The sequence below is a fragment of the Oryza sativa genome, chromosome 4 (genome assembly GCF_034140825.1).
Source record: "Oryza sativa Japonica Group chromosome 4, ASM3414082v1".
Classification (NCBI taxonomy): domain Eukaryota; kingdom Viridiplantae; phylum Streptophyta; class Magnoliopsida; order Poales; family Poaceae; genus Oryza; species Oryza sativa.
The window spans coordinates 19948272-20018103 of record NC_089038.1 but is presented as its reverse complement, the minus strand read 5'-3'; the positions used below and the strand labels follow the sequence as shown (position 1 = coordinate 20018103).

The 69832-nt window shown below is 40.2% G+C and overlaps 6 protein-coding genes and 2 long non-coding RNA genes across 13 annotated transcripts; 3 read left to right on the top strand and 5 right to left on the bottom strand.

Moving 5' to 3' along the window:
* Positions 1-7654: 7654 nt before the first annotated feature.
* LOC9266956 (uncharacterized) lies at positions 7655-9517 on the top strand. Of its 4 annotated transcripts, XR_001545247.3 has the most exons (5): positions 7655-8167; positions 8264-8370; positions 8459-8613; positions 9152-9246; positions 9345-9517. It is a non-coding gene; the product is annotated as an uncharacterized lncRNA (long non-coding RNA). The 4 variants fall into 4 exon arrangements; XR_003241822.2 differs by lacking the exon at positions 8459-8613; XR_001545246.3 differs by lacking the exon at positions 9345-9517 and having other exon boundaries at positions 9152-9339.
* Positions 9518-20505: 10988 nt separating this feature from the next.
* On the bottom strand, positions 20506-23048 carry LOC4335705 (protein MHF1 homolog). Its single transcript, XM_015778731.3, has 4 exons — positions 22880-23048; positions 22688-22759; positions 21026-21106; positions 20506-20915 (listed from the first exon to the last, which is right to left on the bottom strand). The coding sequence occupies exons 1-4, from the start codon at positions 23010-23012 to the stop codon at positions 20788-20790; spliced, it is 414 nt and encodes a 137-aa protein (XP_015634217.1). The 5' UTR covers positions 23013-23048; the 3' UTR covers positions 20506-20787.
* A 9026-nt stretch (positions 23049-32074) lies between these two features.
* On the bottom strand, positions 32075-33725 carry LOC136356084 (uncharacterized). Its single transcript, XR_010740764.1, has 2 exons — positions 33551-33725; positions 32075-32420 (listed from the first exon to the last, which is right to left on the bottom strand). It is a non-coding gene; the product is annotated as an uncharacterized lncRNA (long non-coding RNA).
* Positions 33726-34464: 739 nt separating this feature from the next.
* LOC4335704 (trihelix transcription factor ASR3) lies at positions 34465-37496 on the top strand. Its single transcript, XM_015781291.3, has 3 exons — positions 34465-35194; positions 35680-35721; positions 36913-37496. The coding sequence occupies exons 1-3, from the start codon at positions 34531-34533 to the stop codon at positions 37197-37199; spliced, it is 993 nt and encodes a 330-aa protein (XP_015636777.2). The 5' UTR covers positions 34465-34530; the 3' UTR covers positions 37200-37496.
* Positions 37497-37686: 190 nt separating this feature from the next.
* LOC107280807 (uncharacterized) lies at positions 37687-39896 on the bottom strand. The gene is made up of 2 exons (XM_015781290.3): positions 39341-39896; positions 37687-38745 (listed from the first exon to the last, which is right to left on the bottom strand). The coding sequence occupies exons 1-2, from the start codon at positions 39803-39805 to the stop codon at positions 37861-37863; spliced, it is 1350 nt and encodes a 449-aa protein (XP_015636776.2). The 5' UTR covers positions 39806-39896; the 3' UTR covers positions 37687-37860.
* A 2495-nt stretch (positions 39897-42391) lies between these two features.
* On the top strand, positions 42392-48957 carry LOC4335702 (chaperone protein ClpC1, chloroplastic-like). Of its 2 annotated transcripts, none has more exons than XM_066309153.1 (10): positions 42392-42460; positions 43136-43741; positions 44296-44411; positions 44503-44625; positions 44708-44893; positions 45319-45534; positions 45733-45950; positions 46791-46866; positions 46948-47037; positions 47319-48957. In XM_066309153.1, the coding sequence occupies exons 2-10, from the start codon at positions 43189-43191 to the stop codon at positions 48495-48497; spliced, it is 2757 nt and encodes a 918-aa protein (XP_066165250.1). In that variant the 5' UTR covers positions 42392-42460; positions 43136-43188; the 3' UTR covers positions 48498-48957. The 2 variants fall into 2 exon arrangements, with proteins under 2 accessions (XP_066165250.1, NP_001406239.1); NM_001419310.1 differs by having other exon boundaries at positions 42392-42596.
* A 444-nt stretch (positions 48958-49401) lies between these two features.
* LOC4335701 (dolichyl-diphosphooligosaccharide--protein glycosyltransferase subunit DAD1-like) lies at positions 49402-52111 on the bottom strand. Of its 2 annotated transcripts, none has more exons than NM_001402354.1 (6): positions 51995-52105; positions 50916-51015; positions 50793-50840; positions 50061-50148; positions 49937-49980; positions 49402-49851 (listed from the first exon to the last, which is right to left on the bottom strand). In NM_001402354.1, exons 2-6 carry the CDS (start codon positions 50994-50996, stop codon positions 49768-49770), a joined length of 345 nt encoding a protein of 114 aa, NP_001389283.1. In that variant the 5' UTR covers positions 50997-51015; positions 51995-52105; the 3' UTR covers positions 49402-49767. The 2 variants fall into 2 exon arrangements, with proteins under 2 accessions (NP_001389283.1, NP_001406243.1); NM_001419314.1 differs by having other exon boundaries at positions 49467-49851; positions 51995-52111.
* A 2864-nt stretch (positions 52112-54975) lies between these two features.
* On the bottom strand, positions 54976-58416 carry LOC4335700 (serine carboxypeptidase-like 45). Its single transcript, XM_015779585.3, has 8 exons — positions 58096-58416; positions 57574-57675; positions 57333-57428; positions 57150-57242; positions 56974-57053; positions 56586-56867; positions 56116-56243; positions 54976-55733 (listed from the first exon to the last, which is right to left on the bottom strand). The coding sequence occupies exons 1-8, from the start codon at positions 58355-58357 to the stop codon at positions 55364-55366; spliced, it is 1413 nt and encodes a 470-aa protein (XP_015635071.1). The 5' UTR covers positions 58358-58416; the 3' UTR covers positions 54976-55363.
* Positions 58417-69832: the final 11416 nt, after the last annotated feature.

The following is a 69832-nucleotide window of genomic DNA, read 5'->3' as shown; positions in this document are numbered from 1 at the left end:
TGGGAAATATATATTTCCTTGCCTATTTTTATGTATACAGTGTTTGACTTTGTCATGTTCTTTTGAATTAAAATTTGACTATAATTTTTCTTGTAATATATTATTATTGGACTAGATATCCTACCATATTAAAATATATATTGAAGTACACACTACTTAAAAAAGCATTTTTCCAAACGGCTAAAAACTATTTTTTGTGCGGTTGAGCCGTCTGTCTGTCCGAAAATATCTGCAAAAATATCTATCTTTCCATACGGGTGACGTACTTGCATACGCGTGCAAATGCATATGTCGTCCGCACGTAAAAATAAAAATCCAGTCCACCGTTGGGCTCCTCTCACCGCCGCTGATGGATCCGCGTGGATCCGGGTAGGGGACAGCCTCGCCACTACCGCTGTCTCCCAGGGTGGCCGGGCGCCGCCACTAGCCGCTACTACTCGAGTTCGCTGTAGCCACCCGCCGCCGACCATTGAGAGAGAGAGAGAGAGGAGTGGAGGAGAGGAAGAATTAATATGAGAGGAGGTGAGAGAGGAGGAGAGGAGATAAGGATGATGAGTTGGAAAAAAGATGAGGTAAGTCAGAATTCTAGACAGACTTTTAAGAGATCTATATTAGAAAATATATTTATTTTTGCATACTGTTGCTTTTTAAGAGGTTCTCATGTGAAAATAGATTTTTGCATGCAGGCCTCTCAAAGAGTTGCGTACAAAAATCAAGGTCGATTTTTTTCAGGCATGATTAGTTTGGTCCATCTGCAATCTATAGGGACCTTTCTATAGTATGTAATAGTGATAGAGTAGTACAAAATCTTGTGGCGTCCAGGTGAACCTATATTGGAGTGTGAATGATCACTGCCAAACATGAAAAATATATGCCATACACACAAGATTCCATGAGCCAATGTAACCAGCTAGCCAAACTGGATATAATTAAGGCCCCTTCTCTCAAAACACTATACTCTCTCCCTAGATTGTAATTAAGAACAATATATAGTAGGATTTAGAGATCAATACAATCAGGTGGAAATTAGAGAAATTCATATTTTTTTCTCTGTCACTGGGCCGTTGCTATATTTTAAAATGAAAGAAGTAATTCAAATAGCTGTTATGGGATTTATACTCTTAATTTGTTCCGTCTCGATCGGTAGCCGAAAATTTGTATATATCGATGGATCACTGGTGGAGAAACCATCTTTGGTCAGTTGGCCGAAATCCACAATAGTCCCGGTTCCACTAAAAACCGGGACTAAAGATGAGGTTGGTGGCTACAGTGGGCATATTTGATCTTGAGTCCCGGTTGGTTCTAAATCTGTCAGGCCTTGTCAGGTCCTCCGGGATCTTTAGTCCCGATTGGTTAAGATCCTAACTTTACTCCCGGTTGGTGTTATCAACTTCTAGATCTTTAGTCCCGGTTGATAACACCAACCGGGACTAAAATTCAACGCTTAATATATAATCCTTCTTCCCTATCCTCTCCTCCACAACCGCCTCGCACTTATCTTCTCAGATCGATCTCCCTCTCCTCCTCCCCCTCCGCCTCCTCCCATCCCCAGCCCTCTCCTCCCCCCGTCCTCCCTTCCCATCCGCTCAGATCGATCTCCCTCTCCTCCTCCCCTCTTCCCTCTCAGATCGATCTCCCTCCTCCTCCTCCTCCCCCTCCTCCCTTCCCACGCAGCAGGCGGCTGGCTGGGCCGCGCACGGGCCCAGTGGCGAGCAGCGGCAGGCGGCAGCCGCTGCCGGCATCTTTTTTTTTTTACAATTTGTGATTCACTAAGATGTATAATTTTGTGATTTGTTGCATGATCTGAGATGTATAATCTGTGATGTATTTGGTTTGTGTGTAATTTTTTTAAGATTTGTGATGTATTTGATTTGTGTGTATAAGTAACTTAAGATTTGTGATGTGAATGTTTTGGGATGTTATTTTGATTTGAGGTTTGATTTGGGGATATGTATCCCACTTGATTTGGGAGAAAATATAGGGATTAAACTCTAGCTAAAAAATAATGAAAAAAAAGAGACCTTTAGTCCCGGCACCAACCGGGACTAAAGATAGATCTTTAGTCCCGGTTATTTCAACCGGTCTTTAGTCCCGGATTCGTAGTCCGGGTTGAAAAACCGGGACTAAAAGAAGTTACCAACTGGAAGTATAAATGGTTTCTCCACCAGTGGATCGTGCATATATATTACTACCATGTAGGCATGTACTATACGTACGTACGAAGCATGCATGGTCCTAATATACCCTGACGTGCTTGCCGGCCGGCCATCGGTTTTTGATCGATTTTGTTTACTTTTCTATGGTCTCTTTGTAGGGGCATATATATGGTATATAGATATGTAGTTCATGATATAGTAAAGCTTAACTCTGTGTAAGCTAGCTAGTACTAAGCTTATTAACTTTTTAAAAAAAACTGTTAGTAAAAAAAATTGCAATATAAGTGCAATTTTAGGAGTGGGAGAGAAAAATAGTTACAGCTTAGGTGTCCCATATTAAATGAGGATGGTAGGAAGTTATAAGGTTGATTGAGAGTAATATGAGGACTCAGATGTTATTGATGAGATAAAATTGCATTGATAGTATACAAGCTTGTTAGGTGGGTGTAATTTAGTATATAAACTTGTAAAAAATGCTTGTTTCAGTACATGAACTTGTCTAGTTCGTGCGAACGAGGATCAAAATAACTTGGCAATGTCAATTTTATGAAGTTGATGTTGATTAGGATGCGACGTGTATACCTGTAGCGAGTATGCATAAGACATGCAATATTTATAAATTTAGTCTCTACTTTATCCTTCATCATTGAGATGATGAATTTTATATGTTTCTAACCCTTATATCAGTGCTTGATATTTTTAATGTTTTTCTACTATCACTAAATTATATTCTATATTTTATTGAATATGTGTATGTCTAGTGGTAACCTTCTCATATATATATATATATATATATATATATATATATATATATATATATATATATATATATATATATATATATATATATATATATATATATATATATATATATATATATATATATATATATATATATATATATATATATATATATATATATATATATATATATATATATATATATATATATATATATATATATATATATATATATATGTGTGTGTGTGTGTGTGTGTTTACATAGCATCCTAATCAGCCCCTAAATCAATAGGATTAGTCATATAGTGTCTTTTTGACTTCCCCTGCACGCACCACACAAGTTTGTGCACCAAAACGAGTATTTTATAAGTTTGTGCACTAGATTGCACCCACCTGATAAGTTTGTGTACCGACGATGTAATTTACTCTAAAATTTAAATGTATAATTGTATTTATTTTGAGACGGATGCCGTAAGTATTTTGTTGCGTGCATGTGTCCACATCTCACCCTCCTTTATCTCAAATGTTCGCCAAGCTAGTGAGAGAGGATGGGATTAATTAAGCATCGTAGCTAGTGCTAGCTACCTAGAGTTTCATCAAGAGGATAAGTTAAAAGTGGTTTGAATAATTAACCACATCCAGACCATGCATGATAAGTAGTATATCAATTTACTGACGTGATCTCCTCCATGGTACGTAACCCAACGTTAAATAAACGAAAGAAACACGCGTTGATTGGACCGTAATTATCCCCGATCATCTTTGATCCAAAGTACGACGACCAAGTTAATTTTAACTCACATATGATCGATGTCCACGGACACACTAATTAATCAAGCTCGCAGAGAAAGTCCAAACCAGTAATTAATTAAGCTGAAAGAACTAAGATCCTGTTTAGATAGGACTAAAATTTATTTTTAAGTCCCTATCGCATCGGATATTTGACACTAATTATAAATATTAAACGTAAACTATTAATAAAACCCATCCATAATCTTAGACTAATTCGTGAGATGAATCTATTGAGTCTAATTAATTTATGATTAGCCTATGTGATACTACAGTAAACATTCTCTATTTATGGATTAATTAGGCTTAAAAAAATTATCTCGCAAATTAGCTTTCATTTATGTAATTAGTTTTGTAAGCAATTTATATTTAATATTCTAAATTAGTGTCTAAATACATATACTAAAGTTACTCCCTCCGTCTCAAAATAAGTGCAGTTTTACACTATTCACGTTCAACGTTTGATCGTTCGTCTTACTTGAAAATTTTTTATGATTAGTATTTTTATTGCTATTAGATGATAAAACATGAATAGTACTTCATGTGTGACTAAATATTTTTAAATTTTTCATAAATTTTTCAAATAAGACGGACGGTCAAATGTTGGGCACGGATATTCACGGCTACACTTATTTTAGGACGAAGATAGTAAGTCCCTGGATTCAAACACTACCTAAGACGAGAGTGTGCATGTGGTGTGTGTGGGGGCGATCGAGTTTGAGGGTCAAACAATCGGCCCCGGAATTCAACGCGTCCGCCGTATCCCGATGGATGGATGGGAACAAGTCGTCGTCGGCCGTATTCGCCGTTGAAAAACCGGGTCGATCTCTCTGTCGATTCCATCCATCCCGCCGGTGGTCGATGATCGAGACGCCGCCGGAGATGGAGGTAAACCGCATATATGTGTCCCTCACAGCGTATATATAGTTGTCTCCTATCCGGTACCAATATACTCCCTCCATCCCAAAATATTTGACGTCATTGACTTTTTTTAAATTGTTTGACCGTTCGTCTTATTCAAAAATTTAAGTAATTATTAATTCTTTTCGTATCATTTGATTTATTGTTAAATATATTTTTATGTATACATATAGTTTTACACATTTCATAAAAGTTTTTAAATAAGACGAACGGTCAAAAATATTTAAAAAAGTCAACAACAGTGTTAAACATTTTCCACGGCACGCTTTTTAAACTGCTAAACGGTGCATTTTTTATAAAAAAAATTATATTAAAGTTACTTTAAAAATTATTTTAACTAATACTTAATTAATTATGCACTAAACGTGGTGGTGTTTGAATCTCCTGAATATGAAGATTAAATATTTTACGCAAAACGAGGTGGTAATAACGTGTGATTAATTGAGTTTTAATTATTATAAACTTGAAAAATCGATTAATTGTATATTTTAGAACAACTTTCACATAGAAAGTTTTCGCACAAAACGCACTATTTAGTAGTTTAAAAAGCGTGCTATGAGTATCCAAAAGTTTATCCAACTTTTGTTGGAGAAAAGAACAGGGCAAGATGAGAACAGAAAGATCATTTCTCATCCATATTGCTGACTTGGCTAGTTAAAATGGCAAAACAGAAATAATTTAGTACACTCAGTTGGCAAATAACCCAAGCCACCTTCTTTCTAAGCTATCCTCCTCTGCAACTCACAACTTGGAGCTTCTTCGGTCTAAGGGAAAAGCAAATGATTTGGATTTATAAGGATTAATTCTTATAAGTGTCATTCAATTTGTAAGAATAAGGTACAGGAAACCTAAAGAAAAATTTCCTTTCATACAAGTTGTGAAGAGAAAACAAAGAAAATTACTTGTCCACTCAGGGCTCATTCAGAACACATGTTAGAAAAAACACAGGAACAGAAAAGAAAAAAAAGTAGAAACATGATAGGGTTGCACGTGAGAAATGAGAATTAGAAAACAGAGGATTTTTTTTAGGATTGGATATTAAGACGCAAGAATAGAAAATAGAGGATTAGAATATATGATTCCATCCTGTGGCAGCTAATAATGAAAAAAAAAGTGGTTAGAGTGGATGTTTGGAATTCTTTGAAACTCCTGTGTTTTTATTAGAATGCTACAATATTCCTTGAAAATTCCTTTTGGGTGATTCCTACAAACCAAACTCATGAACAATAGATAATCCAAAGGAATCATGAGTCGTAGAAAAAATTCACGTAAACCCTTCGATCCGGACAAGCCTTCAAATCTCTTGGAGAAAAACTCTATCGATTAATGTGTAAATGCATTCGTATTTCTCCATTTTCTTTTATTATGATAGAAGAGCTCTGTACTCCAATGTGAACTGTAGTGACATCTGCTAGGAAAAAGTTATGGACTTATGACCCCATGCACTCTGTTTAATTTGCCCTGTACTCGTCCTACCCCCCACACCCCCCCCCCCAAAAAAAAAAATAAATGCAGAGGAATTAGTGAGCAGTTGAACTGCCCAGTGTTGGTATAGCTCAGTTTTTGCGTGTCAACAGTCTAAAATTAGAAGTTTGGTTGAAATTAAAATGATATAATAGAAAAATTGAAAGTTTATGTGTATAGAAAAGTTTTGATATGATAAAAAAGTTAAAAGTTTAAAAAAAATTAAAACTAAACTCGGCCACAGACAGACACAGGAAAACAAACGCATATCAGACGCCGCCGGCGACAGGCACATCACCGTGTGCACGCCGGCGGCCGGTCAAATTTAGAGGCTGATCGATCAGCTACAAGGTCAGCAGAAATCAAGCATCGCCGTCAATCACAATCACTTTCTCTGCTGGGTTATTACTAGCTTCGATTCGAGGGAGCATGTGTGTTAACCTCTCGTGAACGTACAGGAGTAGTACTCCCTCCATCTCATAATACGAGGAATTTTGAATTTTTATTTATACTGTTTGATAACTTGTCTTATTCAAAAAAATTTGTGCAAATATAAAAAACAAAAAATTGTGCTTAAAATACTTTGGATAATAAAATAAGTCAAAAAAATAAATAATAATTTTAATTTTTTTTAATAAAACGAATGGTCAAACAATGTAAACAAAAACTCCCCTTATATTATGAAACTGAGGGAGTAGCATATTTTTTCTAGTCAAACGTACTATATACATTGCGTCCCTTTAAACCCCGATTGCGATCGTTCCGTGTGGATCATTAACGCAGCGTGTTCATTGGGTCAAGATTATTCGTGTGTGTTTCAAACGATAATTGGGCCTTGCTAGCTCTAGCATTGACTGCTAGCACCAACATACTCTTTCTTGCTAGATATGCTACGTACAGAGGTCTTTAGTTTCAAACTTTTTCTTCAAACTTTTAACTTTTACATCACATCAAAATTTTTCTACACACATAAACTTTCAACTTTTCTGTCACATCGTTCCAATTTTAACTAAACTTTCAATTTTAGCGTGAACTAAACACATCCAGAGTGTGATAGCTTTCATGGAGGTCATTGCTAAAATCTAAGAGGTTTTGATGTGTGCCAACACAATTTAAAAATAAAAAAGGATTATATCATTATATATCATATAATTTTATATGACTATCGTTCATGTACTAATTATTCCAGAGTTTTAGAACACAACGATATTATCATTTGCAACGTTAAGAAAATAATTTATCAATAAGCCAAAATATCCAAACAGAGCCTAACACATATTAATCTCTCTAAACGTCGTGGGAGTGCTGGAAAATTAGGGCGCCACGTCATCGGTTTTTTTCCAAAAAAACACCCGGTTGTTCCGGTTAATCGCGTTCGAACCCCGTTCTTCCGGTTAATCACGTCCGAGTTTCACCTACCATGGCGCTGTTCGATGCCGCATTGGGATCGATCCAGTCGTCCACCTGGCCTACGGTGCCGGCTCTTCCACCACCATCAGATCGACGAGAGGACAACAGACGGTCAAGATCTTCCCAACATATCCCCACACAGCCAAAACCCTAGCAGCGCTCGCGGCCCGCTCGCATATGGCCTCATCCGCCGCCACGCTGCCGTAGCCCTCTCGTGGGCAGACAGCGACGCATCGGCGCACGCTGCCGGCTCTCCGCCTCGCGCAACGGAGTGAGGGCATGGCGTGCGTGCCCCTTTCTTTCCCTCCCCTTCTCTTCTTCCCACTCTTCTCGCGCCCTCGCAGGTTTTTTCCTCCATCGTCGTCGGCCCATCGATGGCAGTTCGTCCCACATCGATTGCCATAGGGGCATCATCAATACTTCCTCCGTTTCACAATGTAAGTCATTCTAGCATTTCCCACATTCATATTAATGTTAATGAATCTAGATAGATGTGAAACGGAGGGAGTACATAGCATCATCTCGACGGTCTGCGAGCTTGAGCTTGAGATGTGGTGTTTCCCCATCTCATGTGAATCATTTGAGCCTTCCGGATCCCAACTCCTGAACCATCCAAGGCGTATCCGTCTCCATCATCAGGCGTTGCTGTTGTTTAGACAAGCTGATCTACCGTCTCTCCTTTCAAGGTGAACACCTATGCCCACTCTTCCCTTCCAACCCCGTTTCTTCTACTTCACCCTCACTCCATCATTCCCCATTTGCATGAATACCATTTTGTTCAGTTACATAGTTCAAGTCGTCATTCATTACTTCGACAAACAGTCTGCCGAGTTCATCAACTCAGCTGCTGGGGCCATCACCGTCTCCTACATCATGCAGCTACTGACTGGTACCATCTTTATCCATCATTAAATAAAAATCTGGATCAATCTATGAATATCCCCTGATCCCAATTTTGCATCTTAATATTGAATCAGCAATTTATTTTCTAAACTTGGCTGCAAGGAGGATATGCATAATGTGCTTTTTAAAGAGGGACAATGTTCTAGGTGTTTGCAAAGAGCACGTGTGAGGGCACAAATCCATACTAAGGCAGATCGCCAACTTATACTGTCAGGACATATGTGTTTTGGTACTGTTGCTACTTTCAAATTTATTGGTTAACTGAACTTAAAGCTGTTTTGATAATACTTCACTATTGTTTGACATATTGTATTTTCCTACATGGAAGCAATTGTACGAACTAGCCGACTGATATGTTCTATTTTTCAAATTCAGCATCGAAATAAAAATTTGTTACTTAATTAGTTTTCTCAAATATGTAGAGTAAATTACCCCATAGCTAAAGTTTTCCAATCCAACCATATGCCTATCCATTTTCTTCTCTTAAATGCGGAAAACACTTTTACTAGCACTAGCACCTCAAAATTTGAGCAAGAAAAGTTATTTTGGCATCGCAACTGCGTGGTTGTTCCTTTCACCCTACTATTGATAACTTGATATGACAGAGAGATAACAGAGCTCCCAAAAGGTGTTGTAATTTTGACTGAATGTAGGATAACTGTAGTATACTTTCCTATGGGATTGTAAAATTCATTGCTTAATTTGTCAACCTTCAAACCATTGTCATCAGCAAGCATAGACTAATCTTCTTTCTTTTACTGTTGTAGGACTACTTGGGAGGGAGTTTTCAGCAGTAATATATGCAACACAAAGTATATCTAATATACTTTCCATCAGTGGGGAAGAGTAGTTTAGATGTTGGGTGAGTGCATTTCATTGCTGGAGTGTACCAGTGTAAAATGTGCTGAAATTATTTCGTAACTAATAAAACAAATTTACAACCTTTTGTTTTGTATACAGGTTGATGGTAATTAGTAAGCCTCTGTGACGTGTTGTGGCTGTTATGCTTAATTCAATGTTTAGTTTGTAGTTCTCTTGGACCTTAGAGCAATTATATATTAATTGTTCAATGACATTATCGACCGGCGCAGCGTAGCGCGCCACTATTTCTAGTGGCTTTCTATGACTCAAAAGCTAGTTGATTTATGGAGCACCGTTATCAGGTTACCTGTTCGTATTGGCCTCTTTTAGCGGTATTTTTCAGATAATGGATAAACCGGCCGTTGGATCAAAGGTACATTATTATACATGTTCCATGCTCTTCGGTTAGTAGTTCTTGAGTCCATCCTCCAAAAAGACCGTCTGCGATTATCTGCTGCTAGCACTGCTGGCATTGAGGTTTCCCCAACCTCACCCTCCCTCGCAATAGAAGTTTTTTCCTTCTCAATAGCTAACCTTTTTGTTTGCACTTTTTTGGGTTTTTTTTCCTTGTCCCCTGGCTACGTCCTCATAACCTTTTGCATTGTGTAACTAAACTTTGCTTTCTTCTTCTAATATATTGACATGTAATTTTTTTTGCACGTTCGTAAAAAAAAATCATGTTTCGCAATAATGGAGCTGAGAGATAAATAAAACAACAGATTCCTAAAAAGTTAAAGAAATGACAAATTTCAATTTGCACATATCTAGATCTCCTGCAAAGTGGTCATTGGAGTATACCTCCTGCTACAACAGAACCAAAACCGTATATATCTAGAAAGAGTGTTCATGAAAATCACCTTAGTGGTATTTGTTTGCCAATTGCCATGGTTTGTCAATTCTAATCCTTTGAATCAAAAGCACCCAATATTGGTACCACAAGTTATTTACTGTGACCAACATCTGATGGTTTTTGGACGACTCTGTGGTTGCAATGACTTGCACATTAAATTTTGTGGCTTCTCCTTACATAACTATAGTATAATAATAAATAAATGAATGCTAGCTTACTCAAGTCATGAAACTACATGTTTAATTTCTTTTCAAAGCTGATGCCAAATTGACTAACGTAACTGATCTAGATCAGCATATTATGTACGCAAAAGCATCTTGACCGGCGAGACATCAACCACTCTGAATCGCTGAAATTTCGTAAGATATTGAACTAATCGACATTATTGCACCTGAAAGCTTTATATAAGTACGGGCTTGTTTTGAATGGGAGGTAGTATCTCTTGTTTTGTTGACACGGCATATTAGCATTAATCGGAGTAAATAGACTAAATTAGCTCTCTATATAGATAGCATTAGTTAGCTGTACGCATCAGAGTTTGCAGTGTCAAAGTTTGTAGTACAACCAGAAGACCAGGATTTATTTCTTTCAGACTCGCCAAAAGCTAGCAACTGATCGATCATGACTTGGAACGACAAGAACCTGTCGACTGACTGACTGTAGCTTAATTTGTTCGATATATTCAGATCAATCGGTCTCCTAAGCGACAAGCTAGGTACTGAACAACCAACTTGATTGTCAGTTTAGCAGAGAGATAATTTAATTGTATTGTGTGGCTTAATTTAGCTTAATAGAGATAAAAAACACAGGGCTTATTTAGGATACATGCAAGTTTACATCATCGAACAACTGTGGACATGTGTGTAAGTTTATATATAGATAGGAGGAATTTTATAGTCCTTAAAAAATACTATCAGATATCTAAATTTTACACCAAACTTTTTAAGTAACTTAAGGTACTTAGTACCTAGAGGTACTAAATTTTACACTAAAAAAATATGAAACCTCTAGGTATCTTTTATCTTTTTAAGGATGGTAAAATTATCTTATAGATAGACATAGACAATTAATGTGGAGTTTGTATTCTCATTTTGATCGCATAGGCAGCTATCTTGCTAATTTTCTTTTGTAAAAACATTACTTGGAGTAGACACATTTGCTCCCAAATATGTGCTCCCTCTAATCACAAATATTCGATGTTTAAGACAAGACTTAATTAGTTAAACTTTTAAAAGTTTAACCATCAACATTATATATTTGATATAAGTTAAAAATTCTATATATTAAATTTATGATGCTATGATAACACTTTTAAAGAAAATATATGCGCAAGCATTTAAGAAGTTAATGCCGGATCAAAATATCAAAAGTGTACTCCCTCATTCCCTAAATATTTGACGCCGTTGACTTTTTTAAATATGTTTGACCGTTCGTCTTATTCAAGAACTTTTGTGAAATATGTAAAACTATATATACATAAAAGTATATTTAATAATGAATCAAATGATAGGAAAAGAATTAATAATTACTTAAATTTTTTAATAAGATGAACGGTCAAACATATTTTAAAAAGTCAATGGCGTTAAATATTTAGGGACGGAGGGAGTATATGATTAAATCTTGCTGTAAACATACTTGAATTTATGACCGGAAGAGGCATCGTATCATCATGTAGGCCTTTGTTGGAAGCTGATCGATATATATACACACAACTAGCTAGCTAGTTTTGGATATATATACTGAAATGAACACATACGTATAAATACGACATAGACATGACTAGGATAGTACACATGGTGTATTTTGTACGTCAGGCATGCATGCATGGAGACCTGACCAGGCGAGAAGCTTGACCTGACCACCTTACTTTGCACGCCGCCGTAAGGGTTATCCACAGCTATTAGCCTATAATAATACCTAGCTTACTGCTTTCGTAGAAGCTCTTGTACTCCCTCCGTCTCATAATAGATGACCTTTTCGACTTTTTATTTGTAATGTTTGACCATTCATTTTATTTGAAAAATTAGTACAAATATAAAAAAAGATAAGTCATATGTAAAGTACTTTTGATAATAAAGCAAATGACAAACAAAATAAATAATAATTCCAAAATTTTTTGAATGAGACGAATGATCAAACATTGATAAAAAAAACTCAAAAAGACAAGTAATATGGGACAGAGTTAGTATCATATAAGACAAGTAATATGGGACAGAGTTAGTTGACTTGATCACAATGCAACTAGACGTGTAGACGGCGATGTACTGAATGATGGCCACTATTTAGGTAGGCCTGGTGTAGATACTAAATTTTTCTTCAAACTTTTAACTTTTCCATCACATCAAAACATTCTTACACACATAAAGGGTACGTTTAGTTCACACCAGAATTGAAAGTTTGGTTGAAATTAGAACGATGTGACGGAAAAGTTGGAAGTTTATGTGTGTATAAAAGTTTTGATGTGATAAAAAAAGTTGGAAGTTTGAATAAAAAGTTTGGAACTAAGGTTGTGTTTAGTTCGGCCCAAAGTTTAGAATTTGATTGAAATAGGAGACGATGTGACTGAAAAGTTGTGTGTATGAAAGGTTTGATGTGATGGAAAGTAGGAAGTTTGGAAAAAAAAACTTTGGAACTAAACAGGGCCTAAACTCGGCCAAACTTTCAACTTTTCCGTCACATCGTTCTAATTTCAATCAAACTTTTAATTTTAGCGTGAACTAAACACACCCTTACTACCTTGTGCTAGCTCCATCTGGTTCTAAATACACTAGTACAGAAAGGCTTTTTGCATACGGGCAAAAGGCATCTTTGTATGCGGTTGGGGCAACCGCATGGGGGAGAAGGGTCTGCAAAAATCACCCTTTTCGCATGCGGCCGGCCCAACCGCATGCGAAAATCCTATTTTCGCATGCGGTTGCTTATACCGGCCGCATGTGAAAATAAATTCAGCAAACAAAAAAAATAAAAATCTAAAATATCCCAAACCCTAGCCTGCCGCCGCACGGTGCCAGATTCGTCGCCCCCACCGCCCGCCTCACGCCGCGCCGCCCTCGGCCACCGCCACCGCGTGCCTCCTCGGTGTCGCCGACGCCCGCCGCGACCTTGCTGTGTGTGTGTGTGAGAGAGAGAGAGAGGGGGGGTTGAGGAGAAATAATGGTGGAGAGAAGATAAGGTTGGAGATAAGGTTGCTGAAATTTTGAAGTGGTAGAGAGGGAGAGGAGGCAAATCAGACTTTTTAGATAAAAATGAACATTAAATCTAATTTTGTGGTAATAAATGAACTCATGTGAAAAGTTGTCAAAAACAAAGTTGTAGAGATCATTGAGGTCTACCAATTTTCTTTTGATCATTTCTCCATCCAAGTTTGATTGAGCTATATAAAATTTGAATTTTAAAATATAAGAAATTCAAATAATAGTTTGAAGCAATAAATGATTTGAAATGGAAAAGTTGTGAACAACAAAGTTGTATAACTTATCAAGATCTATAACTTTTGTTTTGGTCATTTTTCTATATGACTTTGTTTGAACAGTTTGAATTTGAATTTCAAATTATAACAACTTCAAACAGCATTTTCAAATAATAATTGATTTCAACTAAAAAATTCATCAATAACAAAGTTGTATAAATCATCAAGATCTATAACTTTTATTTTGGTTATTTTTTCATCCGACAAAGTTATTTGTAAGATTGTTCACAAAATGTACATATCTCTTATATAGTTTATAAAACTATAAGAGAGATGTACATTTTGCGAACAATCTTACAAATATCTTTGTCGGACGAAGAAATGACCAAAATAAAAGTTATATATCTTGATGAGTTATACAACTTTGTTGTTGATAACTTTTTCAGCTGAAATCAATTACTGCTTCAAAATATTATTTGAAGTTTTGAAATTCAAAATTTTAATTGATAAAATAAAGTCACAAGAAAAAAATGGCCAAAATAATAGCAGTAAGAACACAATGATAGAGCATGATTTTAGAAACATTTAGAAAAAAGAATCATCTAATTTGTAGTTCATATGAGTGAGATACACTAGTTTCAAATTTTTCAAATTTTATTTTTGCATACACCTCCTTAAGTGGCCTGTATGGAAAAATCGATTTTTTCATACGGGCGCTTAAGTGAGCCGCATGGGCCGTCTTAAAGAGGCCCGTATGGGAAAATCGATTTTTCTATGCGCGGGCCGCATGCAAAAATGACCCTCGATTTTTGCAGATGCCACTAGTTATAGTCCGTTTGTAAGAATTAAGGGGTCTCGTATAGAAAAATCACTTTTATAGTAGTGATTTATGCAAATTAGAGCGTGGACTAATTGCTGGCTATTCAATCTTGAGAGAGATATGCATGCTCTGGCTGACCTGGAGATTGCAGCCAATGCAATGCAATCTACTGCCAGCTTGGTTGTGATTGTGATTGGTTGAGAGGATAAGGTATGTGAAGAAATAGTTTTATTTTGGGACAAAACACTGTGCTAAAAATAGCTATATTTCAAGACGGAGGGAGTATACAATTAACCAGTGACACTTGGTAGTTGTATATAGGAGTAGTTCATCTCTTATCTTTTCCGACATCCTTATCCAGACCTCTCGATCTACTGAACTTTACTGGGATCCACGACCAAATTAAAGAAGCTTTTCTTTCTTTCTTTCTCCTTGATCTACTCGGTACGTTACGTAGCGTAGCAAACTGCAAAAGATCAATCACACTTTGTGCTAGCTGCTTGTTTGCTTCTTGTGCTTAGCTGCACGATGCACACAGCACAAGGCAGAGGCAGCTGAGAAGTATAGCAGGAGCTCGTCGTTGCTTTTTATGACTTGCCTTCTCATCTTTTGTCCTCTCTCTCTCTCTCTCTCTCTCTCTCTACAGAGGTTATGCAGGTACTAGGAATCAGCAGGGGTACGTGTTGCTCTGTGATTGGGTGGTTTTCCTGGCGAAGGGTGGCCCACGTGTCATTCGCATACATGCTATGTGTATGCATGCACTCATCATTCAGCAAGCTTGAAATTGTGTGGTTCACTTTTTGCAATTTACCTAACCATGTCATAACTTAAGTTAAACAGGTTTTATGCAAATTAGGTGTTTGTTATTTGCACAGTGGCGGATAAAAAAAAAATTGGTTCGTTGGTGTCATAACGTGCCTATCGATATCATAATATGCTAATCCTATCTTACTATAAAGTTATCCCCCACTAACTCCTTAAGCTTAACATGCAAAGATGCCACATTATCATTCACTAACAAGATGCCACATCATCATCCACTAACAATCATCACATTTAAACATTATGCAAACATGCTATATCTTTATAGTTTTTATAATTCAAGAGCTTTTCAAATACAAACATGTTAAATTATCATCCAACATAATTCACATAATGTTTCAATGTATATCTTTATTATGTTTTATGATATCCTATATACTTATATAGTTCATCCTCACTTAGTTAGTGCTTAAATGATTAATTTATGGTCCAAATTATATTTCTCCTTTTTTTCCCTCTAATTAAGTCATATCACATTAATTGTTTTTAGCCTTTAGATGATTAATCTACGGTCCAAACTATCTCCCTACTTTTCTTCTTCCATAAAGTCATACCACCTTACTTTTTGTGTTTGAATCACTATTCTACATACTATTTAAATTTAAATTATCATAAACCACATTAATTTACTTAATCTGATATTATCTAGCTATCTTACACGTTTTCTTTTTATTGTTATCATACTGAATTTTCGCAGCAATGCGCGGGGTTTCACCTAGTTATACTTAGATCGTAGTGTTATAATATATAGACAAACAATTTAACCGTAGATTTTATCAAAGTCATCAATGTCAACTGACACGGTATTTACACTGTAGATCCATCCTGTTGGCATACAAAAGCGTGACAAGCTTGCTCCTTCATGTGGTTTTAATTTTGTTGACCACTTAATGTTAGGCATGGTAGCTAATAGAAGTATGATCAGCTTTAGCAATATGAATATGCCAATCAAACAACCTCTCAGCTCATCTGTCGTAGTGCAAGGCCGATGGCATGTCAGCATGTGTGTGACGATGAAAGCAACAAAGATTTGTATGATTAATTGCATTGTTATTCCCTTCTTTGTGGTGCAAGATGCGGAGTTCGTCTTGATCTCCTGTGCTATATTAGTTCCCTCGTTCTTAAATACTTCCTCCGTTTTACAATATAAATCATTCTAACATTTCTCACATTCATATAAATGTTAATGAATATATATATATATATATATATATATATATATATATATATATATATATATATATATATATATATATATATATATATATATATATATATATATATATATATATATATATATATATATATATATATATATATATATATATATATATATATATATATATATATATATATATATGTCTAGATCCATTAACATCAATATAAATGTGGAAAATGCTAAAATGACTTACATTGTGAAACGGAGGGAGTATTTGTCATCAGAGACTATTATATATGTTCACTTTGACTGTTCTTATTTTTCATAAGTTTGTAAGTGCTTGCAAAGTATGAATATCGTTGAAGTAGGTTGTACATATATATGTTAAATATAACCATACAACTTTTGCTCAACAAAAATTCGATAATTTAAAAGTTTATAGTGATTATAATTAAATCAAGGCTGGTTAACAGTCAAGGCTGGTTAACAGCGACAAGTATATAGTAATCCAAAGGAGTAGACGAGTTGTATATGTTATAAAACCAGCTTCACAACTTACATCGGTGGCTAAACTCAGAAGAACATCATAGCATATACAAAACTAACGACAACATCGAGACATGATATTTAATAATGGAGTTCAGTCATAATTTACATCTTTGGAGCACTTATTATGAATACTTCTCCTGATCCAACATAATTACAGCGCATCATAGTTATAACGACCCTTAGTTGGATGTTGTCGGCAGCCATTTTCTCTCACTTATGCTAAGTCGTCATACGATTACAACATGTCTGTCTCTCTATTTAAGAGAGTGCTTAAGACAAAGTATAACTCCAACTCTCTCCTACGCCTATTACAACTCCAATATCTAAACTGCAGCCGACTTTGTATACATGTTCAACATAAATTCTAACAATCTTCATCTTGACGAATATGCCATGGCAACATGATTTGTTCCTTGACGAACCACCGTGTATCTGGACTTGCGTTAGTTTCTTTCTATTGCTCACGACAAGCCTTCACTATGCTCACCGTAATCAAGAGTCTCCACTATCCCCATGACCTTTTTCTCTCGACTCTACCTGCAAAGTGCTCTACCTTCTCTTCTATCATCGCAAACATCTTACAAAGCAAAATTGATTCCTTCCTAGCTGGTACATCCCAGACTATTGAATATCATGTTAACCTTTATCTTCCATTTTTAATTTAACTTGACCTAATCCATAGCCAAATAACTAATGTCATCACCAAATAAATAAATTAAACTCACCGGACACAAAGAGAACATTTTCTTCCTTTCGTCTTATGAACCGAGCTAACAAATTCAACATCCGTGCTTCCAGCTTCTTTAGACCGAATCCATGATAATATTAGAAAATCACCATCGCCTCGAATCACCTGAAAAAATTACCATAATAATGTTTGCTCTTCCTCTTCAGTGACGCAAATTTCCTTATATCCCATCATGCCAACCCGCATATCCTAGATATACCTTGTACTGCCAAACAACTCATTGAATCCATCAACGAATTTGACCTGTTGTTGCTCGGGATTTTAAATCAGCTATTCCGCATTTAGCTACCATTGTCAATTTCGGAGCTCGTTTTACAACAAGTGGTATCAGAGCTATACAACAATCTTCGGTCGAATGTCACCGGTAGCCGTTCCCGCTCACCTATGTTAGTTGTCACGCAGTTACAACAGGTCTGCCTCCCTATTTAAGAGAGCTTAGGACAGAATTTAACTCTAACTCTATCATATATTTACACATATTTTACAAACTTTGGAGGGAGGGGCAACAATAATGAGAGCTTTGTCATTAGTCTATCTGTTCGATTCAAATGAATCTAAATTAATTAGGATGAAAATTACGTGACACCCGATTCGGTCGTCGCCTTCTACACAACATCGCTTAAAACATTATCAAATTCGAATGGATCGTCTAAAATTTAAATATGGGGACCGTGTTGGTCAAACATAATATTAATTTGGGGTTTCTTTTCTTTTCATCACGTTCCTCCAACAACACAGAAGAGACCAATGAAATAATCAACCGATGGCACGATGACAACTCTCCATCTGACTGTGGCTAAGACTTGAAAAAACAGACAAAATCAACCTGATTAGCAAGTTGGGTCAGACGACCAGATATCTTGTTAACAGTGACACAAAGCCTAATTTAATCATAGAGTATTTATGTGTGTGGTTGGAGAGGTTGGCAGATCAAAGACTCAGAATCTTTGACCAGAATTGAGTAGAGTAGTTTGCTGTTTGCCGCTGCAGAGAGACGTTACAGGCACAAATTCGTGTATGTTGGTGCTCTCAGAATTATCCAGTATGTGTACTCCCTATGTTTCAAAATAAATTAAGGTTTATACACGAGTCTAGACATAACCTCCATTCAGATTAATATATAAAAAATTTATTTATTTTGAAAGGGATTGATGTGTACACTATTCAAAGGGACAACCTGACTTTGCAGTTTGCATCCCAATAATTTGTACTAGTACAAGATTCCTCACAAAAAAAAATTGTGCGAATTTCAAATGGTCAACCTGACTTTGCATTTTTTTTGTCCAATAATGTGTGCAGTATTCAAACAAACTTTGTTCTGAAATTTGCATTGCTGGAATTAGTTCTCTGTATAACTTACCAAGAACGCTTGCTCAAATGAAACCCTCCCTGGAAAATATCAGTCTGAATTTCCCTTATAATTATTCTAGCATAATACTCGTGAGTTGCAACGGTTCTTTTTCCCAATTGTCTAATACATTTATGCTAATTTTATTGTCATTCCATAAAGATAAAAATGTTCATAATATTCTATTATCATGTTTTTCTTTCGACGGGATCTATGGCATGTGGAAAGTAAGAAACAAGACAAGCACCTCAGTTCATGGGTTCCGCATGGTAGTTGGATGGTGGTGGTGATACCATCTTTTATATTAATATAGATAGAGAAGACCGGCACACTGCATGCTTATACTAATTCTGAAGTTTGCAGAGAAAAAAAAGGGTTATTTTGACTGGTTGGAACCTGGTAGCGCGCCCATTTGTTGCTGCAGCTTGAGGAATTCTGAACTCTGAAGACAGTCAGAAAGATATGATAGAAATGGGCCTGATATGGGCTCAAAGTGAGCAGTGTCATGGGCTTATGGGCCCTGCTTGATGGCTGCTTATGGGCTCCATGTTGGCCTTTAGACCCAATGTGTTGGTTTCACAATGGGCCATCTGTTCAGGTTCAGACACAATAGGAATAAGTTCATATAAGGTCCCTTAACTTGTCAACGAATCCGATTTTCATCCTTTAACTAAAAAACAAGATACAATGGGTCCCTCAATTATCAAACCAGTGCAATATAGGTCCTATGGTGATTTAGATGGCGGTTTTAGCTGACGTGGCACCTACTGGCTAATTTGGCTTGGCCTTTAACTGACGTGGCGCTTATGTGGCAATTCGATAATAATAATAATAATTGATGGTGGGGCCCACGTGGGCCCCAGCTGTCATTCTCAACCCCTTCCTCTCCCCATCTCCCGTCTTCATCTCTCTCCCCTCTCCTTCCTCCTCTCGTCGGCGGAGATAAGGATGGCACGGCCTCCTCTACTCCCACCCCCACGGGCCTACTGCCGGCGGCATCCGCCCCTCTCCTCGTCGCACGCCGCTCCTGCCTCCAGCATGAAGACGGTGCGGCTGTCTAGGTGCACGACGTATGTGGTGACGAACATGGGGTCGAGGCCATCGGCGAACAGCGGCGGCGATGGGGAGGGGACGCTCTCCTAGAACCACTGCTCGGCCCGCCCGGATAGCCTGAACGACTTAGTCATCACGGAGTGCCGACGACATCACCTGGAAAACTGCCTTGGGACCTTATTTGCACTGGTTTTGAGAGTTGAGGGAAGTGTTATATCTGGTATTGCGGTTCAGGGATGAATTTCAGATTCGGTGACAAGTTAAGGGACCTTAAGTGAACTTATTCTGACATAATACCACGATATCTGTAGAATCCCTTCAGTGAGAGTTTTACCGCATCAAAGTTTGACAGGTTCATCTTATACAGCTTCAAGGCCATCAGTTTTTTCTTTTCCCTGGTTAACCAAACATCACAAATTGTCACAGAACTGATTAGTGACTAGTTCTAAACTTACACGGAAGTTTTTTGTTATTTATCCTTTCTTTTCTGTGCACATTTCAGTTGAGCAAACATCAGCAGGAGGCATAGGATTATCAGAAAGTGTGACAGCACATGATCCCGTGTAAGAACCAAACTCTGAATTTTGCCATTTACTACTTGACACAACAGCCTCAGTGAATTTACAGGTGTGAAGGATCTCCACTTTCCACAGACAACATTGTGTCATACCACATCTAAATGTGTGAAATACAGGATCAGTGGGTAGCCTGAGTTACTTGCAGAGTTTCCTGCTTGAACCTACCACTTTGTTCTATGGGAAGAAGATTTATCTCATGACTTAAATCAGATTTGCATCACGTTGTCGTCCTTCTTCGAAGATTTCTTTCTCTTCCTCTCGCTGGAAGGCTCCTTACCCTTCAGTTCTTGAGAAAATGTCCGCAGGAGGCCCATCAGATGCTCATTTCTATGTGCTGGAATTACGTCGCAACAATCACAGCAAGTAAGATGCAAACAAGTATTTTACGAAGCAAAATAAAAATGTTTTCTTTTGGGATCAGAAGAGCACGGTATCGTAATGTACCTGTGAGTATAACATCTTCCATCTTGATGGATTTACGACCAGCATGCTGTGCAAACAACTCAACATCCTTAGCCAGCTGCTCTGCACATTGCGGAAGAGATGTTAATTAGAATTACCATGATTAAAAAAAATCAAAGATCTAACAAGACCCATAACCATCTATATCATCTAGAAGTTCAGTAGAGCTTATATGTGCTTTATTTTCAGAGATGTTACTTTTGAATCTACTGCTTCATTAACCTGCTGCCCCTGCTTTACTGTCATCACAAAATCACTCTTTTCTGGCAACTGGCAAGAAATGTACTTTTCTGAAGAGGCCTGGGGTACAAGATTGGGTGGTTAACCATTGCTTTCTATAATTCTATCTTCATGTGGTGTCACTAAAAAGATGTGATTCTGATGTTTATGGACAGGATGGGGTTGATCTTTAATGAAACTTGCTGCAACTGAGTTACCTGTTATGTATGTTGCCAACAGTTTGGAACTACCTGATTAAAAGCCATGGATGTCAACAGGACAATCTGTTTTATTCTGCTTCAACTGAATATAGCGCATTCATCGACATATTGCAGAGTTTCTTTAAAGAGTTCACTTTATTTCCTTGAGTTTCAGAGCTTTTAGGTCTTTTCGGTAAAGTTAATGCTGGCAAGTATATTAGGCCCAGAAAATATACCCCCGTACGGTGACAGGAAACAATCTCCAAGCAGGAAAGGGCCTCCTCAATTTATTCATATCTCACATATCCAGAATATATCTCAAATAGCTGGATCTATATAAACCACATTTGACTCCGGATGCATTGAACTAATACCTAACTTCCCCATATTCAAAGAGAAAATACTATGAATACATTCTAGGTTACTCGAATTAGGAGTTGTTTAGAATGTAGAATATGTCCAGAAGCAGGTGAATGATAAGACAACAGAAGCAATGGAATTCCCTTTTGGTTATTGATGAAGATGCCCTAATAAAGGTCTTTAGCTATGGAGATCCAGATTTCCAGTCATTCAGAGCAAATCACGCATAAATTTCACCATTTCACCCTAATTTCATCTTCTCTGCACATGCATTTCGGCAACGAGCACCTACTCCTATTTAACAAAGCTCCACTGTCGCAACTATCAAGAACAAAAGAAACTGATACTACTGTTAAAGAGAACAAGCTGAAAATGTTAAAAACCAATAACTCTCTACACGGTGAGTTTGAGAGATAGGGGATGGAGAAGATTGGGAAGATACGCAAAACGAGATGAGCCATTAGCACATGATTAATTGAGTATAAACTATTTTAAATTTCAAAAATGGATTAATATGATTTTTTAAAGCAACTTTACTATAGAAAAATTTTGCAAAAAATGCATTGTTTAGTAGTTTGGGAAGCGTGCGCGCGGAAAACGTGGTGTTTTCTCACCCTATCTCACACAAACGAACACAGCCTAAGCACTGTAGTTGATAGAATTGGAATGGTTTACAGGAGACATCTGAGCAAACCTATGCACATGGACATGAATGCAGATCATTGAAGATGGAGTACAGACACACATACAAAACAATTTAGAGTGAAAACAAATCATGAAACAGGATACAGTTGGCACGAACAAGCCGCCGAACACAAGAAAAAGTCTAGGGTTTTGGGAGATATTTACTCATATTTATACGTACCTACGGTCTTGTAGGCCAGATCGGCGATGCAGGCGACGACGGGGTCGGAGACCTCCATCCCCGCCTTCTTTCCTGGCAAGAAATCGCACGGCGGCGCCATGGTTTCATTCAGTTGAAGCATTCGCGAAGATCCTCCCTCCCCAATCCCCCCCCCCCCCCTCATTCCCAAGAACCAAAGAAAGCGGGCCTAACCTTCGGAGGTGGCGATGCTGATGACGGCGAGGCGGAGGCGATCGCGGAGGAGGTCGGCCTGCGCCTCCGCGGCCTCCAGCCTCTCGGCCTCGCCGCCGTCGTCGTCGGCGAGGAGGTCCATCTCCGCGTCCATGGCGGACTGAGATGGGATTTTTTTTTCTCTTCTTTCGGATTTTTTTTCCCTGAGAAAAATAAAAATAACGAACCGGATGAGATGATGGGCTTCCGAACCGCGAGGCCTTAACGGGCCGGGCCCGGCTCAACTGGCCCACGACGAATTGGATTTTTCCTTTTTTTTTTTTCTGCGCGAAACAGAGGCGCCAAGCATAATAATGACTTATTATTCGGTTCGGAGGAATTTGAATCCATATGAATAGGAAAAGTAGAGGAATATAAATGTTTGCACACATCAATCCATAGAAATTTTTCCAGGAGGTTTGAGTAGATGACAAAAATTCTTATGTTTCTTCTATACATCTTGTAGGAAAGAAAACTTTCCTTTAATTTTTCCTATACTTCTATCCTTTCCTATACTTCTATCCTACAAACCGAATGACGCTCATAGTGATTAGCCCTGAGAGGATTTTACACTGGATTTTTTTTTCCACCTTCGAATTTCGCTCCACGCTACAAGCCTTTGATTCTGTTTTGATTCTGTTTGGGGAGCAATTCTGAGAAACAGTTGGTTGGTAGTCAACTTCTAAGAATATGAAGAAGAAACCCAGCTCTTAGCTTTTAGTTCATTCTGGATAGGAGAGCTCGAGCGTTTCTGGAAGAAGGTGCAATAGTGTTTGGAGGGAGTTGGAGCTTCTGGAAGAATCTAGAAGCTTCCCAAACATAACATTTAGGGCTTGATCGGTTGTGCTGGCTGCTGCAAGCCATTCACAGCTGCCGCTCTTTGGTTTGGATTGGGGCTGACTGGCTGCAGCTGCTGCAGCCAGCACTTCCGATCAGGGCCTTAGCTTCTACTCTGGGGCTCAGTGACTACTTCCATGTCCATAGTAAGAGTATTAAACTCATGATTTTGATGCTAATTAAGGGGTTATTAGATCACCGAATCACTTACAATATGCGATGAGTCGGTCAATTTGGACGAATCTTGAATAAAGTCCAGAGGTCTACTTCCCGTTTCTGAAGAATTTTTTTCTCTGGTTGGGATTGGCTCTGCTAGTTTGTTCAAAACACTGTAATGCTGAAAACTTGTGTGCTCAGACTTCTTTCGATGAAAGCAGTGGCTTTTCTTCATGAGCATCTCGCTGGTTTTGGTCGCTCAAGACCCTTTTGAGTTCATAAACCAAGACCAGTTTCTGACAAAATGTGAAGCAGTGGCTGTTCCTTGCACCTTTTGGGAAAAACCACTCGATGGCATTGCAAAACTGGATCTTCAAATCGAGCCGAATTCCTCTATTTGAAGAGAAACTAGTACTACTTAGCTAGCGTTCTTAAAAGAGCAAACTTTCCACGAAGGAATTATGTCCGTCCACAACTTCATGTAGTGAAAAATGAAAACTACCGTACAAAATAAAATAGATGTTTTACTTACGGTGACGTGGATAAATCTCATACATTCATTTACACTAGAAAATAGACCAGCCAGTATGAAATACTCCATCCGTTTCATATTGATCATCACTTAACACAAATTAAAATTTACAAATTGACCATCATGTAACTATAGCTCCTTCGTTTGACATGTAATATTATTACATTTAATCATAGCCCCTTCGTTTGACTTGTAATATTATTGCATTTAAGCATGAAAATTTCTTATGTATGGGGCCCAGCAGGAGTTAAAGGGGGTGTTTAGATCCATGGGTGTAAAGTTTTGGCGTGTCACATCAGATATACGGATACATATTTGAAGTATTAAACGTAGACTAATAACAAAACAAATTACAGATTGCGGCTATAAACTGCGAGACAAATTTATTAAGCCTAATTAATCCGTCATTAGCAAATGTTTATTGTAGCACCATATTGTCAAATCATGGAGCAATTAGGCTTAAAAGATTCGTCTCGCAATTTACATGCAATCTATGTAATTAGTTATTTTTTTCGTTTATATTAAACACTCCATGTATGTGTCCAAACATTCGATGTAACAGGGTGAAAACTTTTGCCAGGAGATCTAAACAAGCCCAAAGTGTGCATGTTTCTTGATTTTTCCCTACCACATACTCACACTAAATGAAATATAGGAAAGTTAATACCTTTTCTTGGTCTTGGTGAAAAATTTATATAATAATTAATATGGAATGTAGGGAGTAAATGATATGATCTGATAAGTAAACCTATTTTTTTTATCTATTTAATGCCTGAAATTGTGAAACTTTACCCTTTTATTCATATATTTATTCAAAGCGGCAAAACATTGAATTCATGGACATAAGTTGGAAGTCGAATATATACGCACAAATTCCAATGAACCAAAGTAATGAAACTAGTATTCCCATTTTATCTCTCCTCACAATGGCGGAGCGAGAAATATTTTTGAGCCCGAGCAAACTTCGCTTCTAGTATTTGTTATATAAATTTCATCATCAATTCATTCAATAACTTATAAATTTAATGGAGTTTTTGTCAGTGAGCCTCCGCGGCCACTTGGGCTAGTCAGGCGGTGGCTCTGCCCTTCCTCCGTATGTCTATAAAAATGATAAAATCCATTTTTTTAATAACACAATTCAAATGTATCTGTCTATAAATGTTGTGCAGTTCAAATGTATTATGAGGGCATTTTTTTTCTTCTATAAGAAAATAATGTACTAATTTTTAATGCAGGTGTATACTATGGTGCAGTTCAAATGAATTTTTGTAGTAGCATTTCTTTCTTGTGAGAAATAACGCATTACATTTTGAATGCACGTGTATACTACTGTGCATTCAACATTTTTTCCTTGTGCAAAATGTACATAGAACACACTTAATGCATCTATGTATGATGCTGTAGAGATAAATGTATTCTGTGTTTTCTGGCAACGTCGTACATATATTTGCCTTTTGAGCAATTCATAAGTGTTGCAATTTAAATCTAAATTTGAACCCAAGCAACTAGTACTCGTGGTACAACGAATTTCAAAACTCGAAGTACACCATTTTTTTTCTTGAAGAAATCATTTCTATGCAATACTCTGGAATTTGAATGTACTTATCTTGAAGATCATATTTGTATTACATTTCTGAATGTTTGTATGCACTACTATATGTTTAAATGATTATTTTTTTGGTGATATAAATTTATCTGAGAGTTCATTTGGTATCAGTATAATATATACTCCATCCAAACTCATAAAGGAAGTCGTTTAGGACAGTGACACAGTCTCCAAAACACAGATTTTAACTTCTTGTTTCTATAAAAATATTTATTAAAAAGTGATATATGTATACTTTTATGAAAGTATTTTTCAAGACAAATCTATACATATAATTTTTACATTTTCAAACTCAACAACTTGAGTTATTAATGATTTATATTTCCAAGGTTTGACTTAAGCATTGTGCTAAACAACTTTCTTTATGGGTATGGAGGGAGTATTGTGCATGGAAATGTATTTCACTTCCACATTATCATTTTTTAACTTCTGTGAAAAAGGCGTACGGAAATGTATGTGCACCGTGGTTGTACCAATTGAGTCATTGAGTATTTGTTTTTTTAACATTATTTTAAATCATGCATCATGCATCGTCCAAGAGACGTGGGCCTCACCCCGTGGAAAAGCTAATCTCACAGTTTCCTAAAAGTGAACCCGACCTCATAAAAACTCTACAACCGTGAGGATAACGGGTGCTAATCAGCATTTGCGCGTAGGTTCTCGATGAAATGATGCGGGAGGTGTAGCAGGAGGAGAGCAAGGAGACATGCGGCAGATTTACAGAGAGGTGAAGCTTCATTTATAGGAAGCCACGTGGCCCAATAACATGTTAGGATCAGCACCCTGCAATCGTTATAATAGACATTAATTTTGACAATTTGACCCTTTGCAAAAACTAATTTTACAAATAAACCGCCGCCAAAACTTATTTTAAAAATGACCCTTTTGTTCAGCATTAAATTGTATGGCGCTAAACTTAGACACCTCAGCGCTAAATAGCGTGGCGCTGAATGTACGTTGTCACGTTGACTCAGCTTTCCATCCACGGTGGCACGGCATTCAGTGCCAGGTGACGTGGCGCTGAGGTGTCTAAATTCAGCGCCACACGATTTGGCGCTGAAAAAAAATATCACTTTTGAAATAAGTTTTGGCGGTGGTTTATTTGTAAAATTAGTTTTTGCAAAGGATCAAATTATCAAAATTAATGTATAATAGATATGTGGGTCCATGCATGGCTTGGCAACAGTGATCTGGTCGAAAGTTACAGCTCGCAGCTAGCAACAAACTTTGAATTCCAGAGCTTCAATACTGTTGCTACTTGTGCTTTGAACTGACAGTTTGCTGGTACTCCCTCCGTACTCATAAAGAAAGTCGTTTAGGATAATGTTTAAGTCAAACCTTGAGAATATAAATTATAAATAACTCTCAAGTTGTTGAGTTTGAAAATATAAAAATTATATGTATAGATTTGTCTTAAAAAATACTTTCATAAAAGTATACATATATCACTTTTCAATAAATATTTTTATAGAAACAAGAAGTCAAATTTGTGTTTTGAAGACCGTATCGCTATCTTAAACGACTTTCTTTGTGAGTATGGAGGGAGTACTTGAGTTAACCATCATCACTTTGGCACTTAGTTGTTCCTTCTTTTTTTAAAAAAAAAAATCCTTTGCTTTTTAGTGGTGTAGAGTTTCGGTTCTGAATCTGGTATCACTCCAGTATCTTGCTCTGTTACTCAGCTAAATCTTCTCTACTTCTGGATCAGCTGACGCTTACTTAATTTAGTTTATGTATCTATGATTACCTGAAAAACAATCTGGTAAAGCTGAAAGAAACAAACAACTTATTGAATTAGCTTATTATAATCTAGAGCCCAGCTTATTATAATCTGATAAGCTCATTTAGACCCTATTTGATTCAGCTTGGGATTATTACAATCTGGATTATTAGGAGTAAGCTGAAACAAACAAATAGCTTATTGTCATAGATTATTATAATCTATAAGCCAGATTACTATAATCTGATAAGCCACTCTAAAGGTGCTTTTTTAGATTATTGGGTGGCTAACAACTAACAAACAGATGATAATCTAGAGAAACAAATAGCTAGCATTTTATTCTATGTCGGCTTATTATAATCCAGCTTATAGTAATGTAGTTCTATAATCTAAATTACAGTAATCTTAAGCTGAATCAAACAGGGCCTTAGGTGAGCTTTTTCCAGATTATTGGATGAAAAATTACCCATCATGCCACCCCACTCCCTCTTTAGACTTACAAACCCAATAATCTATGCTCTAATAATCTAGGAAAGAAACAACTAACCGCTTATTCTACTATAGATTATAACAATCTAGCTTATAGTAATCTGATTTAATAATCTAGATTATAATAATCCCAAGCTGAAAGAAACATAGCCTTCTCCACGAGGCCATAAGCTGATCAGCTGACGCTTACTTAATTTAGTTCATGTATCTATGATTACCTGAAAAACAATCTGGTAAAGCTAAAAAAAACATCAACTTCAAGCACTGCAGAAGTTTTTGTAGTTAGCTGTCTGTCCTGATTCCTGAAGATGAAGATGAACAGGGAATGGTGAAAAGAAGCCAGAAACGAGACGGTGAGACCAGCAAGAACTCTGCAAATCTGCATCAGGAAATTAACGATCGAACAAGAAAGCACACTGCGATTGTAGCATGCTCTGGTTAAAAGCATAGAGTATAACAAAGTGAAGCCCTGTCACAACGTGCAGAACTTTGGTCGCTGCTTGTCCATGTGTGCTTAGATTTTGTTCTTAGCTTCAGTCAGTGGAAGAAAAAAGAAAAACCTAATGATAAGTGTTCTTGTCATAAGTGAATGTCCAAAGTTTGTTCTAAGTGCCCCAGAATGTTTTTTGAGGGCTCATATTAAGTGGTGGGGAATTAAGGGATGATTATAAGCCGAACATGGTGTTATTAGTCGTTACCAGGGTTTACAAAACCGACAAAAACCAGTTCCATCTTCGCAAAATCGATTTCCCAGACTGGCTTAATAATACAACCCACTCGGTTCTTCAATCAAATTGAGAAAAGATCAAACTGAAATTAATCTTTTTATGAAATTTGACCAGATTTTACCGGATGGAAACTGCCGACCGCTGGTTTTGGATCGCCGGTTTTGGGGTTGGTAAACCCTGGTTGCTACACTTTGTTCCCAATAAATCCACTTGTCGCTTTGCAGATTTATGTATAAATGAACTTTTTTTTTCAAGATCAGTCAAAATAACCCCCAAGGAAATTTCCTTTTATGGGTAGAGAATAACACAATTCTTTAAGACATATATAAGAAAAGAAGGGATCATTGCAACCGAAAGCCACTCGGAAAGAATCATGGAAAAGAAATAAGGGCACACCCATAAGCATATATTTCATTTAAGCCCTTTAACTGTAGGCCTCAGGTGTACCTATCATCATCAACATCATATTATTATTTCAGCCTGATTGCCCCTAGAGTGCAAGACCTTCTCTAATCCTTTCCTCCCTAGCTGTCTGTCTTTGATCATGTGAGCCCCATCTGAATTTTGTATCATGTACACCCAGCTTCTTTTGCAAGTTTTAGTACTAATAACTGGTTAACAACTTCACACATATAATCATTGTTATTAGGACACTAGCAATATGACCATCAGCAAGCCATCAGCCTTACACAAGGGCAGTGTCATGTCGTCGTCAGAGAGCCGGTATATGGCTTTTTCTTGCACCACAGCAGTGGTGCCAATTTCTATTTTAATTTCACATATGAGTGCAAATGGATAGGATTGCTTTCCTGCACTTTGAAAGGGAGGCAACAATATACCCATCCATGAAAGGAAGAAAAAGACGAAGGGATACTGTTATTGTTTAGTTGGCCTATGCTGTTTCTTCTTTCTCTTTGGCCTAGAGAAAAGGGAGTTGTGCACCAATTGCAATGGAAAACATAAGTATGTGTTAGTGTGGTATTAGGATTTTGATTGTCATTTCCACGGTGATGGGCAGAGCATGCATCTCTGGTAGTTGTTGGGACACATACTAAAAGTTATGTGCTATCTGTGTCATGTGGCCACATCTGTACTAGGGATTCCTGTGTCACAAAAATATGTACTAGGGATTCCTATGTCACAAAACATGTACTAGTTATGTTTGGCATATGAGAATTAATTGTTTTGAAATATATTTTTGGATCAGAAATATAAAGAATATATGCATATATATGTCTCGAAAGCTACTTTTGTAGTATTGTTGGGTTTTTACAAATATATATATTAGTACTACATAAATTAGTTGTCAATGAACCATTTTACATAAACATTGATGTCCACCACGATATGTTTTTATGACCAGAAGTGGAGGAAGTAATAGTTCTGCATATATTTCTGTGAAAACAAATATTTTTCATATACCTGGCTTGTTTGGTTTGTGTTTCCAAATTCGTTCTCCAATAAAATTTTCTTAGGAACCACAAAATAATTTAGCTTTTCGAAAGGGGGCTACAATTGCTCTTTAGACACGTCCTCACCCACCGTCATCCCTTCTTATCTGCAAAATTCCTAATTGACAATTTTGTACAAAATTCGAGAGAACATATTGAAAGAAGATTGTGTAAGTTGACCCTACAATTGATATGCCAAATCTCCCTGATGTTGTCGATGACTATGGTAATGCAAGGCACTTTTGTTGTGGGGTTGTGGGGTACAGAGAGGGTGATCCCCCCATGACCTAGGATTTATATCCTAATTATGGAGGAGAGCTAGGAATCAAATGCCTCCACAGTGGACACACCACAGTACGCACTAACACACCCAACTGTTTTTATTTCCTACAAAACCTTTTGTGTGATATTGCTTTCTTCAGGTAATACAATTTTCTGTGTTACAACTAGCTAGCCTTTAGTAAATGCTAGCCATGCCTAAGGGAATAAGAAGAAATTGTAGAGAAATGACAGTTCACCACATCATGACAATACAAGAACAAGTACACATATCAAGGAAAGCCCCTTTGATGCAGGGTGTATGTTTAGATTTGGTCTCCTGGAAATGGTATAGCTAGATTTGTCATAAAATATTTTTTAATACTTAATAATTTATACTTTTTTTTACACAGCTACACATCCACAACAACAGAAGGTGATGGAGTGATGGGTCATATTGGAGATTGTACCAAACGCTAAAATATTTTTTTCCTGCTAATACATAAGGGGAAAATGAAGACTACCCAATGTTATCCAATGTGGCTAAAACATATCTATGTATGTATGACACCTATTATATAAAATTTGATAAATAAATATGTAGGCTTGACTTTAACACTTTCTAATATATTCTGAAAATTGCTAAGATCTCTAGCATCCATCAAACAGTGGTTGAAGTAGCCATGAGTAGGGAAGGGAGGTTAAACAACCTCCTAACTAGAAAGTCATTGGCCTATCCACAACTTTGAAAAAACCTTACCCATCAGCGAATTATCAAAATATATAGCAGCGCCAAAAAAAAACACTAGGAGAGTAGGGAGGCACCACCAATCAACAACATATCCTCTCAAAGATTGAGGCCCTACCAGAATCCTATAGGGCATTGCATGAGAGGCCAATCTCAACCCCATCTATCCAGTCACCAGTCATGGTCCTTCCAATGGGAAATGTAAGCATCCATCCACCTATCCACACCACAGGGGTTGCAATCTCTTCTTGTGGCTGAAAGGGCAGTGACCCCTTTGGCCATCACAAAGGAGAAGTTAGGGTCCCAACAGAGAGGTTGACATGAAAGTTACACTAGAAGAAGTAACAAATGTTGGGAGTCCTCATGCTAGTCAGACCTATATCATCTAGATACCGCGCACCACGTTCCTCCCTCCCGTCTGATCTCAATCCATCCTATCTAATAGGACATGTAGGTAAATTTATATGGGACAATATATCAACTTCATGGTCCTTTTTAGAGAATATTTGCAACCAAATTAAATATGGTGAACCTTGTGTTGTACCAGCAAGCAATCCACATGGGGACTTCTTTTCTACTATTTGACATTTTAGAGTTTGTATGGTGAAACAATATCCTAAACTATGAAAGTCGAATATGGATGACTTATCAAAATCTATGGGTGCTATAAATTCAAGTGATGTGAAATTACTTGAGTGAATTATCAATGCCAACTCAAGGATCTAAAAATAAAACAACATCAAATTAATAAGAGAGGGAGTATCTTACATCACTGTAGCACATCTTGACCTACAACCAACCACTAAAAACTAAAAAGACATGCAAAATTTATAAGACCAATCACTAAAAAAAATTGTCAAAAGTACCTTAAGCAAAGGATATATTTGTTGAAATATATATTGGAGGGCCAAAAGGTGGAAATAGACGTTTCTTGCCCCTCCGTCCCATCCTCATTAAATCATTGCTTTTTTGAGAGAGTGTCCTTCACACAATCTTGCCTGCAAAAACCGGGGCCTGGCTTGAAATCGATTTGATGGGGCAAAATCGAAGCAAGAGAGCTCAGCAAAACCAATTTTTTTGATAGGAACACACAAAAAGAAATTAAAACTCCCCTCCCCGTTGTTCATATCCAATGATGCGATACCATCATCTACTGATAATTATGCTTGTGTTATCATTATTCTGTTTAAGTTCGAACGATGACTAGTTAGCAACAATAATCTCCTCCAGTTGAGCATTTCCTTGCCCTTAAGCCTTTCGGTGTCAGTTCATATTGGCAGGTCCCTGATTGAAAAAAAAAAGAAAAAAAGAAATGATCCTGCGTGTGCATAAAAACCTATTCGTCCGATCTAAGTTTGAACAATATATCATAGTAGTTCCCTTCATGATTCTCATACGATATGATTTCTATTTTCCCATCGAGCATAAGCACAAGATATTAGAAGTTCTTCACAAGAAAAGCGAAAGCGTGAATTCTATTATCATAACCTTTTCACTAGAAATACTTTGTATTGAAGATTTCCTAGACTTAAATGTTTTGCAATGAAGGTCGAATTATACAATCCTCGGTGGTGAAGATAAATAATCCTAAATAGGGTCTTATCAGTTATCATGCTCCACCATGCAACAACTGTGAGTCTGTGACTACCTAAGTTTTTCATGTGTCATTCATCAAATTTACATGCATGTACTCTCAATGGTGGAAGGTTGGCAAAAACCATGAACCAAGTTGGACATCTTGATGTTAGTGTAGAAAAAGAAGATATTTTTCTCACATGAAACAAATAATGATAATTTAGGGAGACATGTCTTTCTAGATTTCTCACCAATATAGTCTGAGTGTAAAATGATATAGAATACGGGAAATATCCTACAAAAGAACTTGGCAAAATGATCATTATGTTTTTTCCAAAAAAAAAAACTAGACTCTAAACCGTGTGGTGCGATAATTACAACATTTTAGGACCTAATTTGCAACACGTGCATGAATTTCATAGAAACATAGAAAAAGATCCCGCGTTTCAAAGAGGCCTTATCCGGTTAATCCAATTCATGGTTGGGACCTGGATGGGGTGGCTGACACAGACCTGGACAGGAATGCGACCCAGGAGCGGCAATGCACACATACCTGGTTGGCCACAATCCCCAGTTGTGCAAGAAACGAAGTGCCTTAACTGAAACTCTACATGGCCAGTTGCCTTCATACACAGTAGTGCCTTCCGCGTCTCAAACACCATGCCCATACGGCCATTGCCGACCAAAGATCCCTCCTTTCTGCTCCAGTGCCTGCCCTTAATAGGTCCCTGTCACACAGCAAGCAAAAGCCAATGTGAATTTCCAGAAGAAAATAAACAGAAAGATGATTCAGCTGTGCTATTCTCCAGTGTTTTTTTCTTCTCCTTTTGCATGTAAAAGATTTTTTTATTTCTTTCTTGAAAAGAAAAGGATTTTCCTTGCAAAGATATCATGGACAGAAAGCACCAAAAAAGTGTCAAACTGTGCTTGCTCTTGCTCACCACTAAAGTTTTTTCCTAGTCCACACCAAATGCCAATATTCCTATTCCCCTCCTTATTTAGAATTAACAAGCACATCAAGGGGGTAGAAAAAGTGATGCATATCATATCACAACAGTGCTCTATCTTCTTCCCTCTTGCTGAGAACTGAAAACAGTAGGTGGCTACTCTCATTGGAGCCCCCTCCCCCATCCACACCCACTACTTAATATTAATAGTTAGTTAATACTCTCTCCTAAACTAGTTTAGTCCTCCTCTAATCACACACACACACCCTAGTGACTAATTAAGCCTCCCCTTGTTAATCCTCCCTCAACCACTCTTTCCTTTTCCTCCCTCTTTGGGAAGAGGAGAAAGACAAGTAGAGAGAAAGAGAGAGAGAGACCACCCACTAATCCTCTTAATTAAGGCTTAACTAAAGGCATAATCTTGTGTTGTTCTAGTCATAATTAAGGCCACTCCCTCCTAATGTGTTAAGCCACACCCTTTCTTCCTCCTCTTCTTCTTCTTCTTCTTCTTCTTCTTCCTATCCCTGTTGCTTCCTGCCCCTCCCCTCCTTCCTCTCTCTCCTCGACGAGGTCTCCCGGCGGCGCGATGTCTGGCGGCGGCGAGGTGTCGGGGAGGGCGCCGCGGCTGCCGAGGTGGACGAGGCAGGAGATACTGGTGCTGATAGAGGGGAAGCGGGTGGTGGAGGGGCGAGGGAGGGGGAGGGGGCGGGGCGGCGGCGGCGGCGGCGCCGCCGCGGAGCCGACCAAGTGGGCGGCGGTGGCGGAGTACTGCCGGCGGCACGGGCTGGAGCGGGGCCCCGTGCAGTGCCGGAAGCGGTGGAGCAACCTCGCCGGCGACTACAAGAAGATCAGGGAGTGGGAGCGCTCGCTGTCGTCGCCGTCGTCGTCGTCGGCGGCGGCGGGGATGGGGAAGGAGGTGTCGTTCTGGGCGATGCGCAACGACGCGCGGCGGGAGCGGCGGCTGCCGGGGTTCTTCGACCGGGAGGTGTACGACATCCTCGAGGGCCGCGGCGGCGGTAATGCGGCGGCGGCGGCGGCGGCGGGGAAGGAGGGGGAGGAGGAGAAGGCGGCGGTGTTCGACAGCGGCCGCGCCGCGGCCGGCGGCGGCGGCGGCGGCGGGGATGATGGGCTCTTCTCGTCGTCGGAGGAAGAGGAGGACGACGACGAGGCGACCCCGCCGGCGACCACCCCGGCCGCTGCCCCGGCCCCACCTCCGGCTCCGGCGCCGGCGGTGCCCGTCCTGACATCCGGTGAGCGCGGCTGCTCCATTCTTGCACGTAAAAATTGAGGCTTTCCTGTGTTCTTGGTTGACAAAAAGAAGAAGAAGAAGGCTGCGAATTTGTGTACTTCAAAGAACTGAATTTGGGGTGTGTGATGGGTGGGTTAGTTGCCTATAAAAATTGACGTTTCGATTGCAAAACAACTGTTCTTTTTTTTATGGTAACAGTTCATGTTATGCATCGAATTTCCCTGTGAGTTCAATCACTTGATGGCTTGATGCCCATCTTCCTTTTTCAGAAAATTTCTTGTTCAGTTCTTTGTGGTGGTCTGAACTCTGAAGAGTTGGAATTTGCAAGTAGTTGTGTTTTTGGTCTTTGTTGCTAACCTAATGGATATTCTGTTTCTTCTGTTTTTTTTTAAAAAAAAAGTGATCAATATGTTTATTTTCACCTGGCAAAGGTTTGTTTTTGGTTGGCTGATTACTGTTTTTGCTCCTGTGGTTTGTTGGTTGCAGAGAAGAAGAGTGATCCACCTAGGCAAGATGCCTCAGAGCAAGGTACTGATAAATAACCGGATTTCTACCTTGCAGTTCTCCCCTTTTTTTTCCCCGCTCACGTTTTGCATGTGCTTCAGCATCCCCTGATCTTCCACAATTTTTTACTGTTCCATTGCTTTGATCAGATAATTCTTGGCAGCAATATTTAAACATTGTGTCACTGCGTATAGTTTAGATATGAAAATAGAAATTAACTAATAACAGAATTGTAGGGAGCCTGAACACAAAAAGAGAACTCAATGGTAATTATCATCCCTAAAAGATCAAATCAAATTATACCTTAAACGCGTGTGTTGTGCCCTTGTCAAATTGTTCTATGAGAGAACTGTATCTGACTTTGCTTACAATACAGTCCCGAATATATGAAGCAATCTAGGACCCAAGGACCTTGGGTGAAAGCACAAACATATTTCTACTAATTAATCACAGGCAGCAATTGTGGCTTGTCTTCATTTGACAACAAAATGAATAAATTGGCAGTCAACAGATTCGATCGTAAAGTTTGTCTGTTGAATTTATTAACATACATGTGAAGCATCAAATTTTAGCAGGTTTGCGACATTCCGAGAAACACTCAGTTTCACGCAGTGCTGGTTCAGAATAAATGCCCAAAATGCAAAAGATGCAGACTAGGAGCCTTTTGTTATTAGTACCAGCGAACTGATTGTATCATTCAGCGCATAGTGACCCTTTTTTCAGAAATTGTATGAGGGCAGTGGATATTCCATCATTAACTTTTGCCCAGCAAGGTGGAAAGCTTCTTTTCAAGTATTGTGATAAAGAAATGAATGGAAGAAGTATAATTATTTCACTGCATTTATCCTGTTCACTTCACCTTTCCATATTACATTATGCTATCTTCCCTACTTGATACAGTACTGAATAAACATGATCAGCGACCTGTTCCTCGCTAGTTTTTACTTGTGTGTTTCAGAGATACTTGTATAGTCTAATATGCAACAAAAACATAAATCAACAGCAGTAGGATACACAGCAGGAGTATTAAACTTCAGGATCACCTCATGAGAAGAAACAAAAGTTATAGTAGCCTTTTTTTTTCTTTTATAAAAAGGGAAATTGTGTTTATCTTGAATTGAAACATTGAAAGCCCCTTTGATGCTAGAACTTTGCACATTCATGCAACAAAGTCAGAAAAACTGCATTTATCTAACCATCTAAATTTCTTGACAGCGGGGACGTCCAGAGCCAAGCAACCGGAACAAATTGTCGAGGACTCACCAGCTCAGGGCGCGCACAAGAGGCAGCGCAGCGACGACGCCTCAGGAGAAGCTCCTGATCTGCAGGGGCAGCTGATCGAAATCCTAGACCGGAGCAGCCGGATGGTTGCAGCCCAGCTGGAGGCGCAGAACATCAACTGCCAACTGGACAGGGAGCAGAGGAAGGACCAAGTGAGCAGCCTACTTGGTGTGCTTGGCAAGGTGGCTGATGCCCTATACAGAATCGCTGATAAGATGTAGCCGCCACTGTAGATGTCTTGAGCTCGGTAAATAATTCATTACTCCCTGAAAGAAGAAAAAGAAGGAAAATGCATGGGGTTATATTCAGAATGTACAGATTGATATAGGGTTCTTTTGCAATTCAGTTTCTCTCTCTTGCCATTGGTTCTGAAGAAGAAAATGAGCTGTTTTTTTCTCTTGGGAGATGTATGAGCCAACAGCATTTAAACGATCTTTTTTATCTGTACATACGATGACCTAACATTGTGTTTTAAGATGGATCTTGGTTCTGAGGAAGTGAGGTCACCTGCAAGTGCATACCTGCAGTCTCATTAGGTTTCTCTGTAACTGTTAAAGTTGTTTTCTGAATGTATAGTGAAGAACTGATAGCGATAGAAACCACTATTTTTGACATGAGAAAGAAAGAGATGATTCAGTAAAGTCAGCTTACCAGTAAAAGTTTACATCAACATCCACAGGACCACAGTAGCTCCCAGTACAAGATTAATTAAACAATAAGTACCACAGTAGAATTATAACTGGTTAGCTCAGATCAGAAGATCAAAGCAAAAGTACATCAACATATCTCCTCAACTTGCATAGCAACTACTCCAACATTGGAACCTCAAATTTGTAGATTGTATTACAACATTAAACTGAAGAGACAAGGGTACCGTCAATTTTACTCATCATCAGTTCTACTTGATCTGTAACGACGGGAGTTCATCTTCGTGTTGGTTTGGACCTGTGGCGGTAACAATGCTTTAGGATCATCTTCATCCATTTCGCATTGCTCAGTTTCATCAGAGGCACCTGCCGCCAGACCAATGAGAGATGAGTTTGCATCATTGGATTTGGGACCCTCATCTACTGTCATTGCATCGATTGTCTTCTTCCGTGGGATGAACGTAACTGAAGTAGGTATCTCAACTGGTGGTGCCTCAGGCTCTGGTTCCATTCTCCTTAATATATCATGCAGGTCGGCAAAAGCTCTCCTGTTAGTTTCATCGTTACATTCTGGAGTGTCCAGAGTGTAACGTGTATACTTTGCAGGGTTCTTAACATAGTCAGGAACCCCAGGAGACTCAGATGGAGTGGATGAGTCCTTCCCTATGACCAAATCCATGGATTGAGGAACCATGGGAGAATCTTCATCCTGTTCAGGCAGCTCTGCCGATTGGTCCTTAACATCAGCAGCAAACTTGACACGTTTCCTTGGCTTTGAATCGCCTTGCTCCTCCTTCCGCTTCAGTATAGGTTTCACGTTAGCATCATCGGTTTTCATTGCTTGTATCCTGCCACTTGGGAATTCATTTGGCTGAGCTAGAGAACACGTGCCACCTTTAGCTGAACTATCGTACTCCTTGAGTCTTGCGGATGCCGCACCCATATCTGCTCTGGGATCCCTTGAGAAGCGGTGGATCTCCTCAACGGAATCATCAAGGATGTCAGGCACCACAGTGTTGATGCTCATGTTAATGCCATCATCCATGATTTCATTCATGTATACACGGTCAAAAGCATCCTCTCTACCAAATGCCTCTCTGTCATACTTGTCCTCTTCTTCCTGAAGGATAAAAATCTTGTTAGATATAACACTCCACAATAACAAACTGTAACCGGCAAAAAGAAAATTCTCATCCAGAATCTGGTTTGAGCAATTTAGCGCTCCATTAAGTCAGGCCACATACTGACTAAATGTATGGATGTAGTAACTTTCTTTACAGCTCATATTAGAACTTAAGTAGTGAAGAAAATAAAAAGGTGTTCCCTTTGAAACGACGACTATATTATTTGTTATATCAGATTCAGCTGCAGAGTTTCACTTGACACAACCCCAGCGCAACAACAGCACAGGCAAAATTTAGCATGAATAAAAGATCAGGCCATGGCTACAATACCCCCCCAATCATCTCTAATTCTCCATTAGAAATGAACGTGGCTAAGAGAACCGATGAACAAACCTACAGTTGAAATGTTTCAATTGTGTGAACTCATAGACTATATGAACATAACAAAACAAGCAGTTGATCCCCTCCTAATCCACGCCCTAATCTAGTCTAGACTAATGAAATGGTAAAGTTGAACTACTAATCGTGTGGATTAATGAATAAAATAAACAAATAAACAAGAAGAGCCAAAGTGATTTTTAACCCTCTCACCTCTCGATCCAGAGTCGGGTCGAGGCCGATGGAAACCCTAACCCCCTCCTCCTCGTCCTCCTCCTGCTGCTGCTTGCCGCCGCCGCCACCCCTCTCCTTCTCCTCCTCCTCCTCCTCCTCGTCTTCTTCATCGAGGTCGCCCTCGAACTCCTCCTGCTTACTCCGCCGCCGCCGCCGCGTCCCCGCGCGGAGGCACCCGTTGTCGTCGTAGAACGCGGAGGCGCAGGGCGTGTCCCCGCGGTCGGCGGCGTCGGCCCCCTCCCTCGCCTCCTCCTCGTCGCGGGCCTCCGACGGCTTCGCCCACCGCCGCCGCTCCACGTCCCCGGCCGCCACCGACCACGACGCCGCCGGGAAGGACGACCCCGGCACGTCGTCGAACAGCCTCGACCCGAACAGCCGCTTCACCCGCTCCTCGAACCCCTCCCCTCCTCCTCCTCCTCCTCCCCCACCACCTCCCGCCGCCATCTCCCCCCCCTCCCCTCCTCGACCTCAACCACAACCTTCTCGAAGCTTCTCGAAGGTTCGCCTCGCCTCGTTTGGATTTGTACAAGGGTTTGGGTTGGGTTGGGAGATGGTCGGTATTTGAGCCGCGCAGGTTGGAGGCGGTTCGCCTCGCGCTCGGAGTGGGCCTCCGAGTCGGTGACGATATGGCCGGCCCACCGCACAATTGAATGGGCCATGGGCTTTGGTCCTAGGCCCGCATGGAGTTAAAACAAGCAACAGTAAATTTCAGAGAAAACTGCAATTATTTAAACAAAACTATCACTTAACCACAACGTTAACTTTATATTTTTCACAAAATTGCAACAATAGAAAAAAAACATTTATCAGAAAACTGTAACTTTTTATGCGCTATGTACATATGACATGTGGGTCCAACTTGACAAACCATGAGTACTACAAATATATGTAGTACATGTTAGGCCTAATTTTACAAGACAACCAAAGCTTGCAATATTCCGATAATACTTTCTCCATTTCAGAATATAAGACTTTCTAGCATTATTCACATTCATATATCATATAGATATTGTCGAGATTCATTAACATTTATATGAATATAGACAATGCTAGAAAGTCTTACAATATGAAACGATATGAAACGGAGGGATTATCAGTTGCAGTTCTCTATAATAATAACTTTAATTTATAGAAGTAATTATTTTATCTTAAAATATGAGGGATTGTGATTGGATATGACACATTGCTGGACAGGATTGTACAGTTTTGTTGAAAGGAATAAGTTCACCGGCTGTCCCTCAACTTTACATCGAGATTTTTTGAGGTCCCTTAACCACAAAACCAGAAATCTCCACCCCTAAATTATACGAAACCGTTCACTCAAGGTCCCTAGGTAGTATATATGGGTGGTTTTGCTAACGTGGCATCATAGTCAGCAATAAAATAAAATAAAATAAATATGTGGGGTCTACATGTAAGTGAGACAATGGTGTGGGTTCCGCATTTCTTTTTTTTTTCTTTTTCTCTTCTCTTCTCTCCGAGTTCTCTCAAGTCTTGAGTAGGCGCAGTGACAGAGGGGGAGAGAGGTGGCCGGCAGCGGGAGAGGGAGAGAGAGACGGTCGACGTGATAGCGGCGGCGGGAGAGGAGGAGAGGTGGCGGCCGGCGCGACGGCGAGCTCGGTGGTGGAGATGTTCTAACGCGCCGGGTGCTCGACCACGGGCCCCGCCGCCGCCTGCCGACAAGCGGCGCGCTCTCCCCATCGACCCTCTCTCCCTCCCCAAGGCGGTGGGGCTGCTCCGCTGCCGAAAGAGCTGCTGCCTCCACTGGATGAACTACCTCAGCCCCGACCTCAAGCGCGGCAACTTCACCGACGACGACGACGAGCTCACCATCAAGCTCCACGCCCTTCTTGGCAACAAGTAAGCAAAACAAATTTCAACGTGTTGTCATCTGCTCCGGTTAGCTCTTCTTGTGTTCTTGGTGCTGATTGATTGGTTCTGCAGGTGGAACACGCACATCAAGCGCAAGCTCTTGAGCCAGGGCATCGATCCGCAGACGCATCAGCCGGTTAGCGCCGGGACCAGCGTTGCCGCGGCAAGCGAGCTGACTACGACGGCCATCACTGTCGGCTTCCCGTCCCTGGCGGTGGCGCCGGCGCGAGGGAGCTCGAGGAGGAAGGAGGGAAGGCTGGGAGGGGTCTTCCTTGTAGTCGTCGCTAGTGGCGGAGGGGTCTCTGGCGGAGGCCGAGTCAGCGACGGAGGTGAGCTCGAGCTCCGTGTCGAGGAGCGCCGCGAAGTCGTCGTTGCCGGTCGATGGCGACGGGGAGGACAGCGACTTGGCGGTGAGGCTTACGGCCGAGGGCAAAGGGCGTGCTTTGGTTGGCTGGGGTGGGGTGGATGCGCCTCCGTGCTCGCCCACCACCGCTCTGCTGCTCCACCCGTCGCCGCGCTCGCCCATCGCCTCTTCGCTGCCGCACTCGCCCTCTGCTTCTCTGCCCGCGGCCGCTCTCGCCCGTCGCCGCGCTCGCGCTCACACCCGCCGCTCCGCTACCGCGCTCGCCCTCTGCTGCGCCACCCGCATCTGCGCGCTGCTCCGCCTGCCGCCGGCCTCCCTCACTGAATAAGAGAAGGAGAGAAGATAGAAAAGAGAAGAGAAGGAGAAGAAAAGAGAAGAAAAAAAAAGGTACAGCTAACATGTGGGTCCCACGTACTTTTTAATTTTTTTTTGCTGACTAGGTTGCCACGTCAGCGAAACCGCCCATATATACTGCCTAGGGACCTTGAGTGAACAGTCTTGTATAGTTTAGGGGTGAAGATTTCTGGTTTTGTGGTTAAGGGATCTCAAAAAAATCTCGCTGTTAAGTTGAGGGACCTCCGGTGAACTTATTCCTTGTTGAAATAGTTAGTTGACGAGGTGGGCCGGCCCACCGCACAAATGAACGGGCCAACGGGCCTTGGTCGTAGGCCCGCATAGAGTAAAGAAAAAAAAACAAAAGTAAAAGTAAAAAATAAAAGGTAAAGATAAAAGGAGGAAAAGAAAAAAAAAAGGGAAAGCCGGTATATTTGGAGATAACGTGCAGAGGTGGGGAGGGGTCAGGTCAGTCGAGGCGGCTCTCTCCTCTCCTCTCTCTCCTCTTCTTATCTCCTCCCCTCGCGTGGGTGCGTCTCCCCTTCCTCCTCTCCCATCTCCTCCTCCTCCTCCTCCGCCGCCTCCGCGTCCCCGTCCCCCCCTCCCCCCGCGCTGCTAGGGTTGGTGGCCGCCCCCTCGTCGCCGCCGCGGTTGAGGTCCGGCCAGGTGAGCCCTCGCGTTCTCTCTCTCTCTCTCTCTCTTCCTCCGGCCGCGGTCCGGGCTTGTGGGTGCCGGCCTTATCTGTTTGGGTGGGGTGGGGGTGGGTGGTTTCTCGGGTTGACTCCGGCGAGCATGTGGGATGGGGTGGCCGCCGCGGGCGCGTGGTCGATGTAGGGGGGTGGGTAACGGGAGGCGTCCGCCGGCCCGGACGGCCGGGTGGATGGGAGGTGCCTCGAATCGAATCCGCGCGTGATGCGGAGGGGGAGAGCTGTGGTCTCGTCGGAGAAATGGCAGCGGAGCCATTTCGAGGCGACGTGTGCTCCGATTTTTGTTTTTTCTTATTATGTATATAATGATTTGGAGTTTTGGACGTGAGGTCTTCTTCCGTTGTGGGGGGAAGGGAACGTTAGGTTTTCTCGTTGCGGCGATGCGCGGATGGCTTGTGAATCATTCTCACCGCCATGTAGGCCGTGGGAGAAAGTGTTGTTCTCTTAGTTTCATTTTGGTTATGTGTTTGACCTTGATCGATTTTGGTGATTTTGCAGGGATTGGATTGGTGGGCAGGTGGCTCGGGGTTTTCCTTTTGGGGTAGGTCGGTATGGAGGGGTCGCTAGTCCAGTCCGCGATTGCTCCGACCATATACAGGAGGAGCGGCACCGCGCGGTTCCGCGTGCGCGCGAGGGCCACGATGATGCGTACCATGCCAACACGGACCCTCACCCTGGGGGGTTTCCAGGGCCTGCGGCAGACGAATTTCCTGGACTCGAGGTCGGTGATTAAGCGTGACTTCGGCTCTATTGTCGCGAGCCAGATTTCACGCCCCCGAGGGTTGGGGTCAAGAGGGGTGGTCCGCGCCATGTTTGAGCGCTTCACGGAGAAGGCAATCAAGGTGATCATGCTTGCACAGGAAGAAGCGAGGCGCCTGGGCCACAACTTTGTTGGGACGGAGCAAATTCTACTGGGCCTTATCGGTGAGGGCACAGGAATCGCGGCAAAGGTTCTCAAGTCTATGGGTATCAACCTTAAGGATGCCCGTGTGGAAGTTGAGAAGATCATTGGACGTGGTAGCGGGTTTGTGGCTGTTGAGATCCCATTCACGCCTCGTGCAAAGCGTGTCTTGGAACTGTCACTTGAAGAAGCTCGCCAGCTAGGTATAACCTCTCTTTGTTCAAAGATTCAGCTAGTTTCATTTGGTTATAATTGGACACTTTAATTCTTTCCTTATAGCATTTTTTGTCCTGAAATATTGCTTACATACCTCTAGTTTCCAATCAAACCAGCATGTGCTTTGGTTTCATATTGCTATTATCCTGCTCTCAATTTTCGTACTTCACATTAAGTATGCAAAATAATAGTGCTAAATTGGTTGAGAATCTGCATGTGGTGGGTTAATCGCTAATCATGTACAAATATGCTTTCTTTCTCCTATGAATAATTACTGGTTTAGAATGATGCTAGAGGTCTTATTAATATGCATCAGATCTGGCACTGTTTACTAAATTATTAATATGCATATTATTACACTTATACTGTACAACAAGTATGCCAAAAAAAGTGAAAAGGTAACAATGGCATTGTTGTTGACTTGATGCTAAGGTCAAGAAAGTATTCACATTTGAGTTTTGAATCTATGCCTTGTGAGACTAGTTATTTAGAAAAATATGCATGGTCTTTTGTCTAATATTCATCATTTTTTATTGTTCAGGGCATAACTATATAGGATCTGAGCACTTACTTCTGGGGCTACTTCGTGAGGGTGAAGGTGTAGCAGCACGGGTACTGGAAAGTCTTGGTGCTGATCCAAACAACATTCGTACCCAGGTAAATAGCTTTACTATTATGTTCCTTAAATCTTAGCCAATCTACTTTCAGTTAAAATTATGCAGGGAATGACATTTGATATGATGTTCAGGTCATAAGAATGGTTGGTGAAAGCACAGAAGCTGTTGGTGCTGGAGTTGGTGGCGGAAGCAGTGGCCAGAAGATGCCTACACTCGAAGAGTATGGCACTAATTTGACTAAGCTGGCAGAAGAGGTATTTTATCAGACTTGTTTGTGCATTCTCTATTGCGTAGATAAATAAGCAAAGACAAGAAACTAATCATTTTCATCTGCAGGGTAAACTAGACCCAGTTGTTGGCAGGCAGGATCAAATTGAGCGTGTAACTCAAATTTTGGGAAGGCGGACAAAGAACAACCCTTGCCTAATTGGAGAACCTGGTGTTGGAAAGACTGCTATTGCTGAGGGGCTTGCACAACGTATTTCCAATGGTGACGTTCCAGAAACAATTGAAGGAAAGAAGGTTAGCTTAGACCATCCTGTCACCTGTGCATCACCATTGTTTTGCATATATGCATGCAAATGAGTACCATCATGCTGACACTTTTTCCAGGGTTTATCACCCTTTTGGGTAAACTCGCTAATTTCATTAACTAGACAAGTAATTATAGTATAAGTTTGCATTTACGAATAATACTAGCTTTCTGGATAGCTTTCTCTAGTACATTGTCCAGATGTAATTGTGAATTCAACTTTTCACTCGATATCGTGTACTGATGCAACTAATGTTGTTGCATTGGTATTGTGTCCTGACCAGTGAGGACTCAAGGCTATCGTCTGATTTGAATGAGACTTGCACAATTTATAAGATTTTGAGTGGTGTGAAGCTTCTCTTTCTAATTATCATAGTATTGTTTCAGAATACTGATTGGTATTTTACTCGGTTAGGTTATTACTCTTGACATGGGGCTCCTTGTTGCTGGTACCAAGTACCGTGGAGAGTTCGAAGAAAGACTGAAGAAACTTATGGAGGAAATCAAACAAAATGATGACATTATTCTCTTTATTGATGAAGTGCACACGCTAATTGGAGCAGGTGCTGCTGAAGGTGCAATTGATGCTGCCAACATCTTGAAACCAGCTCTTGCTAGAGGTGAACTGCAGGTATATGTGCCTAATTTTGAATCTGTTGCTTCCATGATTATGTTTTTATCATATTTATAGTTTTAATCCGGAGAATGCCTCAAAGCCTCTTGACTCCAGAGACTAATTTGTCCACTTTGCATGTTATCCATGAACAATATATGATTGTTACCTGTTTTTGCCCCTAATTCACCACATTTCTTATGCTTCTGTCTTCAGTGCATTGGTGCCACAACACTTGATGAGTACAGGAAACATATTGAGAAAGATCCAGCTTTAGAGCGACGGTTTCAACCAGTTAAGGTTCCAGAGCCAACTGTTGATGAAACAATACAAATCTTAAGAGGACTTCGTGAGCGATATGAACTGCATCATAAGCTGCGATACACAGATGATTCTTTAATTGCTGCAGCACAATTGTCATACCAGTATATCAGGTTTGCTATGCAGCACATTCTTAGCTAATATGTTTCATCTTTATTAATTTTTGGCCTTTACTGTGGCTATATCAATTCATACCTATTCTTGTTAATTGGCATCATTTTTAACCGTACTATATTTCTCTTGTGCATAGGGATGTTTAGTCTTTTACATATCTGTTTTTTTTTTCTGAAGAGAAGCATATACTTATTTCTGAAATGGTAACTAGGTGCTTGCACAGGTAAGCGCATTGTTTAATGGTCCAGGAGTAGTGTCCTGTGAACTCTTGAGTACTACGATAGTACTTACTGACTTTCACCCTTTATCTGTTAGACTGTCAAAATGCCTTGGAAGATAAAATATATTTTATATTCTGTGCATGATGCTGTTTAGGATCCCTTCCTGGAAGCAAATTAAATATCAGTGATCTATTTGAAGCTGAACAACATAAAGATTGACTTGGATCCATTTCAGATTTCTGGACTAGAAAGGATATATGGTTATAAGTTTGCAAATAAAAATATCTAGTGGGTGTTTGGTTCACTACCACACTTTGCCAAACTATCATGAGGCTATTGTTTGTTTCATTGCCACATTTGCGCTATGCCACAATTTTTTAACCCTAGGATCCAAATATCATGCACTCCTTTTTTTTCTCTTTTTTTGCAAAACCTTGCCTAATTGTTGCCATTGATTTGTTAGCCACACCTTTGGCACGCATGTGTGGCAATGTTAGGGTGTGCACCAAACATGCCCCTAATTTTGCAGAACTTTTGGATGGGATTTAAATTCTCAGCAGTTGACATATAATCATTTGATTTTCAATCTAATAAACTTATTTTACTTTCTTTCTTCAGTGATCGCTTCCTGCCTGATAAGGCTATTGACTTGATTGATGAAGCAGGATCTCGTGTTAGGCTCAGGCATGCACAGGTACTACATTGTATTATTCTATGTTGCAGTCTCATTCACTGTATTATTTCTGTCTAAAGACATGATTCCTTTATGTTGCAGCTCCCTGATGAAGCCAAGGAGCTGGACAAAGAGCTTCGACAGGTAACCAAAGACAAGAACGAGGCTGTACGTGGCCAAGATTTTGAAAAGGTATATAGACTTCTTGCAGAAATCATATAAAGTTCTTAAATGATCTTTTATAGTAAATATTACTGGCACTGCTATTTACTTGTAAACCTATTGAGTTGATTTGGCTTTTTGCACTTTGTGTTGTAAAGTTGCCCAGTGACTCTAAATCATAGCTATAAGCCATCCTTTTATTCCTTCATTCTTGTGCAACTAGAATGTAGGTACTTAGCATCAATTTTGAATCAACTCTATTGCTTCCAAATTTTGTTTCATGCTATCTCATCATTGTTATATCTTGACAGGCTGGGGAATTAAGAGATCGGGAAATGGAATTGAAGGCCCAAATTACAGCCATTATTGACAAGAGCAAGGAAATGGTTAAAGCAGAGACTGAATCCGGTGAAGTCGGTCCCCTTGTTACTGAGGCAGATATTCAGCATATCGTGTCCTCTTGGACTGGAATACCTGTGGAGAAAGTCTCATCTGATGAGTCTGACCGTCTCCTTAAGATGGAGGAGACACTCCATACGCGTATCATTGGTCAGGATGAGGCTGTCAAAGCTATTAGCCGTGCCATCCGCCGTGCTCGTGTTGGCCTCAAGAACCCAAATCGGCCTATTGCTAGCTTCATCTTCTCTGGACCAACTGGTGTCGGTAAATCAGAGTTAGCAAAGGCTCTTGCAGCCTACTACTTTGGCTCAGAAGAGGCCATGATCAGACTAGACATGAGTGAGTTCATGGAGAGGCATACAGTCTCCAAGCTCATTGGATCACCTCCAGGTTATGTTGGTTACACTGAGGGTGGTCAACTGACAGAAGCAGTTCGCCGCCGACCATACACTGTTGTTCTCTTCGATGAGATTGAAAAGGCACATCCTGATGTCTTCAACATGATGCTTCAGATCTTAGAAGATGGAAGACTAACTGACAGCAAGGGTCGGACTGTTGATTTCAAGAACACACTGTTGATCATGACATCAAATGTTGGAAGCAGTGTCATTGAGAAGGGAGGACGGAAGATTGGATTTGACCTTGACTATGATGAGAAAGACACCAGCTACAATAGGATTAAGAGCTTGGTGACTGAAGAGCTGAAGCAGTACTTCCGACCTGAGTTCTTAAACAGATTGGACGAGATGATTGTGTTCCGGCAGCTTACCAAGCTGGAGGTTAAGGAGATTGCTGATATTATGCTCAAAGAAGTGTTTGACAGGCTCAAGGCAAAGGACATCGACCTCCAGGTGACAGAGAAGTTCCGGGATAGAGTTGTCGACGAAGGTTACAACCCAAGCTATGGTGCCAGGCCTCTGCGGCGTGCTATTATGAGGCTTCTGGAGGACAGCTTGGCGGAGAAGATGTTGGCTGGCGAGGTCAAGGAAGGTGACTCTGCTATTGTTGATGTGGATTCAGAGGGCAAGGTGATAGTTCTTAACGGTGGTAGTGGTGTTCCGGAACCACTGGCACCTGCTCTGAGTGTCTAATTGAAGGATAATATCGTCGTTCTGGAATTATGGCCTTTTCTCTTCTCTCAGCTGGGGCGCTCATGATGGTAAAACTAGATGGCATAAATTCTCCCTTCATTTAGGTGCTTTCACTTTTCCTCTTTTTTTCCAACAGAGGCAGTAGGAATGTTATGGAAATGAATCAACAGAGATGCATTTAGCAAACAAACTGTATGCTAGATCTTGAGTTGCTTTTATTTTTAAAAGGATGTCAGAAGCTTTACTCCTTCAAGTACGTGTATTTATTCTTTTGGTAGCAGTAAGATAAACGCTGCACTGTTGTACCTGTACATTACTTCGCACCAGATGGCTTCCAATACTTTTTACACATGGCTGTAACTTACTTTGAAGTGTAGGTAAATGCTACGGCATCCTGGCCACCCAGCAGCATTAATATATAATGATCTGAAATAAGAGTGATTTTTGTTTGGTTTGTCAATTGTCAGTTGCAACTTTACTAGTGACTGTTGCCAGATCAACCAAGGGTGGAAAATTGGAATGTTTTTTAATGACTGTTCTCGTTTGTCATTTCGATTTCGTTTACCATTTGAAGGCATGGTGGCCTGGCAGTCGGTCCTGCCAGATATTTCAGGTTTTCTGTTTTTTTTTTCTTCGTTTTGGTTTTGCGAGGGAAACGATAGCTTTGTGTTCTTGGATGAAATGGTGATTTTTATAAACTCACCAAGGCAGCACATGGTAGTATTCAGTTTTCTGCCTAGCGTGCACGACATATGCTACTACTAATACTAGCGACATAATTTGGATGGCAAACACTCGTTGAGTACAACCAGAACAATGCATACTCCACTTCTTCTGATTACATGTGGGTCACTGGGATTGCGCAAGTGCAAGAAATGTTTTGAATTGCAGTAGTGCAATCAAATTTCTTCCTTTGGAATGGAGGGATTTTAAAATCCTGTAAAATCCATGCGTAGGCAACGTTGGAACAAAGGACAAACAACAGTTAACAGCATGGTCGAATAGCATGTTGCCAACCTTCGGTCACTTGAAGAAAACAGGATCACATGTTCTAAGATTGTTAAACACTAAATACACAGATATAAAGATAAGCCGCAGCGAACGGCAGGTAGAGAACTTATAGTTTCTCGAAAAATTGTCGAATTACATCGGTGAAGTGTGAAAGATCATATGAATATCTCATACTATGACACTCCCAAACATCAGGGTGTTCTGACCAGTGACCATAAACTGGGGCTACAAAACCTTGATCAGTTGTAGGGGCAGGACATCAACCAAGGAAGTTCATGATCACCAAGTGGAGCACCAGATTGCACAGAACGAAATCTGCAAACGCCCTTTCAGGAGGAAGATCCTGCAGATAGTGTTTTGGCATGCGACGTTACGCCAGAATCTCAAGAATTAATGGCCCCAACAGACTAAGGTGAAAGTAGAGTTACCTTGAATTCCTTGTTATCTTTGTTAACTTGAATACGAAGGCAAACTGCACGAAACATTGACAGTTATGTATCGTACAACCGAAAAAGGGTAACCGGAATTGAGAAGGGGTTAAGAAATCCCTACCAGCGAGGACTGCAGTTCCTATGCATGAGAGGACGCCAGAAAGGAAAGAGTTGAAAGGAAATGACCCCACTATTCCCATGTAAACAACCTGTTTTGTCAGAGGAGAGCATTTCAATAGTTTGCAAATGGAACTGTAAGCATAACAAGGCTGATACCAACTAGTTTGCAACAGTGATGGAAGAAGGGACTTGTGAACTGAACAGAAACTTATGTTCACTCAGTAAATTAGGAGCTTAATAAAAAATTGCACCAAGCTTTAAGAATATTGACTGACCCTCTATTACACAGTAACATCATATTAAAAAAATACAGGTCATGTGCTTGTCTATCAACCCAAACAACAGTAATCCATAACAGCTGCATATATATATGAAAAAAAATGTAAGCTAGATGATGAACTAGAACATATTTCTCTGCATAAAAAAGTGGAAGAAATTTCTGTGTTGACAAATCATCCTTGTCAACAATAAGTGATACGATATCACTATCACCAACAAATAGGAATGTTTTCCATCAAACAAAACGGTATATAGCATTAGGAAAGCATCAAATTTCCAGGGTAATCGTGCCCATCTGCTGTGTACCGCCCTCGTGTTAAGCTATCATTTGGTTGCCTACTTAATTTTTATCTCATGTTTGCTTTTGCAAAGAAAAAAATCCCCAACATGAAAGCATGAAAATATTTTGCAGATAATATATGTTTCAAGGTGTCCTGGTAATTGATTGAGTTACCTGAATAAGGGCAGTGGCGACTGCAAAGACCACATAGAGGTCAATGATCTGCAGAAATATGATCAGTAATTAGCCAATAGTTTAAGATGACAGCTTATAGATAAAAAAAAAGCCAACTAATACCTTGAGATTTGTTGGTGTGGCAGCATAAGCCTTGCCCAGGGACTGAATTAGAAGCTTCGCATCGCTCGTGGCCCTCGGCATCCTCAAAATCTTGTGTGTTCTACATGGAGCAGTTCAAAAATACGATTACCAACGATTCTCTTAAAACAGGTCTGGTGCTTTACTTATGATTAATCTGAATCTGTGCTTCATGTAACCAGTAAAGTTTACTACATCTTCAGTAGCTAGGTATCAAAATCAGATCCTTTTTCAGCACTACAATAAAAACATAATGAGGCCCTAGCATTCAGAATTCAACACTATAACAATAACAAGTGAGGCTCCTCTAGCATTCAGAATTACAGCAAGTATAGGCGCATGAAAAATGCTGGCAGCTACCGGATTGAAGAGCCGCGAGGATGCAAATTTACACAGCTCCTGATCTGCCGGACACTGGCGCAAAAACTTGAAATGCAAATTTACTCACAAATTGTCTTGGAAACAGACTGCTATTTAGTACTTCTTCCGTTTCATATTATAAGACTTTCTAACATTACCCACATTCATATATATGTTAATGAATCTAGACATATATGTGTGCCTAGATTCATTAACATCTATGCGGAGGTAGTACAACACCACGCGAGCAAGAGACAACTCGGGGGCGAAGCCGGAATCGGGAAAAGCTTAAAATAAATCCCGTCGGTTTTGATTGGCGCTCTGTGGGAACGGGAAGCGAATCCCCCCGCGACAAGCTTTGGTTCGAGAACCACGCAAATTTGGTTACAGAAACTGAACCCAAGAACCATGCAATCTGACCGTCCCGGTCGATCACCGTCGTATCCGGCACACGGATCTCGGCTGTGAAGAAGCCACCCCCATCCCATCCCAGATCCACGAGACAAAAGCTAAGGCGGGAGAGGAGGAGTAGTGGCCTCCACGGATCCAAGAAACAGCAGGAACTCTCAAGTGCTCCAGATCTAGGAGGGGTTTAACGCCAAAGAGAAAAGAAAAAAAATCTTCCACAGGTCCGGGCAGGTAGAGAGACGAGAGAGAGAGAGACAGAGAGAGAGAGGGATGTGCGGCGACGGGTTCCTCACCGGCGAGGCGAGGCGAGGATGCGGCGGAGGCAGGAGAGGAGAGGACGGACGGGCGCCGGCGCCGCGCGGGGTGGGAGATCGGCGACGAGGTGTGGAGGATACCGAAGAGAGAAAGATGGAGTGGAGAAGGAGAAGAGGAGTCAAAGAGGGGAGATGGGCTGGGCCGGTCACGCTGGGCCCTGGTCCAGCCGTCCTGGGCCGTCAGGATCGGCCTCTCCAAGTCGTTCCACGGTTTGCCTCACCTGAACCTGCAGCTGCAGGGACACCGTCTAGAGCTAGAGCAAATCACTGTGTAGAATCAGAACATGAGAGAGCTCCATCCAACTTCGCTCCCTTTTTTTTTGATGGAGCTGAAACTGTTTGGCTCCTAGAGCTGGAGCTGGAGCTGTGCAAAACAGGCCCTTAAGGCTGTGTTCTTAGGTGACACCTCTGATACGGAAAACGGAGCGATGGATTAGTACGTGATCAATTAATTATTAGCTTAAAAAACTTCGAAAATAGATTAATATGATTTTTTTAAATCAAATTTTCTATAGAAACTTTTTACAAACCACGCACCGTTTAGCAGTTTGGGAAGCGTGTGCGCGGTAAACGAGAGAGTGAGGTTGGGAACTTGAACCGAAGAGCGCGGCTAGAAGTTCTTTTTTTTTTCTTCCAGGAATTGGACTTCGGAATTATAATAGCATTTTCAGAGGCTAGAGATTCATAATCATGCAAGGTTGGGTTTCAATTTAGGAAGCTTCAGGTTGTGATACTGTCTCGTGGTGTTGATTGGGGTAACAGTGACGGATTGAGAGCCATGGACATGAAAAGTGAGTTTGTAACTTGGAATTATGTCGGTGATAGTAACTTTTTGTAACTTGGAGTAGGTTGGCAAGGAAGATTATTCAGGGGTGTCATCAGAATCCATTTCAGTTTCAGCTCTCTGGAGCTGACCAAGGGATTCGGTTTCCAAATTTCCAGGGCGATAGCGAAATGCTGACTTTAATTTGTGTGTCAACAACATTTAGTCAGTTTTGAGAAGTACTCCAGGGAGTACTCCAATTTTTTGTTATATGGGAGTTTCTCAAAACTTTCGATTGTCTTCAATTTCAGAAGCATAAAGAAACCCTGAAAATGCAGAAATTCACGCTATTAATGAGCAAATATGCAAATAAAATGCACCTGAGAACCTCCACATATAAAGACCATCTGTCCATCTCAACCAGTTAGTTAATTCCTTGCCAATTTATACATCATTTAACTGTAAGCAACCTTAGACTAAACTATGGCAATTTCAAAGTGTGAATTAAATGGAATCAGGTGTAACGAATTCCTAATCTGAAAATGAACACATCAACTAGAACTTGCATGCAAAAAGCTATCTAATTGCAAGGGATGGAAGGAGAGTATAGGTGGCACATAGTATAAAATTCTCTAACAGATAGTAATCCTGCAGGAGCAACAATATTTAGGATTCTAGAAGATTTATGTTGCATAAAAGAGTAAAATAAATGTGAACAATAACTAACCTACAAACAGGGAGTAAATATATTGCTTCTGAATTTTGAATCATATCATGCATATATGAAAACAAATGCAAATATGAAAGCATTTAGCAGGCACATATAGCAGCAGCAAACAACATCAATTAGCAGCTTTTCCAGCAGCTAGGAACATCATTTAGTAGCAGATAGCAGCAACACCAAGCAGCAGTATTAGGGAATCTAAACACATGTGAATCCTTATTTTGTCAAAGTGGTTCTGTTGGAGGCATGCCACGAGAGCCTTCGACCGAGACTGCCGAAACAACCACGCCGGGGGCGAAGTGCTGATTGGTGACCAGGGCGATTACCCTGGGCGAAGCCGCTAGGCGAAGCACGAGGGATTCGCCACCAAGCCAGGGCATCTTCGCCATCGGAATCAAAGGACAGAGAGCCTAAAAGGGCATGTTCACCAAGTAAGGCTCATGTTAGGGCCCACTAAGGGTCCCGTGGCCAAATAGACTTTAGTTGTCCTTATAAAATGTCCCTATCATAAAGGTATCCATGTAAATTTCCCTGTATTTATTAATCCTAGGATGCATGAGCTTGTACCACTACCAATACTATAAATTGTCCCTAAGGAGCATGTAATGGGGATCTAAAAAAATCCAATATTAATACGCTTTGTTTTTACTTTCAACCAAGTGTGAACCACGTTCTTTGACGAACTTAGTTGTCATTTGACAACATTTCTCGAAAGAAAAATTCGACTCTAATGGTGCTGACATTGTGAAAGATTCAAAAGAAGAGGTCATCTGCTCATTATCTACTCCAACAAACACCATCTTAGACCAAGATTTCAAATTCATCGCATTTCAACTGAGGCCCATGTGGGATAGAGAAAGACTAACCTCGGGGACAGAGAAGACAACTGGGGGCTCATCCGAGGCAGTTGTGGGAACGGCGCCGCTGCATCAGATGACCATCCGCCGCTACCTCCGCCACTCTGTGCAGCCTTCTTCCATAGAGTGACAAACTTTTCTACGCTTGCCCACCCTGCCGTCCTCCATGGTCGCCCCGCTTCCACGACCGTCGACCGGGGTCATCCGATGCAGTGGTGAGGGGGAGATGACGAGCAAGCCGGCGTTGAGGGAGCGTTGTGCCGTGCAGGGCCTCGGCGGCCTGAGCGAGAGGTAGGGATGAAAAGCGGCAGCGGCGTGAAAAAAGCAGCGATGGAAGGGAAGGGTAAAACGGTAACATCACTGCTTCCTTAATTTTCACCAAGATGTCCGAAACGTCATAAAAAATATGGAGGGAGGGAGTATATGATATAGAATACACGTACTGGACGCCGAGGCTGGGGATTGATTTTCATTATAAAGAGAAAAAAAAAAGGATAAAATTAGAATTCCTGCTCAGGCTGTGTTCAGCGGATGCAGACTGGGAGAAATTTCCCTCATTCGCCAAACACACACTTCCCAAACTGCAAGAGCTTATAGCATACTCTCTCCGTCCAAATAAAAAAACGAATCAGGATTCGATGTGACATATTCTAGTACAATGAATATGTACAGAGATATATCTAGATTTGTAGTACTAGAATACATCACATCTAGTGCTAGGTTGGTTTTTTATTGGACGGAGGGAGTACTCTCCGTAACAAACGTTAGTTACTTCTATTTTGAACTAAAGAGCAAGGTAAACCCGGCATGGAGTCATCTTCCCCACCCCACATCAGCATTTTCCAGATGAGATTTTCTCCGAGAAACAATTCGATTCCCAGCAACAATACGGAGTACTATATATAGCGGTGGCGCACACGAAATCGCTCGTACGCATTTGCAACGCAACAACAATGCACCTCCGCGCTTGACATGAGACGTGATCATCGTCGTTCGGGACGACGTCACTGGAAGGAGTCGGGAAGGGGGCGGCCGGCGAGGAAGGCGGCGAAGAGGACGAGCGAGCGCTCGGGCTGGGAGAAGGGGGCCTCGTGCGACGCCCCCCTCACCGTGGCGAACGACAGCGCGCCGCCGCCGAACGACTGCGTCCACCCGCCCACCTGCCGCCCTTCGAACCACACCCTGTACCCCGCCGCCGTCGTCCCCAGCCGCAGCCACCCCGCCAGCCGCTGCACCACCGTCCTGCTCCCCGTCAGCGGGATCACCGAGTCCTGGTCGCCGCTGTACACCAGCACCGGGACGCCCGACTTGACGAGGCCGCCGACGATGTTGATGGTCGGGATCTGCAGGTCCAGCTGCTTGTACTCCAGAACACTGCATCGATGTACGTGCATTGTTGTTCAAGGAAAAAAAAACATTAATAAGGAAAAATAATAAATATCTAATTATTAATTTAATAAAAACTAATTTGATGATGTAAATATTACTATATTTGTTTATAAGCTTAGTCAAACTTGAAGCAGTTTGATCTTATAACCTGTAACAGAGGGAGTAGCTTTCTCTAGCAATGCAATAGTACTGAGTGAGCTTGCTGAAGCAGAGGCAAATGCAGATTGCAGAGCTGAATGTTAGCTTAATTTCTCTTGCAATGCAACACAGTACTGACTACTGAGTGAGCTTGCTGAAGTGCAGCAGCAGCAGCAGCAGCAATGCGGCATATTGCGGATTACTGATAAAAGTTTGAGGAAAAATGCACCTGCTGCAGACCGTCCACTTGGGCACGCCGCCTTCGAGGCGGGCGTGCATCGCCTCCTGCACGTCCTTCCGGTTCAGGTACCCCATCGTCTCGTCCTCCACGCACACGTCCAGCTCCCTGCTCCCTCGCTGCAAAAGCAAATGCGCAACACGCACAATAGGTTGTCAGAATCTCGATTCCGTCATACGATTTTACGACTTTACGATCCTAGTTAAGGTGCCTGATTCCACGATTCTATATAGGTAGAATCAACAATTTTACGATTTTCATGTAAACGATTCTATGATTGCTGATTCAGGATCACGATTTTGACAACCTTACAACGCCAAAAAAACAAAAAAAAAACATGTAAAACAACAAGCCTTAACTGCCTCTCTTTTCCTTGTCAGCTTAAACTCTTGGCTGAACTGGTTGGCGCATGCAACTCATCGGTTTGCACAGTAATTAAAATGCATGCCATGTACTCTCACCTGAGGGGCGAGGGATTTGGATTGCATCAAGACCGACGAGACGCAAACGTCCAGGGTGACGTCGTACTTGTCGACAAACCGGCTAGTCTCCCTGGCCACCTGGGTCATCACAGTGTCACAGGCCGAGCTAAGCGAGCCATGGTAGTACTCGCTCACATAGCGCGAGTAGTTGCACACCGTCGTGAAGGAGTGGTAGGTCGAGTCGGAGATGAGGCCGTGCGACCAGAAGAACTCGGCCCTCGAGTTGAAGTCGGTGGCGAACTCGAGGACCGGGTTGCCCAGCTGATCAGGATGAACCAAATGACAACATCTTGTAATTAGGAATTCCAAGACAGATCTCATGAGTTTTGAGTGAAATGTAGCTTGGTGGGGGTGGTGATTTGCTTACAGCAATGCCTTTCAGATTGAACAGCTTCTCCTTCTTGTTGAATTCGACCATGCGCTGCGCTAATTGCGGAACATAGTGGCCTGAAAAACACTTACAGTGCAAGTTAGGGAATGAATTAACAAAATTCACAATTGATCAAAGCAACAAGACAATACAGTGGAGTGGCCTTAAATTACCAGCATAGCTCTCTCCTGTAATGTACAGGTCCCTGCCCTTGTACTGCGGAAACTTGGCAAACCAGCCTTGCAAGAATCTCAAGTTGTCCCTAGCTTAAGAAATTCAAAAGCCCCTCAAAAATGTTAAATCTAACTCTGCGCAAAATTGAGCCATAATTTGGCAAATGCATATATAGAACTCACCTGTCCTGCTATCACCAACACCACCATAGAAGGAAGGGTCAGTGGAGTAGGAGAAGCCCACTCCTGCAGGGCTCTCCAAATACAGCATGTTGGCCTCTGAAAAACCATCCAACAGATGCCTCAAATTTTCTTCGTTCCTCGCAATCTTTTCGCGGCGAAAAAAAGGAACAATAGAAAGCAAAAGAGGGCACAAAAGAAAAAAAGTTTGCTCTATTGTGGTTTACAACATACAAGTTCTCACCTTTGTTCCAGCTATACTCATTCCTCACCAGCACATTGCCACTAGGCCTGAATGGCCCATTCTCTGAGAATGCTCCCACTCCCACTGATGAACAGCCAGGCCCTACACATTGCATATGGGCACCAAAAAGTTAATCTTAACCACCAATAATTCCGGTGTGAACGAATTCTCCCTTTGAATGAGAATCTGGTTACAGAATTCCTCATTTGACAAGCTTAATTACCAAATACAATTCAAAAAAAAAAACAAAGCTCTCTCCCCCCATTTTTGCAGCAAACCAAGAAAATCTTTCCTTTAACTCAATTAACTAAAGTTAAACATGTTTTGCTCTAGGCTCATTCACACAGAAACTAATCTCCCTATCATTTCTCGATTTCACATTTTTTCCCCCACATTACATTATCAACCTTGCACAGTTCTTGCTCGAATGCTCGAGCAATCTCACCTCCCCCCAATAATGCAGCTACATGCACACTGCACAAATGTACAGTACATAAATTTATTAGCTTAATTTAATTTTACCTCCATTGAGCCAGAGGACGAGGGGCTTGGTGGCCGGATCCAGCTCGGCCTCGGCGAAGTAGTAGAAGAGCTCCCGCCTCCTGGCGGCGTCCACCGTGACGTAGCCGGAGTACTGCGCGAAGCTCACGTTCGGCTGCCCAGGCAGCGCCACGATCCTGTCCTCCTCCATGGTGGCCGCCGCCATTGCCGACCACCCGCCGCCATTGCCGCCGACCAGCAGCAGCAGCACGGCGCACACCGCCGCAGCAATGGCGCCTCTCATGTCGAGAGAGAGAGAGAGAGAGAGAGAGAGTGAGTGTGAGTGTGAGTGAGCGAATGCAGCGAGGTGAGATAAGGATAGGTGGCAATAAATAGGTTGGACAGGGTAATCCCAGGCCTCGTGCCCCAGTAAAATGAACGAAGGGTTAGGATTAAATGAAGGGGGAGAATAAATGGTTAGGATTTAAAGATATCTTTTGATGGGTGGAAAATTATTTCCCTATCCTATTTGTCAAACATAGCCCCAACGTTTCACTTATTCATAATTTGTGAAAAAAATTTATATAGTTCTTCTTAGCGATCTAAAAACAAATGCTGAAAAATAAACTTCACTGAAAAACCCTAAAATCAGCTCCAAATATAAGTTAAAAATTTAAATTTTGACTGATAAGCATAAGCATAAGCGATCTCTCATCTTTTGCCCTATATTTATAAGCTGATGTCAAATTTTAAATTTTAATTTTGAAGTTGATAGATTTTGATATATTCTTTTTAATATTAACTTTTAAGTCGCCGAGAGCATATATGTGAAAAATTTATCTATAATTTATTATTATGGGTTATAATCAATTAATCAGCTATAGGCAATCCATGGGACCAGGTGTTCAAGTGAGAGCAGAGCTTAGCTCCATTTGGTTGGGTTCTGATGATGATTTCGCAAAGGTAAAGGTAAAAGGTAGGCAAAAGATGGTGTAAAGTTAGATTTGGGTGTTTGTTTAATTATTTGTGATCTTTTGTTTATCCAGATGATTTTGGGTTTGTTTTGTTTAAAATAGGAGTTTAGGGGGGGGGGGGGTGCAAGAGACAAGCTTAGTTGAGTGTGTGTGCCATGCTTGTGTACCAGTTTTCCATTGGGGAAATCGCTTTGCCTTGTAGATGTTGTGGTGTGGAAAGCTACTTTAAGCTGAGAAACTGGTTCTTTTCCATTAGACAATGGGAGAGAAAATGGAATGTGCACTACCTATATCAACCTAGGTTAGGTTGAGTTTAAGTCTCGCAACACATAATTGTATTTGTATGTGTTACCAAAAAAAGAACACCTCAAAATTTGATATACAAATGATGAATAAAACAATGCATTGTATGAATAGTCATTTGTATTTCAAAGCCTGAATTTATCTTATTGTTTTTATGTATACATAGATTTTTGAGTTGTGTTTATTTATGGTGGTACACATCATAGTGCTGCACATGTCATTGTTTTAATTTCATTTTTTGGTGTGCATATGTAAGTGCTCATTTTGATGTTCAGTAGCACCTCAAATTATATCATAAGTTTAATTACTTGCATATTTCAGTTTTTGTAGGCAGCATTTCAGTTTCATTTTTTTTTCTTTTGGCATGAAACAGGGGAATAGAGCAGGGGCACAAGTTAAAGTTAGAATGGATCATGTGTTTGATGTTTTGATTTCAGTTACCATATATCCAACAATCACTCACATGTGCATCCAATTGTTGTCATTACTAACTTTCAGTTTTCCAACAAGTGGCAATAAATTTTGAAGCCTTCAATTTCAAGTGATCGCTTTATACCAGTGGTACTATGATGATAGGCAAAATGGTTAGGACATAATGCAACTCTATTTTACGGACATCCTAGGAATGAAGTGGCCAAATGCTAAATTTTACTTTCTAACTTCCTCCACCCACAAATGCAGGGCGTCTATATGCTGGTATTTTGCATTGCAGCAGCCCAAAGGGGAGATATTTTTGGAATGAAGGAATTTCAGAGGTTTTTTTTAGGAACTCCTTTGGAATGTGAACCAATTCATGTGAAAATTTTGGAATTTCTAAAACAGCCATGAACTGCATCCTCTTTATTTAAGATGGAGCGGATATAGACCGATTATAATTCTATCACAATACCAAGCACAAATCCAAGTCCTAAACTATAACCGATTTTGTACATGTATTTGACACCAACTTTAACACTTGTGTTTCAAAGAAGCACTAAAACTTAAATATTTAGCCATATGGCACAAATAAAAGGAGCAATACACATTTAATTTGTATTTGAGGTATTAAATATGACTTATATTTGTGTGTAAAAACTAACTAAAAATACTACGTCTTTGCACGGAGGGAGCAGATAAATGCAAGGGCAGATCTACCACCCGGTGACCCCGGGCAGCCGCCCGGGCTCGTCGGCGGCTAATCCACTAAAATCCAATATAATTAGAAAAAAATAAAAATAAAATTTCTACAGTAAATATTAGCTATAATGAAGTCTACTCATGGTCCAAAATATTTCTAGATCCGCTACGGGTCGAATGCACGTCACAAAATTAACTGCTGTACCATTTCTGCCTTTAACTCGCACGTTGTCACGGCCATCTAGTACACCTTACAAAGCTGAAAAATATATGTAGATTTTCTTAATCCATACTACGGTTGAACGGTTTGATTAGTTGAATCCGTAGTGTCAGCCGTACACATGTTCGTGTGCTTTGTTAGTGGTGGCCTTAGTAATTTCATGAGAGAGGAGGTGTAATACATTCCAAAGTTATTATTGGATCTGATGGCCACATGTGACCGGCCGGCCGGGCCCACACCCCGTCCTCTCCTTTTTTCTGACGACGGTGAGGAAAAAAAGAAGAGCTATCGTTGATCGTCGTCAGATTGACAGTCGAAACTCGGAACAGTAATTGATCGATTTGCAGGCAGTATTGTCGCTCAAGCTAACCTTCCACTTATCGTGTCAGTATTGAGATGAGGGATTTTTTTTTTGGGGATTATACAGGGTAAAAAGGTTTAAAGGCGTAGTTTCATGATGTAAAATTGTATGGGGGCAAAATGGTCGTTTTTTTTGCCTTTTTGACCTTGGGGTGTGTTAGAGTTATTTTTACAACGCTCCATCTTGGCTGGTGGCTCCGTTGAAACTGAGCCATGGTGAACAAGAGAGAAGAAGAAAATAGGGCGGACAAAAATGTTTCGGTGTGTTTTGTAGGAGTACATGGCATAATTTTTTTATTTTTTTAAGTCAATTGTATCTACGGTTAAATAACTTGGCACATGGGTGCGATATAACAGTTAGGTACATTCTAATATAAGAAATTGACAATTTAGTATTTTGGTGTAGCAACTTGGCTAAGCATGTGTTGTCTTGGTTAACGAGTGCTAGGTGAGTTTTTTTTCTCCATGTTAATATGTCAGCACATAGGAATCCTACCGATATTAGAATTTAATTTTTAAGAATTACATTGTGCTTCCAATTTGCCTACCGGTATGGATTTTTTTATCTTCTCGAATCTAAATCGAAATATAATATTTTTCTGAAAAATAAAGTTTAATTAACTTTCAGTTATTGGAATGAAAATTTAAATATGCCTACACTAATCCATGTTAGTATATTGTTAAAATAAATATTAAATATGTATACCAAAAAATTCTTGAACTAATTAAGTTATTGAATCACTTCTTAATTTATTGTACCAAAATCGTATCTACCTTGCAAGTTATTATACTCATACATTCACTTATAAAGTGTTACACTAAATTGCATCCATTTATCAAGTTGTTGTACTAGGATACTCATTCCTTAAGTTCTTTCACCAAATTACACCTATCTGTCATGTTGATACACTACGAGTGTAATTTACTCTTTTTTATTTGTTAGCTTAAAATTGAACTGACCAACATCAAACATTTGGAAGAAAGGTAGTATCAGCCTTGAAGAGAGAATATGCGATATATGGAGAGAAGAAACAGGAGAAATATACTATACCTTATCACTTTGCCCATATAAAATATGTGCTAGATTGAGCATCATGGATGTTAAGGAAGAAGAGACTACCAGGCTAGATTCGGTGACGTCGGACACCAGAACCACTACTAGGTGGGGGAGGATGCATGGATGGCAGGGAAAACCAGATAGGTGACATATATGCTTAAATTATTTATACGAATTATTGCTATAATACACGGGATATTTTATCTAGTTGGGATAACTGTCTGTCCAAACAGATGGTATAATATATGACTTCAATAATTGTTCATCCAACGAAAAGCACTACGCTTTGCCTTCATGACCATTGTATTGTCAATGTATAATTAGCTGTTAATGCTAAATATAAGATTGTTGACCAGATATAATTATGGTTGTAAATAGCATGTTAAGACATTTAGCGGTTCACCTTCTCAAACAGCTACAACGGGCTAAATGAAACTATAATGACTAATTTGTACATTAGAGCAAATACCTAGGACACTTCTCAAACAGCTATACCCGGAGATTTAAAACTATGTATAATATGGTGGCTGGAAAGCTAACCTGTGTGAGCTAAAGGTGCAGGTGTAGTGCATAGAGTTCACCAAATTAAGTTCAAATCGACATATCACTAGCTATATCTACTAATGTACTAATTCTATGAATATGTCAATACAATGAGAATACTTTAGCGTCTCTAACAATTTTAAGGGAGTGCTTATGTTATATTTGAAAAAAAAACCCTCGCGCATCTCGGTCACTTTTTGAACAGTCCAGATCATTTTGAGATTCGTGCAGCTATACTGCCTTCGTTTATCTTCTCCCTCACCTTCTCCTCACTCATAATCGATACGCTAGAGCAACCAGCCCCCATGCTACCAGCACCGACGAGACCGTCCCGACCAGCCTCCTACCCAAGATAGATGGCAGTGATGTGCCCTGTCCGGCGCATCGTCTTTCCCTTCATCACCTCTACTGAAGTTGGGGTGTCGCTGGTACCGAAAAAAACGAGAAGCTCGTCGGAGCTGGATGACAAAGAGCCAGGTAAGAATCTTAACTCGAATCTGATGGTCCAAAAATCTCTCCCCATTCCCTCCCGTAAATACTAAAAAAATAATGTAAAATGAAGGTTAGCAATTCCACATTTTTTTAGCATTAGTATATCTTTTCAGATAACTAAAATATTTTACATTCTCAAACACTTTTTTTTCAGAAAACACAAATAAATAAGACCTTCAGTTAGAATCAGCGACACTCTCAGCTACTTTCCCATGCATGATATATGCAGAGCTTAAGTTTAACCTTACTGTCTTTCTCATGATAACTTATTTCAAAGACTTTCCTCATTATAACCTTATATTCATCTTGACTAAAATTTTACTTTTACCAGTAGCATCAGCACCATCAGGGGTTGCATACAAAAATATCCAAATTGCCTATTCACTTTACGCCCACTGATTGAGATCCTGACGCAGTACAATCATACCATGCCTCCATGTATATATATATTCATCTCCACAGTCCACACACACACAATATATATATCTTCATTAGCTTGGGTTGGTCTGGGTTGTCTGCATGATGATGAGCGAGGTAGAAGAAGAATATATGGGCACTAGCTAGCTGCTAAAGGCGACACGGCCAAAGGCTGCATCATCTCTGCAGAATTTGCACTCCCTCACACAGTACTCGCACACTGTCGACGCACAGCATGGCGATGGCAAATGTCGTCTCTGCTCATCTGCAATGCACTATAGTGTGCAGTTGTAGGCGAGGACCACAGGGTTATTAGGATCAGGATCGTAGGTAGTATCGTTTTGTTCAAAATAGTATCGTATCACAGTATTAGGATACTATTAATTTTTTTAAGTTTAATTAATATTTGTATTAATTACATATAGCCATTCTATATAAAAATTTATAGTAATAATATATGTCATGCAAATAGAGATATTTTATCAAGAAAAACCATATTAGTTTTGTTATATTTAACTGATTTTTATATAAACCTGTGCAGCATACTTATTTACTTTGTTTTTAAACCATCTTATTTTAAATAATATTTTGTAGAACCGTAGAATCAGGATAATATCTAAGATTTTGTAAGATCGTGTGGTAACGGATAGTGGGATCGAGAAACTAAGAAAATTAAGATGCTATATGGGATCGATATTGTTTCGGCTTGGTATAGGATCGCAAGATACTACTATACAGATGGAGATATATACCGACATCCTTTGGTTGTAGGGCATGTCGTTGCTGCAATGCAGACCGCGTGGGACTCACCACCCTCGTCTCCCTGTCGATCTCAATGTGTGTATGTCTCTGTGCTTGCTTGCTTGGACCGTTCGTTTCATATCTGAATATATCGCTGTGTGTGGTAGCATAGCTTTAAGCCGATCGAAAAGCAAGGGGAAAGATGCGTCGTGGATCCTGACGCCATCGGCTGCAGGATGCTGGCAGGCACAGTGTTTGGTTTTCATTCCTTGTCCACATCGCGCATGGAGATTATATCGGAATAGGCGTCGTCGTTACTGCAGGTGACTTTGGAGCTGTAAATCTATGTGTAACAGCGACATGGGTCGAGTTATCAGGCTCGGCCCTGGGGGGGGGGGGGGGGGTCGAGCTGTGCAACCGCACCTGGCTCGGCTCTTAAAGCCAAGGGACCCAATCTCATATGTATATGATATGGATATAGGAGCCCATAGAGTATAGGAATTTAGATTTAGAAAGTTCAGGAGAGGAAGATATACAACTTATTTGATATAAGAATATTTTTTTATGTATTATATTTGTTTGAAACATCATTATATTATATTATCAGAGGTGTATTAAAGGACCCATCTTTCTCTTTGCTCCGGGCCACTAAATTGACAGGACCGGATGAGTAGTTAGTGCCAGACTCAAAACACAGTTTTATATCAATGAATGATTCATGGTGAAGGAATCACTAGTGTAACCATAGTGATGATAATATAGCGTAGAGAGGATGATGGTTGGACCATATGGATATCCAAAATGACTTAAGATAGTCGAAGGACATATATTTAATCCGAGCTATGGATACGCAGGATTTGGATAAACTAGAGGTTATATGCTTAATGCCATGTTTCAAGGTCACCAAATGCCAGTGTTTTCGGTACGTACGATGGTGTCATTATCGATCCTATATGTCTCGACCAGTAACTAGGTATTTCGTGAAGTTGGTCGTCGTTACATATGGAGTAAATTCCGTGTGTACATTTAAAAACTCACTTAATCTCTTTCATATCTTTAAAATTTATCCAATCCCTTCTATACCTTAAAATTTCAACTTGATCTCTTTCATATCTCTACCGTTATATTTTCCTTCATTTCACTATTACGTTTGGTTGCAAATGCCTTTTTTTTTTTTGCCCTTGATGCTTTAGGTTTGAATATAAGCTTGAAAAACGATTGAAAATTTTGTTTGAGTGTACAGTATGTGCATTTTATGAAACTAATGAGACTTAAATAATTAGTGCAAAAAAATTTTACATAAATTTTGAAAATAAAATAAATGCAATAAATTAAATTTTTTATTTGAAATTTTAATAGGACAACGGATATTTTTGATCGGGAGCATTCATAAAAATAGGAGTTAATTTCACTTTGGGCCATGTTTTATTGCCAAAGTTTCACTTTGGACCGCCCTTTATCTAATTTTTTCACTTTGGACTAGGTAACTTTACCTTTGTTGCACAATGGACCACCCCAAAACACATTTTCATTTCTTCGATGACTTCGAGCAAATTGTTAACGGCATGCCAGCAAACTTTCATACCTATATGCATGACATACTTTTGTCAAAAGAGACGCTAGACATCACAAGCGAAAAGAGTTAGGGTAGTCTATTGTGCAACAAAGGTAAAGTTACCTAATCTAAAGCGAAAAGATTATGTATTGGGTGGTCCAAAGTGAAAGTTTAATAATAAAACATGGCCCAAAGTGTAATTCACTCAAAAAAAATTATTGTGAGCATTGGTAGTCCTATATTTGTACAAATGCTCCTCATTTTTATGACTTTCTTTTGACAAATAAATACATATTTTTTATTTATTTATCTAAAAATAAATTTTGTGATAAATAATGTATCGTACAACAAACTCATAACTATAATAGTCTTATGTGACAAACTTTTACATTTTTTAATAATGTAATTTATGAATTTCTATGTTCATCCAAAGGGTAAAATGATTATTTTTATAGAAATTAGACGGTCAACTGACGGGAGGGATATGGAAGAGATCAAAATCAAATTTGGGGATATACAAAGAAGTAAGCAAAATTCAGAGGCATATAAAAGATTAGCTAAAATTTCAGGGGTATAGAAGGAATTTTCTCTCACATATGCGTGTAATTGGACCAAACCATTTGGCAAAGAGGCATGCACTAATGTGGTTCTTTCCCTTTGTTATGGAACAATATCCTCTGCAGTACTATGACTAGCTAGCATATGGGCCCAACTTACTTAAGGGTCCACACGTTAGTGATTCCTATTGCAGAGGCACTATCAGACATCGGAATAAGCCTAGCTAGGTGCTAAACCGTCGTAAAAATACATTTTATCGTCAAAAAAAAGTATTTCTATGGGTGAACAGAAATATTCGATATAAAAAATGACCACGGAAATTGTAAATGGACACCAGTGAGGAGTTGAGTTGAGTCCTCTGTTACCACGCAGAATCATCTCTTGACATTCGACATGTCACTCACTCTCCTTCAAAGGCTGTGTTTAGTTTCACGCTAAAATTAGAAATTTAAAAAAATTAGAACGATGTGACGAAAAAGTTAGAAGCTTATGTGTGTAGGAAAGTTCAATGTGACGAAAAAGTTGAAATCTAAACCGGGCCAAATTCTTCGGAGGTTAGAGCCCCAAATCTAAAATATCCTGTACAACTAATATAATGTTCAGGGATTAGAGTACAAACGTACGCTGTCAAATATTCAACGGCAGATTCGTGAAATAATCTCTCTGTGCGTCCACCCATCTGCATCATGCTTGCAGATGGTCCTCAGCCTCCCGGCCTCCTTTGTCCCGGAGCAAGCAGCAGTGAGTGATGGCATAGCAGCTTGCTTCAGTTTGCTCCTGCAAATGTCAAATCTAGTAGTACGTGTATTGCAGAGCATATGCTAATGTTGTTGGTGTCGTTTTTCTGGAGAGGGACTAGTGTTAATGTTTTTATATTTTTGTTTGTGCAGATTCGTAATGCAGAGGTCTCCACCCTGAGGTCTTCCGGCTATCTTCGTAACCCAGGTCATTTTTATAGCTTCGTTTTTCCTTCTTCATGTATCTGTAGACCAATAGACTTTGAGAAAATCTCTTATATACCTCTGAAAATTTAGCTAATCCCTTCTATGTCCCTGAATTTTGCTTACTTCCTTATATACCTCAAAAATTTGATTTTGATCCCTTCCATACCCCTCACGTCAGTTGACCGTCTAATTTCTATAAAAATGATCGTTTTATCCTTTAGATGAACATAAAAATTTATGAATTACATTATTAAAAATGTAAAAGTTTGTCGCATGAGACTATTATAATTATGAGTTTGTTGTGCAATGCATTATTTATAAAAAAATTATTTTTGGATAATGAAATAAAAAATATGTATTTATTTTTTAAAAAGTCATAAAAAACGAGGGGCATTCATAAAAAATAGGACTACTAATGCTCACAATATTTTTTTTATGAATGCTCCCTATAAAAAAATTCATTGTCCTATTAAAATTTCAAATAAAAATTTTAATTCATTGCATTTTTTTATTTTCAAAATTTATGTCAAAATTTTCTGCTCTAATTATTTAGTCTCATTAGTTTCATACAACGCACATACTGTACACTCAAACAAAATTTTCAATCTTTTTCAAGTTTATATTCAAACATAAAGTACCAAGGGCAAAAAAAATACATTTGCAACCAAACGTAATAGTGAAATGAAGGAAATGTAACGGTAGGGACATGGAAGGGATAAGTTGAAATTTCAGGGGTATAGACGGGATCAGGTAAATTTTAGAGGTATGAAAGGGATTGAGTGAGTTTTTAGGGATACACGAGGAATTTACTTATAGATTTTCCATGTGACTGGCCAAGCCAAATCGTTGGCCGAATTTCCCACCTCGCTCGCCAAATTTAGCAAGCCAAAATCGTTGGCCAAATGGTGGGTCCCACCACCCCCCTTCTCTCTCCTCTCCCCATCCCTCTCTCGAACAGCATCGACGCCTCCCGTGTGAGCCCACCACCGTCACCGGTTACCGCTAGCTGTTGTGTCACCACCTCCTGCATCACCGCCTCCTATAACACAGAAGAATTTGGACCTGTCATTGGTCATCACGCCGCCACTTCTCATACCACTGTCACTGGTCATCACACCGCCATCTCCCAAATCATGGATAAGAATTAAATGGAGGGGCCGCCACCCCGCAACCTTCAAATCAGCGAGGATGTGACCCGCGATGGTGGACAACGGCGAAAATGAGAAGCATCTCGGCAACGACAACGGCGAGGCTGTCATCAAGCTTGCGTGTCATAGAGTCGAACCCCGCTAGGAGCTTGATGAGGGAGGTGGCCAGCTGAAGGCGCACGGATTGACGGGATAGCGGCTGATGGCAGGGAGCTCCGCATGGTAGTGAATTGGAGAGAAAGTGAGAGGAAGAAGAAAGAAGGGGCAGGAGAATGATAGGTGGGTTCTATGTATGGCCGTCGGTATATAGAGTGGGATGTGGCGAGTCTACTAGAGTGATAGGTAAATTTGCCACTTATTTTTTTTTTTACAAATTGGTCAAATAAGTATTTGGAGAGTTAAAAGTAACAACTCTGTTAGATATGCTCTTAGTTTGAGCCTGGCTGCTTACTTAGGTTTTGCATATTAAATGTAAAACGTTGTTATCTCAAAGACTGCAATGTATTGGGCCGGGCTGTACATAGAGGGCCTATTAGGCCATGCCAGCCCACCAACTCAAAATTCAAGTTTATCAGATACTCGTAAATTTCTCTAAGGTACTAAGGGAAAAAAAAATGATCCCTATGGTTTCATAGGAGCATCTGGCTGATCAAATGTCAAAGTGAAAGACAAATATTTTTTGGATTATTAGATTTTTTTGCACGCCAAAACTTTATAGGCCTTACTAGACAGGGATTTAGTTACCATGCAATACGCATATGCTCGTACACCACTGCACATGCACAGACCCGTGAATGCGACTCCCTAACATACGTTCAAAGAAACAGAAATCAGCGGCAAATCCATAAATTCGATAAATTCATATATTTTTGTGCATTTTAGCTGAGCATAGATAATGTGCACTGTTACTGATAAAACGTCGTGACAGGATGATGACCAGGATATATTATGTCAGCAGGTAGCATCTTTTTTTTTTAAGATAATGAAGCACAATTTATGCACCTATAAGATTTCTAGAATGCACAGTTGTCACCTAAAAGATACCGATATAAACTGTTTGTGCTCTAGCAAACCTGTATCTTGAATAGGCAAGCATAACTCATGTACTCAGTTTCCAGTGACGTATCTAGAATGTTTATATATGTGGTCCAACTTATATACCTTTTTTAAATGAGAATATATCCTATGCACACAAGCTTCCCGTGCATACTCCGTGCACATAAACTAGCAAATGTCATAGAAATTCTAGAAAAAATTGGGCACATACTTCCAACAGTATTACACCTACGTATGAAATCTTATCTTCAAATTCATTATATTTTAGCCATACCAAAAAGAAACATTTCTGACA

What these genes read in the sequence shown, in the direction of transcription:
- LOC4335702 (XM_066309153.1), top strand. Translation starts at nt 43,189, where the DNA reads ATGGAGGGGTCGCTAGTCCAGTCCGCGATTGCTCCGACCATATACAGG. An exon ending in TGACTAAGCTGGCAGAAGAG is followed by an intron (nt 44,626 to 44,707) that starts GTATTTTATCAG and finishes TTTCATCTGCAG; the next exon opens with GGTAAACTAGACCCAGTTGT. An exon ending in TTGTCATACCAGTATATCAG is followed by an intron (nt 45,951 to 46,790) that starts GTTTGCTATGCA and finishes TTCTTTCTTCAG; the next exon opens with TGATCGCTTCCTGCCTGATA.
- LOC107280807 (XM_015781290.3), bottom strand. Translation starts at nt 39,805, where the DNA reads ATGGCGGCGGGAGGTGGTGGGGGAGGAGGAGGAGGAGGAGGGGAGGGG. An exon ending in ACCCGACTCTGGATCGAGAG is followed by an intron (nt 38,746 to 39,340) that starts GTGAGAGGGTTA and finishes TTTATCCTTCAG; the next exon opens with GAAGAAGAGGACAAGTATGA.
- LOC4335705 (XM_015778731.3), bottom strand. Translation starts at nt 23,012, where the DNA reads ATGGACGCGGAGATGGACCTCCTCGCCGACGACGACGGCGGCGAGGCC. An exon ending in CAGCATCGCCACCTCCGAAG is followed by an intron (nt 22,760 to 22,879) that starts GTTAGGCCCGCT and finishes ATTTCTTGCCAG; the next exon opens with GAAAGAAGGCGGGGATGGAG. An exon ending in GGAAGATGTTATACTCACAG is followed by an intron (nt 20,916 to 21,025) that starts GTACATTACGAT and finishes ACGTAATTCCAG; the next exon opens with CACATAGAAATGAGCATCTG.
- LOC4335704 (XM_015781291.3), top strand. Translation starts at nt 34,531, where the DNA reads ATGTCTGGCGGCGGCGAGGTGTCGGGGAGGGCGCCGCGGCTGCCGAGG. An exon ending in GGTGCCCGTCCTGACATCCG is followed by an intron (nt 35,195 to 35,679) that starts GTGAGCGCGGCT and finishes TGTTGGTTGCAG; the next exon opens with AGAAGAAGAGTGATCCACCT. An exon ending in GCAAGATGCCTCAGAGCAAG is followed by an intron (nt 35,722 to 36,912) that starts GTACTGATAAAT and finishes ATTTCTTGACAG; the next exon opens with CGGGGACGTCCAGAGCCAAG.
- LOC4335701 (NM_001419314.1), bottom strand. Translation starts at nt 50,996, where the DNA reads ATGCCGAGGGCCACGAGCGATGCGAAGCTTCTAATTCAGTCCCTGGGC. An exon ending in TCGCCACTGCCCTTATTCAG is followed by an intron (nt 50,149 to 50,792) that starts GTAACTCAATCA and finishes CTGACAAAACAG; the next exon opens with GTTGTTTACATGGGAATAGT. An exon ending in AAGATAACAAGGAATTCAAG is followed by an intron (nt 49,852 to 49,936) that starts GTAACTCTACTT and finishes CACTATCTGCAG; the next exon opens with GATCTTCCTCCTGAAAGGGC.
- LOC4335700 (XM_015779585.3), bottom strand. Translation starts at nt 58,357, where the DNA reads ATGAGAGGCGCCATTGCTGCGGCGGTGTGCGCCGTGCTGCTGCTGCTG. An exon ending in CGTCCTCTGGCTCAATGGAG is followed by an intron (nt 57,676 to 58,095) that starts GTAAAATTAAAT and finishes TGCAATGTGTAG; the next exon opens with GGCCTGGCTGTTCATCAGTG. An exon ending in TGAGTATAGCTGGAACAAAG is followed by an intron (nt 57,429 to 57,573) that starts GTGAGAACTTGT and finishes ATGGTTTTTCAG; the next exon opens with AGGCCAACATGCTGTATTTG.